This window comes from Ursus arctos, unplaced genomic scaffold (genome assembly GCF_023065955.2).
Source record: "Ursus arctos isolate Adak ecotype North America unplaced genomic scaffold, UrsArc2.0 scaffold_32, whole genome shotgun sequence".
In the NCBI taxonomy this organism is placed as follows: domain Eukaryota; kingdom Metazoa; phylum Chordata; class Mammalia; order Carnivora; family Ursidae; genus Ursus; species Ursus arctos.
In genome coordinates this window covers 15766440-15836398 of record NW_026623008.1, presented here as the reverse complement: position 1 = coordinate 15836398, position 69959 = coordinate 15766440, and the positions used below count along the sequence as shown (strand labels likewise).

The 69959-nt window shown below is 57.0% G+C and overlaps 1 protein-coding gene across 2 annotated transcripts; it reads left to right on the top strand.

Annotated features, from left to right (window-relative positions):
• Positions 1 to 31603: 31603 nt before the first annotated feature.
• WNT4 (Wnt family member 4) lies at positions 31604 to 64254 on the top strand. 2 transcript variants are annotated; one of them, XM_026517109.4, is made up of 5 exons: positions 31604 to 31883; positions 45371 to 45606; positions 54510 to 54641; positions 54744 to 54886; positions 55601 to 64254. In XM_026517109.4, the coding sequence occupies exons 1-5, from the start codon at positions 31807 to 31809 to the stop codon at positions 55967 to 55969; spliced, it is 957 nt and encodes a 318-aa protein (XP_026372894.1). In that variant the 5' UTR covers positions 31604 to 31806; the 3' UTR covers positions 55970 to 64254. The 2 variants fall into 2 exon arrangements, with proteins under 2 accessions (XP_026372894.1, XP_026372892.1); XM_026517107.4 differs by having other exon boundaries at positions 31608 to 31883; positions 55502 to 64254.
• Positions 64255 to 69959: the final 5705 nt, after the last annotated feature.

Genomic DNA, 69959 nt, shown 5'->3' with positions numbered 1-69959 from the left:
AGCCCCAGGTGCAAGGGAGGTTAGGAAATGTGGCCTTTCAGCAGAGCACACTGCTCTCCTGGAGGTCTGGGTTCTGTCAGTAAGGAACCCGGAGAGAAAGGCTGTATGGGGAGGGCACTGGTAGGCTCTAACACAGAAGGGAAAAGAACTCTCCAGAAGGAAAAAAACTAGTAAGATGCATTAGCTAAGATGTGAAGGGTTAACCACTGGATTTGGCAACGAGGTCTGCAGGAGGATAAGGGAGGGGGGACGGCAGTGGCCTGAAGCATGAAGGGGAGACATGAAGACATGTTGGATGGCCACACTTGGGACCAGCTTGGTACCCAGAGAGAAGATGCCCTGGTTTGGGATCCTCACTGGGAGATGAGGACCAGGCATAACAGGCTGAGGGCGGGGCTGGGGAAAGGAGAAGAGGGGGATGGAGAGAATGGGAATTAGTGAAGGTGCAGGGCTCCACAGGCGAGGGGGGACAGCAAGGGTCCAGAAGAGAGAGGAGGGAGCAGCTGGCCACGCACACACACCAGCAGACAACTGCCAGCTGGGGACCAGAGGACAGAGGATGGCATGACGGGGCTGGATGGTTGGGGGTGGAAAACCAAGGATGTTCCCACTAAGGCCTCAGCTCTTGACGAGGAGGCAGTGGGCACAGTCACCTCTTCCCTGGGGATGGGGGTGGGGGGCACAGATGCAGCTCTGGGGGGCTGAGGAGGGGAGTGATGAGGGCCTGGAGAGGGGCCCACCCGCCACAAGAAAAGGGTTTGAAGCAAATGCTGGGGGCCCACTGGGCCTGGAAACCTTGGGTCAGAGCGGCTGTGACCCACTGGGCGGCGACCTCCTTGAGAAACACTCTGGTGAGCAGGCAGCGGACAGAGGAAGGCAGGTGATGGGGACTGGGGCTCTGCGGCAGATGGGGCCCTGGCAGAGGGAAAGGGACTGCTCAGCAGAGAACACCAAGAGTCTCCATACAGCGTCCAGGAGGGTGGGCAGTGGTCCCCATCAGGGCGGAGGGCTAGAGTGCGGGTTCCGGAGGGGCAGTCCTGAGGGGCAAGGCCCAGGGAGGCAAAGACAGCGGGCAGCTGAATGGGTGATGGCGGCACGGGGCAGAGGGAAGGCTGTGAGCCAAATCTCCACGGAACGTGGGGGGTGGCAGGTGGAGTCGTGGGGGTGGAATCGAGGAGGACCCCAGCCTGACAGAAGATGGCAGCTTACGAAGGAGTGTCCCCAAGGGAAGCGGGGTCCCGGAAGGGCTGCGGAGCCAGTGTCAGCCAGAGGAGGTGGGAGCGCATCTGTGAGCCGTAAAGACACCCGGGACCCGTACACAGGACCACAGGCCTGGGCAGGGACGGAGGCGATGGTGAGCAGAAGGAGGTGAGGCAGTAAGAGGATGAGAGAAAATTGAGTTTGAGGGTAGACTTGTTATCCCATTTCACAGATGAGAAATCAGAGGCCCAGAGAGAAGAGACTCACTCATGGTCACACGGAGTGATGGAACTTGAACTGGACCCAGGCCTCTGCTCCAGCCACTCAAGCCTGCACAGGTCCCTTCACTCTCTAGGCCTCCGTTTCCCCATCTGGAAAATGAGAATAGCTGGTGTGGTCGCCAGACCCTAACTGTGGCCCATGAAGATCTGAGGATGGCCTGAAAGTTCTTGGGATGGGAGATCCCTTCCTCTGGCCCCGCCCTTTTCACGGAGTCACCTCTGAGATGACTTTAAAAATTCCAAGTCTCTGTTGGGTCCTCAGAGGGGCAGAGTCACTGAAAAGCCAGATATTGGAGGAAGTTGGCGACTGCTGCAGGTGACATCGGGCGGCCTGCAGGACCAGGACCCAGGTGCCCTGTCTCACCGGGGGCTGCATTGCATCCAACCTTGCTACCCCACCCGCGCTGATGTGGCCGCAACAAACCCAGAGCGAACTGTCCTCGACCTAAGGGCTCCGTCCCCCTCCCTGACTGCCTCCCTCCCACCCCCGTCAATCTGCTACATGCCGCTTGGAGCCAGGCTGCTCCTGGTCCCTCTCCTGCTCTGAAGTCCTCCGTGGCTCCCGATCGCCTAAAGAAGTCAGGTTCCTACGCAGCCTGCCAGGTCCTGTGTGACCCAAACCCACTGCCCTCTGCTGCAACACCACCACAAGTCCTCCCCTGCACACTCTTGCTCGGCAACTCCAGGCCAGGGTCCCACCACCCCGCCACCTCCACCCGGAAGGGTGCTCGTTCCTCTCTGCCAATCCAAAGCCTACAAAGCTACAGCCATAATCCTAACGTCTCCATGTCCTCCAGGGTCATCCGTGGCCTTCATTTCGAAATACAGTCATTCCAAACCCCACGCCCCATACCGGTCCAGTGCCCTTCTGACCCCCGGGGAGGCTAAGGCTCCCACCTCCTAGTTCTGCTCTTGGCCGGAAGCACGTCTCCGCTGCATCCCGCTGTCTGTCAGCCCTTCCCTGCGCCTGCGTGCAGCATCTGCCCTGACGGCCTCAACCCCAGAGCCCCACAGACCCGAGGCTGTGTGCGCCATAGACCTCGCCGAAGGTTTGGGGGAAAGAGAGGTTCTGAACCTAGCCAGCAGCACCAACAAAGTGAATGTTTCACTTACTGTCCAGAACATTCCGGGGCCTTCCCTGCCAGCCCACTCCCTGGCTGCTCCCAAGCCCCTCTCTACTGAGGAACCCCCTGTTCATATCCACTCTGTTCCCAGCGCAGGGCCTCCCAAGGTGTCCGTGCAGCGGCCAAGAAACAACTCCCAAACTCCTGCTCCTTCTTACACAGAGCCCTGTCCTTCACTGTGAGATAACGTCCTCCTTCCAGACCAGGCCCGATGGCGGCGCCCCTGGGGACCTTCCCCTTTCATAACCAAAAAGGGCCTCTCAAAGGGTCTTCCATAGCAAACGTGCAGGCTTCTTCGGTGACAGCCCCATCCCGAGGAAGGAGCAGCTAGCTGCCTTCAGCTCTTCACTTCAATGGCAATGTTTTTGTTTTCACAGAATAGAATTTTAGAATCAGAAGAGGGACCACTAAGTCCAAGGTCATTTAACAGTTAAGAGGTGGACTGAGACCCAGAGGTCAGGCTCCCACACAAAGAAAGCCCAGCAATTTAGTGCGAAGCCTGGACCAGAACCTAGTTCTCTGTCTCAGGCTCTGGGGCCTCCCTACCCCCCACACCGCCTGTTCTTCCACACCCAGGACAAAGAGGGGAGGCGGTAAGGCGGGAACTGGCGTCTACTAGGCACCTACTTGTGCCAGGCCTGCTGCTGAGCACTTTCTGTGAATGATGCCATGTAAACCTCAGGTCTACTCTATTATCCCCATTTTACAGATGAGCAAACTTACACCCAAGGAGGAAGCCCACCGCCAGCTGCCCAGGGTCCGTCAGCTCAGCACTGCAATTACAACCAAGCCCAGTTCTCTAAGGAGTGTACCACCTTGGTCTGAAGCGGGGTTCCTCTTCTTCACAACAATAAAGGCAAACGTTGGTGGAGTCCGTGCTTGTGCCCGGCCCCGGAGGAACGTTTCACGTGATTCACCCTTGTCCCCGGAAGCTGTAGGATTATCCCCATTTTACAGACAAGCAACCTGAGGCTCAGAGAGGTGAGGTGTCTCTCACGGTGGATTAGTGGTGGAGGGAGATGCAAACCTAGATCCATCGGGCTCCAAGGCAATAGTCTTTCCACTCCGCTTCTCCCTTCCTGCTAGGGAAGGGCAGGCGTGGGCACCAAGACCCGGCCTGCCTCTCTCCTCTATCCCACCAGCTCCAGGGCCTCATTTTGCCCCACTCAACGATTCACTTTGGGGCACCTGGGATGTGGTTCTGGTCATCGTGCCAGCCTAGCAGGGGCAGCCCCGTCCTGCCCCGCACCTCTCCCCCAAGCTCTGCACAGAGGATTCGGTCTGCGGCTAGGAGGGACCTCTCTGGGCAAAGCCCAGGCTGCCCAGCTTAGGCTGTCCCTCACTGGAAGTTCACTCAGGGACTGAACTAGCTGACCCTGGGGTCCCATTTGGGCCAAGATGGGGCAACCCCCTTCCTCCAGGCGCCTTCACTGCCCTCCCATCCCGTCCAGCTGACGAGGAAGAGGCATTCAGCTCCTCGATCCCAGGAGGCAGGCTAGATCTGCAGATCTGTGGGACGTCTCCCCTCGAGCTCCTGGATGGCCAGCAACAGAATCCAACTGAACTTCCTTCCGCTGGAGAGGCAATGACCAGAGGCTGCGGGGAGGTCAAAGTGGAAGGCCACTAGGAGAAGCAGGTGCAGACTGAAGTCTGGGAGAAGAAGGGCCTGTCCCAGAAGCCCCAGCCACCTCTCAGCTCAGAGTCCCCCCGGCTCGGTACGACCCATCCCTGTGGCTGATGGAACATGGTGACCAGTCTGGCTTCTGCAGGTCACACATTCCACCCCTAAGAGGGGGGAGCCTCATGCAAACAGCAGACGAAGGCTGCACAGGGGCGAGCCCCAGGGCTCCTGGGTGCTGGACGGTCAAAACCCAACCATCTGCCTGGGCATCAGGCCTCAGACACTGTTTTTTCTGCACAGGCAGTCTAGAAGTTTCTCTGGCTCGGTACTGTGCCTCTTGGGTCATCCTAGGGCTCTGCTACAATCGGGAGGCCCATGCTTCCACATACAGAGGGAGGGAACTGTGCTTTTTATTTTTTTTTTAAAGATTTTATTTATTTATTTGAGAGATAGAGACAGCCAGCGAGAGAGGGAACACAAGCAGGGGGAGTGGGAGAGGAAGAAGCAGGCTCCCGGCGGAGGAGCCTGATGTGGGGCTCGAACCCAGAACGCCAGGATCACGCCCTGAGCCGAAGGCAGACGCTTAACCGCTGTGCCACCCAGGCGCCCCGGGAACTGTGCTTTTAAGCCCTGGTTACATGTTTAACCCAGTGCTGGGCTCTTTCACACAGGTAATCCCTGCAAGTAAGGAACAGGAATCCTACAAGAGCAAAGGCCAAGACTGCTGAGTGGCTTCAGTCCAGAGGCAAGGCAGTTAGGACAGGGGAGGAGACTGGGGGGTTGGACCAGGCAGGGCCCGACCGGGAAGGGCCCAAAGGTGCAAAGTTGGCCTCTCGCTAAAGACTGGGCAGCCACCTCCTCCCTCCCCATTTCCAGCCACCTGCTACCCAGCCCACTCACGAAACAGGACCCTACCTGGGCTGCAACAGCTCTTCCAGGAAACTCCCCAGCACCCAGGTGCACACCCTCCACCTGGTGGGCCCTTCATCGGGACACAGCCCATCCGCACAGGGCCGAACATACAAGCAGAGAGCTCAGGCAAAGACACAGGCCAGGTGCCAAGGGGCGCCCTTAGCAGAGATTAAAAGACAACAATGTTGATTTGTGAACTCGTTTTACAAAGCTAAAAATAAACTGGAAAACAAAATCAGTCACTGCTTTTCAGCTAGCTAATAGCGTATAACTTTGTTCTTATTTGTAACTCAACTAAAATGATTCTTGACCCAGTGGCCACAGATTCATTATGGGATCTGATGGTGTGTTAACAACGGCCGGCCCCGAATCTCTGCAATCTGGGAAACACCCCCACGTCTCCGTAGACTTGTCATCTCTTGGATGGGTCTGTCTAAGCTGCCTGTGACCTGGAAGTGGGCTACGGAGGCGCACGCAGGCCTGACCCGCTGGGGAGGGGGCGGGTGAGGCCTTGGGGCCCTGAGGGAGTGGGATCTGGGCAGGTCTGGAGGAGGTGCCTCAGGACATCCCTAGAGACGTAAACAGCCAGGGAACAACCTCGACTCCAATCCCAACTCCATTTCAAGCCACGAAACCTTGGCCAAGTCACTTCCCCTCCCTGAGCCTCCACCTCACCTGTAAAATGGAGAAAACACCGACCCCTTGGAATTGCGAAAAATCAAGAACCTGGATGCGAAGACACACCCCAGGGTGCAGCCCACGTAGCAGGCCCACAGAAAAAGGCCCCCTTTGTCTCTTAATCAGTCCCACCGGCTGATTGAATCCTTGCTCTTGCCTTATCCAGACTGCGCACTGGCCCCCCCTCCTCAGAGCCTGTGGGAAGGTAACATCTCCTTATCTTGTGACTCGCTTGGGGGCGGGGGTCCTACCAGCCTCAGGAGACACCTCCGGGGCCTAGCCTGCAGCCCCTGAGATGTGATGACCTGCCCTGAGTCACCGCCACAAACAAAGCCTGCAGCTCCCCCGGCAACAGGCCCCCCCGCCACGTGAGCCCGTTTATCGGCAGCATCTGGGCCCCGCCAGCGCCGCCAGGGCCGGCAGAGCGCTTGATGAAGACCCAAGCCTGGACCTGCCGGGCCTCGCGGGAAGCAGAGCCGCTGGGCTCCCCGCCCCGGGCCGGGCCACGTGGGGCTTCCAAGATGCTGGCGGCTCTTACAGATGCCAAAGGGCTCCGTGCTTCATTCATCCGGCGAGCGTCTCCCCAACCTCTGCCCGCTCCTGCCGCCTTTCCCACCGCAGCCAAGACTCTGCCCCAGGCTCCTCTCCTCTTACTCACCCACCGGAGGCCGCAAACGGCTGGGTCCCGGGCCAGATCCAGGCTGCAGACGGCTTCTGCGGGTAAAAGCATGGCCTCTGGAGCCAAACTGGCACTTTCTGGCTCTGTGTCCTTGGGCGAGTTACACGGCCGCTTCGTGCCTCTGCTTCCTCATCTGCGAAGTTGAGATAAACACCTCACAGAGGTGGTGTGGGGATGAAGAGCCTGGAATAGTCCACAGGAAATACCCCCCGTTCCGTCTATTAAACTTGAGCCACCATTTTAAAATAAGGAGATTTCACAGAAAAAATCCAGATTTTTGGCTCTTCTGGAAAAACCAAAAGATTGGGGAAGATCCATTCCTGCAAAACACCAGCTGCCATTCCTTTGGAGCCAGTGGTTCTCGGCCCGGCTGGACCTTAGAATTGAATCAGGTTCCATTCAGTAACTGCACGTGGGCAGCTACTAAACTATTTCGTGGCCTGGGCCCCACCCTGGACCAATTCAGTCAGCTTCCCCAGGGATGGGGTCCAGGAATCCTATGTCATAAGGGTGCCCCGGGTGATTCTAGGGGGTCGCCAGGTCCAGGGCCCCTGCAGACTGTGGACTTCCCAGGTGGCCATGGTGACATTTGCTCTTTGTCATTTCACAGTGACTTATTTTAATGAGAGAACAATTATTGGATCCCTGCCCCTTTAAAACTGGGAAATAGAAGCAGACCCAGAAGGCCACAGGATCTCGCTCACACCTCACTGACTCAGCTCATTCATGTGCCCACCCGGCCCCCAAAAGCAGCAGCCCGTGACCCTTGTCTCTGCCCTCTCCCTGGCCAGCCTTATGCACATGTCGCCTCAAGACCAGTAACTCCCAAGTCCTCACCTTTAACCCAACCTCCTCTCTCGCTGAGCACAGCAAGAACTCTTCTCAGTGCCTTCTTCTCTAATGGCTTTCCCGCCTCCTCCCCTGGCAACCTTCTACTCATCCTTCACGCCCCTGCTCAAGGACCACCTCCTCCAGGAGGCCCTCCTCAACTTGCCAGGAAAAGCTGAAGTGCTCCTCCTTGAAGTCTCCCACTAAGCTGGGAGCTTGTCAAGAGGGAGGTCATACCTGGAGCCCTGAGACCTCGTTTGGGGCCTAGCTTCTGGACCTCACAGCCTCTCCATTCACACGGCTTTCCTCCCGTGCCACTCCCCTTCACACAGGCCTCTTTCCATATCTCCATCGAGCTTCCGTTCCTACTACTGACTGCCCCCATCTCTCCTCATTTCTAAGCTCAGGATGGCATCGCTCAGGCCACTTCAGCTTCTCACTGAGCCACAGGCAGACCCTGGATTGGCTGCCCTTGAGCCAAGGGCCCGTGTTTGTCCAACTGAGGCGGGGGGGGGGGGGGTCATGAGGTGCAAACATGGACTCCTTGAGCAGGGATGAGGACAGGAGAGCCTCCTCTTCAAGGGGGTCGTGGCCACTGCAGGCTCACTGGCCACCATGCAGTGTACCCTTCCCCTGCTGGGCTTCAGGGTCCCCTCTGCTGACACCCTCAATGACCCCACTCCTCTCTGTTCTCTTCCCTTGCTCAACTCCTCCCCAGACCCTCTCACATCTCCAGGCTTCCATGACATCCAGAGCCAGCTCACGGGCACGGGGCCTGCCTCCTCCTCCCCCTCCTCTTGCAAACATATCTGTGCATGGCGACTTCATAGGACGTGGGTGAGGTCTTCCGGAATAACTACAGAATGCGCGGTTAAATTCGAAGTTCAGATACACGATGAATAATTATTTAGTCTAAGTATGTCCCAAATAGTGCACGAGACATACTTACACTTAAAAAAAAAAAAAAACACAAAGGTGCAATTTGTTGTTGTGTTTGTTGTTTACCTGAAGTTTAAATTTAAGGAGAAGTCCTGTGTTTTTGTTTGCTAAATCCGACAACTCTAGAACAAGTCTCCTCAGTGAGGCGGGTGCCGGTGCAACTCACACCCCACGGGGAAAGCAGGTCCCTGCTGCATCTTGCTTGAGTTACACTGAATGTGCCTTTTCCAAGAAGCCAGTCAATCGGGGGTGATGACGACTGGATGCTTTTCTAAAGAGTCTCGGAATTCCAGCACCACTCCTCCCACGTGTCCCTCAGGGCCCTGGAGTGGCTTAAGAGAAAGGGATTTTTTGGCTCCTGAAACCCAGAAGTCCAATCCGTGCTACCAGGACCCAGCTCCTCTCTCTCCAGCTCACCCCCTCTCCTGTGTGTCGGCTCCGTTGACACGCAAGCCGTCGGCACTTCGCCTTGTGCTACTGCAGACCTTCGCCCCTCTACAGGGTGAATCCTCCAAGCCATGGTGGGCGGCTCCTTCCCAGCAGCCCCAGCAAAACTCTCGCTGCTTCTCATTGGCTCCGATTGGGTCATTTCCCCATCCCTGAACCAATCACTGTGGCCAGGAGAAACCAATGCTCTGATTGGCCAGACCTGAGTCACATGCCACCTCGGGAGCCAGTGGGAGGAGCCAGGCCCCCAGAGTTCTATCAGGGTGCTGTGCTGGCGGGAGGGAAAATGGATCATGCGGGAGCGAGAAGGCCGGATGGCCGCTGTGATCCTGCAGGATACACCCTCTGCTCATCACACCCCGGCAGCTGTGGTTCTGACATTTTCAAGAGGAGCACCTCTTTTCCATGTGAACGTTTGCCCAGATTTTACGTTTAGTATTGGTTAGATGATAAACTACCTAATATTTTTTTTATGTGAATTCAGGAATTCCTTGAAACTGATCTGTGTTTCATTCATCATTTCAGCATCAACGTATATGTATGTATCCAGTGTGCAGACAATGCCCGATGCCTGACAATGCACTACGACCTTGAGGACACTTCACAATTAGGCCAGTCTGCCTTCCCAAGAATGGACCCATGGTGGGATAACCAGAACCCCCGAAGAAGTCACGCAGCCTGTGTTTGACAGGCTTCTCAGTGAGTCACAGACCCCTCTGCCACCTTGTCGCAGCCCCTTCTGCAGGCATATCACTGAGGACTCTTTGGTTGCAAGCAACAGAAATGAGCCTTGTTAGCTTCAGCAAAAGGAAACATTGGAAGGCTACTGAGAGCTCACAGAATCTGCAGGGGGCTGGAGCCCCAGGCCTGGGGACCAAGGATGTTGCAGAGGATAAATAGCGAAAGGTACAACACTGAGTTCATGACCGGAATAATATGATAAGAATCCTGACTCAGGAATGGATGGATCAGGCTCTTCAGTTTAAGATTCCATTCCAGTAAAGGAGCTTCTGTTTAGCCTACCTTTAGCTGGGGAAGGTGGACTCCTGCATTCCAGGAAAGGAAACCGAGTGCTGGCCTGCAGGGGAGCTGATGCTGGCAGCCAGAAGCAACGAACATTCCCTGCGAAGATGGCACACCCTTCAGGTGGCTTAGGTGAGGATACGCCCTCTTCAATCGGGAGCGTAGTGGTCAATTATTTTGCTATTAGGGTTGCCACCACTTTTTTTTTTTTTAACTTTTTGGTTATTCTGGAAGCATTCACTTGGTTTTTTCCCTGCTCTGGTTTTCTTTATGTTTCCATAATCTTTCGGCTCCTGGGTGGTCTGGTTTCCGACAGGCAGCAGCGTCAGCTGGTTCTCACAGAGTCCATGTGCTCATGGAGGAAATGTGGCCTGAGCCGATGTCACCCCACCCACAGAAAGGAAGTGACAGCTACACAAGGTGGAGAAATGTATGGGTTGTATCCGTAAGGATGATTTTGGTTACTAGGAACAGAAAACCCAGTTCAAATAGCCATAAATAATAAAGGCAAATTATTGGCTCACTTTTTTTAAAAAGTCCTTCAGGAAAAGCTTGATCCAGCAGTTAAACAGTGCCAGCAAGGACCCAGTTTCTCTCACTCAACTTCTTTTTCAAGACTGGGTTCCTTATAGTTTCCACACCCATGCCAGCAGTTCTGAAGACAAAGATCACCTCGTTCTCGCTGAGTAGGGTAACAGAGAAGCATCTTTGTCCCAGAACCCTCGCAAAAGTCCTGAAGTTCACTCTGACATGACAGGTATGGGTCACATGCCCAAGAGTAAGCCAATCACTGAGCCAGGGGGTCGAAATGCCCTTACTCATTTAGCCCCAGTTCTGCCTGGTGCCAGAAACAGCGTCAGTCCCTAGAGCTGCATGGCTCCCCAAATCAAAACCAAGGCTACCCAGGAGGGCAGGGGGCAGGGAGGAGAAGGATACTGGGAAAGCCACCCACACCCGCCCACCTCATTGGGCAGCCACATACATGGGAGTTAATGATTGACTTTCATAATTGCAGCTCCCATCATGAACCACATTAAGCATTTCACATGCATGAGTTCTGTGATTTACTGAATCATCACAGAACCCTGGGCGGTGGCCTCTTAATCCAATTTTGCAGAGAAAAAAAGCAGGTGAAGCGAAGTGACTTGAAGTATCGTGGCTATTAATGAGTCAGAGATAGGATATGAACTCAAATTCTGTCTGGTCTCCAAATCCATTTAGTCCTCCCCCCCCCCATCCTGAATCTCAGTCATGTGCAAGGTGCCACTGGGGACACGAAGAAGGGAAGCACATTTATTCAACAGGCCTTAGCTGAGCACCTACTGTGTGTCGGGCGTTCTTCCAGACTCAGTTCTCAACCCAACGGGAAGCACTGTTTATGGAAGTCGGGCACTTGACCTGCATTACCTCATTGAATCCTTAAACACACTCTGGGGAAGACAGTCTTATCTCCTGTGGATCCTTGAGTTAACAGAGGGACAGTGAGGCTAAGTTACTGCAGGTCACCCAGCTGGTTGGGCAACTCTACTTGGTCTCACTTTCTAGGAGCTGAGGGGTCATTCTCGAAGGTCAGATCAGCAAGAAGACAGCCACATCCGCCAAGGTCCACGGAGAAATCCAGCCTGGAGGAGCGCAGGCGCACATGGATCAGGGCGTGCTGGGAAGGTGTCCCGGAGGAAAACAAGTGTCCTGAGGTGTGGAGAATAAGGGGACAAGTTCAAGGTGCCCAGGCTGGCGCTGGTGTCCACCACTTCCTGCCTGTGCTCTGGGCATTTGTCTGCAGTATCCCCACCTCTGGGAATTCCCATCCTAGAACCCCAAACAGAAAAACCTGCTTGACTCTCTCAGTACTATTCAAACCCCAGGGTTAGCATAAGAGAATTTAAACAACTGCAATTTACAGGCCCCTTCTCAGTGCCAAGGCTCCATCTCAGCCTTGCAGTCACCCTGCAAGGTAGGAACTGTAGACGTCATTTTACAAGCAAGGAAGCAGAGTGTTCGAGACAGAGCTCAGAAGTCACGGGGCCAAGACTGAACCTCCAGGCTTGACAATCTCCTTGCTTGTCGTGAGACGCTGAGATTCCCCAGGCCACACACACACACACACACACACACCCCTTTATACATCAGAAGAGCCTAGTGTCCTTCCTGAGTCACCCTCCCCTAGGCTACTCTCTGACCGGCCCTCTGACTTGAGCTCTTGGCTGTGGACCTGCTAGAACCCTCAGGGAGCTCATTGTGGGTGTTCCCTCGGCAGGAGGCTGGGTTCCCCAAGCTTCTCTAAATCTGCCACTCATTTCTCAAAGTCTTAATGGAGGAGGTAAGGGCAGAGAGAAACCCATGGAGACGAAGAACATGGGGGGTTTTAATGATTTTTTTTTTTAGATTCCATTATAGTTAGCACACAGTGTTATATCAGTTTCAGGTGTACAATATAGTGACTCAGCACGTCCATATATTACTCAGTGCTCATCGTGACAAGTGTTCTGTTCATCCCCTTCCCCTCTGTCCCCCATCCCCCCCCACACCTGCCCTCTGGCAACCCCCAGTTTGTTCTCTAGAGTTAAGGGTCTATTTTTTTTGTCTCTTTTTCTTTCCTTTGTTCATTCGTTTTGTTTCTTAAATTCCACGTACAGCTGAGAGCGTGTGGCATTTGTCTTTCTCCGACTGACTTATTTCGCTTAGCATGATGCTCTCTAGCTCCACTCATGTCGTCGTCATGGCGAGACCTCATCCTTTTTACGGCCGAATAATATTCCATTGTGGATAGACACATCTTCTTTATCCGTCCGTTGGTCGATGGGTGCTTGGGCTGCTTCCATACTTTGGTGATTGTGAATAATGCTGCAGGGAACATAGGGGTGCGCGTATCCCTTTGAATTAGTGTTTTCATATTCTTTGGGTAAACACCCAATGGTGTGATTACGGAATGATAGGATAGGTCTATTTTTAACTTGTTAAGGAAATTCCAGTTATACTGTTCTCCCCAGCGGCTGCACCAGTTTGCATTCCCACTAACAGTGCACAACGGTTCCTTTTCTCCACGTCCTTGCCAACACTTGCTGTTTCTTGAGTTTTTGATCTTAGCCGTTCTGCCAGGTGTGAGGTGATATCTCATTGTGGTTTTGATTTGCATTTCCCTCATGAGTGATGCTAAGCACCGTTTCACGTGTCTGTGGGCCACCTGTATGTCTTCTCTGGAGACAGGTCTGTTCATGTCTTCCGCAGGAACATGGGTTTTGAAGACAGACAGGCCTGAGTTTGAATCTGGGCTCAGCCACCCACATGCGGTGTGATCCCGAGCAAGTCATCTCCTGTCTCTGGGCCTCAGTTTCCTGAACTGTTAGATGAGAGTCAGTAATCCCCACTCCATGGACTGCTGTGTGAGCCAGAACCCTAGAAACCATCCTTCAAGCGTTTCTCCACCACCCCCCTCCCTGCCATCCACTCAGGTACTGAGTTCTATTCATTTTACCTCCAAAATATATTTCAAAATCATGCACCTCTCTCTGTCTCCTATGTCACTTTTCTCATTCAAGCCACCAGGACCTCGTGCCTGGACAACTCATGTAACTAGAGAGATCATTACAGAATCATACCTTCGATGATGCCAGCCCCAGTAACAACTCTCCAATGGCTTCCTGTTGCTCACAAAGAAACTCCAAGATCCCTACTGTCACCTGCACAGAGAGGCCCACATGGGCAGAGCCCACACCCTACCCACCCATCACTTGCCCTCTCCCTGGGGCGATCTGCACCCAACCTCACAGCTACACCACTCCCTCTACCTGGAACTTTTTTCCCCTTCTGAAGCCAGTTAGTTCCTGCTCATGCAACAAATCCCTATTCAAAGGTCACTTCCTCAGGGAAGCCTTCCTTGATTTCTCAGACCAGGTCAGACTCCCCCATTTATTGATCTCACCCTGTACTTCTCCTTTGCAGCCCCAATCACAATTATAATTACATAAGTATTGGCTGAACTGGTCCTTGAATATCTGTCTCCTTAGTCATGGGTACATTGTTTTTGCCTCTTCCTCAGGAGAACAACCCTCCCTCCTCGACCTAATGATCCCAGAGGTGCGTCCAGATTAAGAGTGGATATATGGGTGTTGATAGAAGAGGGGGAGTACGGGGACTTTGGTTGGGGCAGGCATCTCAGTACCCCATGGAGAAGGCCCAGACGAGAATGAAGCCCCAAACAAAGAAAGGAGGAGCCGCTGATCCCTGGAGCCAGCTGAGTCTGAAAGGGTCCCTATTATGCGGTGCCCCCACCCCACCCCGTGTTCTGTTGTGTTTGGCTTAAGCTGGTCTCACCTCACAAACAACAGATGTGAGCAGGCCAGGACGACTTTCCTAAACCGAAGGTCCGTGGGGATGAGGACGGGGAGCTGGTCTTCCTCACGCCGAGCTCCGAGCCTGCTCGCTTACTGTCTGCTCCCTGCACAACGAAGTGGCAAGTGGACAGCCCACAGCACGGGCTCGGAAGGGAGCCACGATTATCGAGAAACGTGGCACCTCTTTCTCTGCCATCACACAGACACTGCCAGTTTGACCGAAGCTCGAACCTCCCTGATGTCCTGACTCCAGAACCACCGCCCCCCGAGGGGAGACAATGCCGGCCCGCCCAGCTAGGGCCCACTGCTGTGACTACAGTCTCCTCTTGGGTCCTCCAGCTCCCGCCTTCCCCCTCACTCTCGGAACCCGAGGCCTCTGGTTTCCCTCCTTCGCTTCCCGGAATATTCCAGGGCTGACCCATCACCCCAGGTGCACACCCAAGTCGCCAAGGTGACTGTTTACCCTCTGCCCTTAGAAGCCATCTCCGGCCTGTGGCAGCGGGCATCCCACACAGCTGCCCTCTGCCCACAGCCCGGCCAGACAAGCAAAGGTGCTTCCTGCAAGGGGCTGGCATTGCCCGGCTGAGTCCCCCACCCCTCCATACCCGCCCTCGCTGCTCCCTGCCAAGCCCGGCTCCCCACAGCCCCGGCGTGCCACATGCTCACCTTCTGGTCTGTCTGGGAGCCAAGGGGTGCGGGAGTCAGAACTCACCTCGTCCTGACTCTCTGGCCACGCCGCCCAAGGCTTTAGCCAACACCGGGTGGATAGTAGAGAGAGAGCCCTCGGGCTCTGGAGTCAGAGAGACACAAATCCAACCCCCCCTCCCCTGCCCTTGCAGCTCTGGAACCTCAGGCAAAGCACGTCACCCCTCTGAGCCTCCGTTTCTCCATCGGTAGCATGAGGATAACTGTCACCACCCCTGTGGGCTCTTGTGACCATGAGGTTAGCATGGTGCCTGGCATGGGATTAAACACTGCCTGACGTGAGGGGCTCAGGCCTCCCGAGGGGACACGGAGGGCTCAGCCCTTTCCCAAGGGGACCCTAGGCTAGAGGAGCCCTGCCTCACCCCGTGGTGAGTCCTGCCTTCGGGGCCACCGGCTTTCAGTCACCGGCACGGAAGGGAGCCAGGCGGGTTGGGCTGTCTTTGTACAGCCTGCACCCTTTATTAATTTGGTGTTTATTTGGGGAGACTCTGGGAGGTCTGATGGTGGCTGTAGGGTCTGAAGGGCTCCCAAGTGTCCTTGGACACCGCCGACATCCTCCTGTGTGACTGGGCCTGTCCTTGACCTCCGCAGGGCACTTTGGAGCTATTCCCACCCCCGCCCCCTCACCTCATCAGCACCCTAGAAACCGGCCCGCATCAGCACGTGCACCCGCCCAACTCCCCAGAGTTTTGCTGTTTCCTAAGAAACAAGGTTCCCCCGACCTATGAGCACTGGCTTTGGAGTCACCGATGGAGGACGTTCTACCAGCTGTGTGGCCTCAGAGGAGTCGCCTCACCTCTCTGAGCGTCACAGGCTAGGGAACACATTACCTAAGCCCCTGGACACCTTGAGGACTAAATGTGGAAACTTGAGGCAGCTCTGGACATGGCAGCAGGAGCTAACACATGACGAGCAGACACGGGAAGGAAATGACACATTTGCAGCCTCCGCCCCCAGCTCCCTGAAGCTGAGGGAGGCCGGGGGAGAAGGAAGGGAAGGCCGAGCTAGGCGCCAGGCCCCGCGCGGGCCCTGGCAGGACGAGTGGGTCCAAGACTGAGCGCCGCGGCCCCGAGGCCTGTCCCCTTCTCTCCCAACACTGGGCTTCGCACGTGGATCCCCAGCCCGTGTGTCCACACTCTGTGCTCCGTGGCCGCTCGGCCCAGCGGTGCTCGCACCCGTGGTGCCGTCCACGTCGGAGCATCGGCCCGGGGAAGGGGCCCCGCACAGACCTGGGAGCGGGCTCAGGCCTCGCCAGCGTCTGGAGGATGGGCTGTGGGGGGGGGGGGGTGCGGCCCTCAGCCTGGGGGGTGGCGTGCGGGCCAGAGACGACCAGAGCAGGGTCACTCGGTCAAGGTCAGGGCCTCACTGGCTTCAGGCTCAGGGCAGGTAGGACCTGAGTGGATCCCTGCCCTGCGGGACCCTTACAGTCTAGCAGAAAGAACAGATGCTAAACGAAGAATTAAAAGTGGGGTCCGTGATACAAACGTCTGTGGGGCCAGAGCCGGGCTTCACCTGGGGGTCCACCTTCTGATCCCCCCACCTGAGGTCCCTACGGCCTGTCGTGCTGCCCAGCCCCCTCCCACGACCCCCAGGGCAGGGTGTTCAGGGAGCTGAACCCACAGGTCAGCACCCGTCCTGCCATGCTCTGGGCCCCCTTGAGGCCCAGCGTCCCTGAGCTCACGTCTCAGGTGTGGCCCCCAGACCAGCGGCAGAGTCCTGCCTACCCTGAGTCAGAGACTCTGTGGCAGGGCCCCGAGTCAGCAGAGTCAGCAAGCTTCCGGGGGCTCTGATGCTCCTTGAAGTTTGAGGACACTGGCGGGCGCACGGCCCACTCACACGTTTATTCGGCAACCTTTTCTTGAGGACCTACTGTGGCCCTGGCGTGGCTCTAGGTCCTGAGAATGCATCTGTGAACAGACACGGCCCCTGACCTCAAAGCTGACATCTTACTGGGAGAGATAGTGAGACAAATAAACATACAGTGAGATATTTCAGATAGTGGTAAATACGGTGAGGGGCAGAGTGGTCAGGGAAGGCCTCTTGGAGGAGGTGACATTTGAGCTGAGACCTACAGGATTCAAAGCCAGGTGTGTGTGTGTCCACACCCTAACCACCATGGTACTACCTGCCCTGGTCTCGTCGGCCTCCATACTCCGGAGGGCCAGGAAAAGCAAGGGTGATGGTGGAAAGAAGGCCATGCTTCCTCCCCCTAGAGAAAAACCTTCACAGACGAAGCGTAGGGGGAAGTGGTGATATAATGCCCACCACATATAAATAGGCCCGTCCACTCCAGAGTCGCCCTGGAAACCTGCGGTCAGTTTGGACTTTGCTTAAGGCCGAGCTCCCTGCCACCAGGAGCCCAAAACGGCTGAACAAACTTCAAGCTTCACATGGGGCCAGCCCTTGGTGAGTTCAAGGCCGGAGCATTTCTCCAAAATCAAAACCGCAACAGGAAGGCACAGAACGGTCTCCTGAGGAGGACCGGCCTGGCACAAGGGCTCTGGTCAGCTTCCCGAAGGCCATGATGGATCAGCAAGGAGGGAAGCCAGGAATGCCCCCTTCCTCCAAAGTCTCTACCCTGCCCTGGGGCCACCATACCCGATATGTGAATTGGGGATTTGGGTGAAGCATGTCCCGTGTCCCCACTCCCAGAAGAAGCAATGCATTGAGTCCCGGACGCAGAGCGTGAAGGAAGAAAGTGTGTGGTTGGGTTGTGCTGTGTGTCCCAAATTGGTCTTGATGGTTCTTGATTTCCGGTCATCTGTTCCCATTTCCCACGGAAACCAACTAGTCGGGAAACGGAATCATTCGGGCAGTTCTGCAGACGGGGGGCCCTCGGCCAGGAGTCCGGAGCCTACGTTCTTGGTTCTGGCTCTGCGCTCGGCAGGTCTCCACCTTCCTGTGTCTGGGGACCACGGCCTAAATCAAGCGCAGTGGTCCTCGGGCTGATTCTCTGCCCCAACAAGAGGGAGGGATGAGGGCTCCAGAATGAAGGCAGGGGCGGCCTTGGAGAGGGGCTGAGAAAGAGAAAGGGGTCCTGTGGGGACAGATGGGGTGTTGGGAGCAGCCTGCCAGGTCCCCAGTGCTGCCACCACCTGCTGCCCGCCGGCCCACTTCCCGCTTCCTTCCTTTGGCCCCTGGGCTGGAATCTTCACTCCGTCTTTTATGGGCTGTACGACCTTGACCAGTCCCTCAGGTGCACCACCGGTAGAATGGAGCTGGGGACCCTCTTAGAGCCTAGGTAAGGCTCCCAAGACGTCACGCACCTACTCTACCCACGTCGGCACCTGGCGCATGGGAGGAGCGTCACAAGAGGATCGTTCTCTTTCCCTAATAAACGTAACTTGAATTGTGCCCTTGTCCTGGTCCCAACATTTAACCCAGGGCTAAGCCTCCTCCAGGGGCTAAGTCCCTCCAGAGGGAATGGACTTACTCAGTTCAAAAGTACAATCATCACCATCACCCCCACTCCTGACGTCAAACCCTGTACATCCGTCCCTGAGTGAGGTCCTGTCCAGTGCACGGCACACCACCGTTCACGGTAACGATGACTTACTGCACACCTACTATGTGTTGGGCCCTGCACACTTGTTCACTACCCCATCATGTTCTCCAACAAGCCTTCAAGCTGAGGAGACCCCCATTTTACAGATGTGAAAACTGAGGCTCAGAGATGTGACGTTACTGCTCAGGGACCACACGGAGCCCCACTGTCTGCCGGCAGAGGCCAGGCATTTGCCACCAGGCCACCCTGAGGCTGAAGGGAGCCACTGCTCTCTCAGCACTTCAGCAAGGGCTGCTGGGGAGACCCTGGAAGAAATAACAGAGGCCCGAGTGCCTCCCCTAGCCAGCCAGCTCTTGACAATGTCACTAAAGTCCAATTTCCCCTACATTAAAGGCTCCTCCTCCTTTTTTGCAAAATAAGGGTTTCAAGGTAATTCCCAAGGCTACTCCAAATTCTGGAGGAGCCCAGAGTGGGCCTTGACTCCGGGAGCACATTTTCGAAGCCCAAATGGGCACATGAGAGCTACCAAGGATGAGTGTCCCTGGATATGTGAATTTGAGGCCATTTTGGGCAATCAAAGTCCCAGGGTCACTACTGGCAAATCCCACAATGCCTCCGCTCTCTCTGGGAAAGTGCAGTTGTGCCTCCAGACCGTGGCTCAGTCAATAGGCCAGCCATGGTGATCGGGGCTCTGTGGGCCTGTGTAGCCCCCCAGACACCCTGCCTGGGGCTGGGAGCAAGTCAGGGAAGGCTTCTTGAGCAGGCCCTGCGGACAGAGACAATAGGGGCAGGCGGAGAGAAGGATGTGTCTTTTCCAAAGAAGCATCTTGACACAACAGAGAAGGTTGGTCTTCATCGTCAAACCAACCTGGGTTTGAATCCTTAGGTGGACAGATGGATGGATGGACAGATGGATGAATAGATGAATGTATGGGCAGTTGCACATATCGGTGGATGAATGGATGGATGGATGGATGGATGGATGGATGGATGGATGGATAGATGGACAGACAGAAGGATGGTGGCTGGATGGGCAGATGTATATATGGATGGATGGATGGATGGATGGATGGATGGATGGACGGATGAATAAATGTACGAAAAAATAGAAGGAGGAAGGATAGCCCAGTCAGTTAACCCCAAGGCTGCTGTCTCTCCCGCGGGCCCGTCTGCCCGCCCCGCTCTAGTCAGGACCCACAGTAACAAACAACTCCGAACCCTCAGTGCCCCCAAACAGCACAGGTTTCATTCTTGTTCACACCACATGCTTCTGGGCTGGCAGGGACCCTGCTCCATGTTGTCCTCACTCAGGACCCAAGTCAACACCATCCTGCCCGTTGCTGGTGGCTGTCACATTTCGTTGGCCCAAGCCAGTCGCGGGGCCACCCCTAGCTTCAGGGGCGCGGGCCATGCATTCCCACCGTGGATCTTGCAAGAGAAGAACCCGGATATCTGCGAGCAGCCCTAATGCGGCCCACGTGCCTGCTTCCCTCTAGCTGCGCGGGAGCACGTCCCAGAGTCAGTGGGATGGGGACTGAGTCGGAGGGGAAGCAGAGGAAAGGCCCTAGTCCCATCTCCTCAATCCAGGGATGCCCAAGGCCTGAGGGGACATGTTCGCCCCTCAGCTCCCCAGCCCTGTTCCCTGTGAGTGGACACCTCAGGGTCAGCATGAGCCCAGGTGCCTCTGGGGCCGGAGCAGAAGTCTTGCCTGGTCCTACCTCAGACACACCCTTGCTCCCAGCTGTGCCCTCCTGGGCCCAAACACAGGCCACAGGGCACCCTGGAGGAGAAGTATGGAGCATCCAGGCTGAAATCTTCTCTGGAGAACATCAAGTCCAACCCGTGCATTCATAGAGAGAAACTGAGGCTCAGAGAGAGGGAGTAGATTCCCAGGGCTCAGCTTGCAAAAGGCTGAGCTGGGTCTCCAGAAACTCTGCCCAGCGTCCCTTCCACCCTCAAGCCACAGGCAGGCCTCTTCGTAGTGGGGCATGAGAGGCAGGAGGACAATGCCCGACTTTCCCCGGGCCAAAGCACCCCTGCTGAGCTTGCCATGCTGATATGGGCCCCTGGGGCCTCTCCTGCGGGCCCAGGGCCCCCCTCCCCATCTGCAGAGGAAATCCTGGATTTGAAGTCCTGTGTTCTAGGCCCGGCCCTACCGCATCCCAGCAGAGCGTCCTTGGGCAAGTCACTGAACCTCACTGAACTTCAGTTTCCTAATCTGTGAAATGGGGATGACAGTTGTTCTGCCTCATTCGCTGGGCTCTGGGAAGGTATGGGAATATTTGCTCCATTGTGACTTGTCATACAGACGTGCACAAGCAGAGACTTTCGGCCCCTTCTTCCCTCCCAGCCCCGTCAGCCCCAGGCCCACGGAAGCCAGCCCCAGGCTTGCACGCAGTCGTGTTCAGGCACTCTTTTGATGAACTGAATTGATGTGTTCTCGATTCACATTTTCAGCAGGTACCTGCCGACTCCCGGGCCAGTGCTGCGAGTGACAGGGTGACGGATAATCCCTCAGTCCTAGGAGGAGCCCAAACACAGCCATACAGATGCAGGAGAACAAGAGGTCCCAGGCCACGCGTGATGCTAGATGCTTGTCTGCGTGTCCCTCCTTCACTGGCGGTCAGCCCATTCTTCCTGCCAGGCTGCGAGCTCTTTGGACACAGAGACCCACCAAATCCCCAGTGACCGGCCTAGGGCCCGGCACATGGTTGATCTGCACTGGATACTGGATGAAGGATCTTGTGGGCGGGCCCTTCTGTCTGAGCCTTGGGTTCTTACATGAAGGATGGGGTGGCGGGGAAAATAACCCGAGATAACAAAACAGCTTAGCTAACCTAGTTTGTAAAGTCCCCGGATCATCACAGGCCAGCAACGGGCATAGCTGGAACCACCGCCCGCATCAGTATCAGGAAGTGCACAATATTGTAGAGATGACAGAGGTCCCCCGGGGGCTGCGGAAGTCCCCGGGGGAGCCCCAGCCCGGCCCACAGTCGGTTCTAAGATACCACTCACACTGCTGTCCACGGCCACGCCTGCAGTTCCGTTCCAGCCTCCCAGATGCCCCCCCACATATTCGATGAAGAAATTGAGACTCGGGGAGATAGGAGAACTCACCCAGGTCGCCCAGCACCTAAGCGGTTTGACCATGGACAGAGCATTGCCTGCGTGTCTCGAGCTTGCCCACCGAGGCACCAGGAGGGACACTTCCCTTGGCTTCTGTTCTCATACGAGGAACCGGGGCTTGTCCCCACAGCCAGTGGGTAGTGAAGGAGCACCTCCCGCCCCCGCCCAGGGTCTTAGCCTCAGACCTCGGCGCCCACGAGCCCTCCCCCGCCCCGCCCCCCGGGGGACTGGGATCTGAGCAGTGCCCCAGCCGCCCTCTGCTGCTCCCGGAAGCGCCCTGCGTCTGCACCTTGATCTCCACACCCACGATGCCAGGAAACCCCAGCAGGGGCGGCCAAACTGTGGGATATTTATAGCGGGCATGCAGAAAAGCTGCCACCCCCATCTGTTTACCCAACAGCGCTCTCCTAGCTGGGCGCTTCCAGCCCCGCCAGCCACAGACAGACCCTCACCGCCGCCTCGTCTATTTTTTCCTCCCCACTTAATTTTGCATCATCTCAGTTTCCAAAATAAACTTCCCCAAACCAGCCAGGCTCACTCTGGCCCAGAATCCCTAATGGAGAGCCCCCCTTTGGCCCCAGCCCCCATCAGCCCATACGGCAAAGCCACCAAACCCAACCCGGCCCCTCGGCTGCCCTTGGCCTTGATTTAGAAGCAGCTGCTCTGGCCCTGGCGGGTTTCTGACACTCCAGTGCCGGGGTGTCTGCATCTGTGGGGATGCCGGCTGGGCATCTGTGTGCATGGTTCCCGGCCGGAGACTTAGGGTGCAGCCCCCACCCCCCACATACACACATGTGCACTCGCACACATACATACATTCATGCACATGTGTGCACACACACATGCACACATGCATGCGCACACCTGCACACATATGGACATACGTGCACACACCCGGGTACACGTGTGCATGCGTGCACACATACACACGTACACATGCACACACGTACACACATGCGCACGCACACATGCATACACTGTCCCATGAGCTGCCATGGCCCCTGCTGTCCTCTTCCAGCTCCGTCACGGGACCCACCCACTCTTCCCTCTCTGCCATTCTCCCACATGCCGTGCCGGCTCCCCTGCGGGCGGATGCACGTGCTATTCCCTTAGCCCGGAGTAGTTCTCTTACCATTTGCTGAGCTAACCGTACTAACCATCAGGCCTGCACCTGGGTACCCCCTTCACCAGGACGTCCCCCTGAGCGGCGCAGGGGAGCAGGCGTTCTGAGTCACCTCTCATCTCCATCTCAGAGGCCAAGGGGAGTTTAGAAGCCACTCTCAGGGTGGGATGGAGCCCCCCCAACTCTCTGTGCACTCCTCGGCCCACCCTAGGCCCCCCAACACGGGCAAGCCAGCTCCCTCACCCCGAGGAGAAAGGGCTCCTCCACCCCAGGGAGGCATCTAGTCCATCCTCCTGAGGCAGAAACCAGGGACCAGGACACCTGCACCAATCCCCAATCACAACTCCAACTTGGTGTGTGCTCTCTTAAGTTACGGGTTTTTCAGGCTAACCGTTCAAAAGACTGTTTATTTCTTCCAAGTTTTTTTTTCTTTTGCAAGGAGTAAGGAGAAGAAAGAAATCGATATTTGTCAGGTTATCTATTCCCCTCTAAAAGAAAGAGAATCATAGGCCCATTCTTTGGATAAAGAAACTGAGGCTTAAAGAATTGCATCTCCTTTCTTTACCCAACACTCTGTGCCAGGCCCACAGCAGCACCAGGAACACAGCAGTGAAAACAAGCATGCTCCCTACCGCCGTGGAGACCACAACCCGCCGGAAAAGACACACCACATAGATCTTTTGTGATTTAATCATCATTTTTGATTAGGTTGATAGTGCTTCAAAGGAAAAGTCCAGAGAGCTGACAGAGACTACGTAACTAGGAGCCCAAGGAGGTCTTCTTGGACATGACATGGAAGATAAGACCCGAGGGAATTAGCTCAGCGAAGGACTGCTTGGGGGTCATTCCTGGCAGGGGAAACTGCACGTGCAAAGCCCAGAGGGGAGGTGGAAGGGAGACGGAGGGACGGAAGAGATGATTTGCCAAAAGCCACGCAGCCAGTGAGGGCCAGGCCTGGATCAGAGCCCAAGGCTAGCTGACCCGAGGGCCTTTGCTTATGCCGCTCCGACATGCGGCCAGGTTGCTGCTGACAGACAACAGTACTGGGAGCTGCCCACGTTGGTGTCTCCTTGTCCTCCCTGGATCTCAGCTATAAGCAGGACAAACAAATTAACATCAGTAGTTCTAACTGGGAATGTTTAAGAAAACTAAGTCCTCTATTAAAATAGCTTAATCCATTTTTTTAAAGGTTCTAATAAACACAAGTCAAGAAGATAAACATTCAAGAGCAATCTCGTGCCGTATGCAGTAATCCTTAGCTGTCCATCACATTCCTTGTTTCCATGAACTTAACAGCATGCCTCCTCTAACTTCCCTTGAATATTTCCTTACAAGTCAGGCTTTTTTCTCTGAGACTGTGGGATTACAGGTGTCTGAGGCCTTGTAGGTAACGTGAATTACCTTTGAGGAAAAGTCAAGTTCACGCCACCCACCCCCATTGCAGGTGCAAGGGACAGTCTGACAGGGCCTTCCCACCCTGAAGAGCTCATTTCCTAGGTTGAGTCCAGACGGCGGCTTGAACACAGACTCAGACTCAAACTGCTGGCATGAGGCACGGTGCTGAGGAAGCTGCCATGTTCCCCAGACACCATTCTGCTTCCCAAAGGAAACGGTGTCCCTCCTAGCTCAGGCCATCTTCAAGATTCAAGCAGAATGCTCAGCCACAACAAGCATTTTTCACCACAGTTCCCTGTTTCTGGAAGGAAGGAAGGAGCAGGCTCCCAGCTGAGTCAGTGAGTGGGATCAGGAGCAGACAAGAGGACAAAAGTGAAGGGGAACCAGCTTCCAGGAATCGATCCAGACGGGAAGGGCGGGCAGGACGGGCAAGGACAGGAGCCCTGTCGGGAACCAAAGCCACAACTTGAGGCTGGTCAGTAGACAAGACCCCAGACCTGTGAGTGAGAGCCCACAGGGGAGCTCCCAGGACAGATGCCCTGTGCCCTGGTCCGTGAGGACCCCCATCCTTCAGGGGTGTGGAGAAGGTATGCACAGCACCTCCTGGGGCTGAGTACAGAGCGAGGTTCAAACCACTCCAGGGTGAAATGGTTACCAGGTCAAGGACAGGATCCGGAACCTCGAACCACAGGGCATTGCAGCTTGTTTTTCTCCCTGTGCTAGAAGAGACCTGAGAGAGGGGAGGTTAAGAAATGCCAAGGTTCCAGACAGAGAAAATGGGCTTCACAGAAAGCAGGAAAGACTGCAGTTAGACACAAGGTACAAGCATCTGACCGTCCAAGGGACAGCATCATGGAATGAACTCCCGAAGGCGGTTCTTCATCCCTGAGCCCGGAATGTAGGAAGACCTGTGCGGCCTGGTAAGGCCCAATCAGAGGGGCCAGCTTTCCTGAGTTTGACGGCCCTTCCTTCTAGCAAAAGATTCCATAGGGGTACCTGTAATATATGTTGATGGCGAAGTAACAAAAGGCCATCATAAATTCAAAATGTTTTTCAATGGCTTTGTGTTTCATCTGTCACAAATCATCTACAAGCATTGAAAAGGTAAGCGTTTAACCCGGCACCATCGATGAAGCCTCCTGGCCTCTCCTCCAAAAAACCAACCAACCAACAAAAGTCAAGCTGAATCTGTTCCGACTTTAAAGACAGGAGAGAAGGAGAAAGAGGAGCGCAGGGTGGCTGACCAAACACACAGCTGGCAGAACAGGTCAGCCAAGCTGATGTCCGCCACCAGCAAGGCCAAACGAAAGCCACAGGTGGGGAAGAGACATAACCCCCAAACGTCAGAGGTGGATCTTGTCTGAGTCCTGATCAGACAAACCACCCAGAAACAGACCGTCGTGGACTTTTGATTAGAATGTAAACAGTAAGTTCAGTAGTGACATCATTGCACGGTGGTTATGTAAGAAAATGTCCATGTGTTTCGGACAAGGGCATACTAATAAATCTTTAACCCCCGACTCAGGGGAACCCTGTTCGGTAGTGTTTGCTGATTTCCATGGCGTCAGTACTCCCACGTGGCAGAGCTCCAGCTCCCGACGCCACATCGCTGAACGTGGAATCGAGAAGAGGTGCTCACGATCAGCTCTGAGCAGCCGGAACCAGCTGGTGCCCGTGTCCCACTGCTTTTAGAGACTGATGATGACACGACAAGATATCTGGAATGTGTTTTTGAAATGATTCAGTAAAGAAAAAGACAAATGGGCGGCTGAGCCTGGGTGGCTCAGTCGGTGAAGTGTCTGCCTTCCGCTCAGGTCATGATCTCAGGGTCCTGGGATCGAGAACCCACAAGGGGCTCCCTGCTCATCGGGGAGTCTGCTTCTCCCTCTCTCTCGGCCCCTCCCCACCACTCGTACTCATGTGTTCTCTCTCTCCCAAATTAATTAATTAATTAATGAAATCTTAAAAAAGAAAGAAAAGAAAAAGAGAAACAAAAAAAGAGTACTTAAAGCAAATGGGACCAAATTCTGGTCATTGCTGAATCTGGATGATTCAACATGGAGGTTTACCATACTATGATTGTCTTCCATTGTATGTATTTGAACATTTTCTTCTTTTTTAAAGATTTATTTATTTATTTATTTATTTGAGAGAAAGAGAGAGAGCAGGGGAGGGGCAGAGAGAAGGAGAGAGAGAATCCCAAGCAGACTTTCTGCTGAGCATGGAGCCTAGTGTGGGGCTCGATCCCACAACCCTGAGATCATGACCTGAGCTGAAACCAAGAGTCGGATGCTTCACCGACTGAGCCCCCCAGGTGCCCCTGAACATTTTCATAATGTTCATTTCAAAATGTTAAGCTACAGTCATCTTATATGTAGGCAGGAGAGTTTTATCCCAAGAATTCTAGGCGTGTGCATTGACTCCTGGACCCCTACCCTAACTCCACAGCCCCGGGGGTCTGAAGGGAAAGGACGGGAACCATAGGCATTGACATCGAGTGCCTAAATCCTTCCATCAGTCCATCAACAGGTCATAAGTAAGGTTTCTCCATGGACCCAAAGCTAGGCTGAGGTGGAAAAAGAGCCCACGTAGAGAGAAGTGACAGAGGTCCTATTTGAGAGTCCTGGCTGGACCATCTGCTCACACTGGGACCTTGGCAACTATCCCAACTCTCTGAGCCTCTACTTCGTGGTTGGCCAAATAAGGGTGTTAATAACTTACGGTAAGGATTCAGTGCACTAGGTAGGCACAGGTCCTGACCCACAGTAAGACGCTCAGAAACCACTGGCTCTGTGTTAGGGGGTTGCAGGGACATGAGTGAGCCATTAAAGGTGTGCAGAGGTCACCCTTCATCCCCAAGAACGTGGGTACCCTGTTGCCAAATCTCCCTACTTTTAAAGAAAAGCTGGGGATCTCCATCTGTGAAGTTTCCCAATCTTGAAATGTTGTCCGCAAATTATACATATTTAAAAAATACCGGGTGGACCGAGCAAAACAGACCACTACAGACCACTGGAGTGTGACTTCTGGTTTAAACCAGAGAACAGGATGAAGAGACTTACTCAACATTCGGTGAAGCTGGCCCCATGCTTAGAAGTCTTTACACACATCACCCTGTTGATGCCTCATAGTCTCTCTTATGACTCCCACTGCACAGATGGAGAAACTGAGGCTCAGACTGAGGAAGAGAGCTGGCAGGGCTGGGAACAAATACAGGTTTCCCGGAAACCTGATGCTCCACTTCACCCCTCTCTTAATTTCTAGAAGGGAATTCAGGGAGCAAATGACAGGCTCAGAGACGGGCTGAGAGCTGCCCAGGGCCACACAAACGTGCATGGCTGGCTGAGACTGATCAGGTTTCCTGCCCCTTCTTGGTCAGGGCACCAGGTGGACGGCTAGAGGAGACGGCTGTGCAGATCCGTCCAGCCAAGAACGAGATGGTGCAGGCCACGGTGTCAGGAGAGGAACTCGCTGCTTTTTATCTCCCTGAAAAATGTATGTATAGGCTTAAGAATGTTCTAGACCCCTGGGGCGCCTAGGTGGCTCAGTCAGTTAAGCATCTGCCTTCCGCTCAGGTCATGATCCTGGGGTGCTGGGATCGAGTCCCACATCTGGCTCCCTGCTCAGTGGGGAGTCTGCTTCTCCCTCTCCCAGCCTCCCACTCATGCTCTCTCTAGCTCTCTCTCTCTCTCTCTCTCTCTTTAGGGAAAAAAAAAAAAGAATGTTCTGCCCTCAGTTTCCCCACCCAAAAATCTGGGAAGTTGCTGGAAATCCCAGACACCCATTGACCAGAGACTCTATTATTGGGTGCTCCTAAGATTGGGCTGGAGAACAGCCAACCACATTGCTTTGGACCCATTCACCAGGAACTGGCGATAATTTAGACATGCTGTATGTGATTCTTTCTGATTAAAAACTTGGCCAGGTTTCCCTTCCTTGGTGAATTTTCTAGTAAGGAAGGATAACTCCCTCCAAAAAAAAATGGGCCACGTGGAAAATTAAAGAATTGTTTTCTTCAACCAAAGAAAAGGAAACAACTAGGATGTATTCGGATTCCAGTCTGTGTGAGGCACTCCACGCACTGGGTGTGGAGAGGAGATACAGAGGAGGGGCCACATCTCAGGCCTTGAGAATGGATAGCAACTTCCAGGAGGAACCTACAGAAACTCCATGGCCTTCCCCTTCTGGACCCGGACATCAGTCCTTACATGGGGAAGAACAGGGTAGTGGGTAATTCAGCACCCAGACCACCTGTGTCCACATCCTGGCCGCGCTGCTTCCTAACTGTATGGCTGTAGGCAATCCATTTGATCCTTCTGTGCCTCAGTTTCTCCATATGTAACACGAGAGTGCCTATGGCCTAGGACTGTTGCTACATCTTAAAGCACTTTAGGGTAGCCCCCCGGCCCCCCCACCGCCCCAGTTTCACCTCCTATGAATGGGAATAACCACTTCTACTTCCAAGGCTGTGGCCAGAATTAAATGAGTTACTATAAGCAAAGCCTCTGGCTCCATGGCCGGCGGGTCAGAAGCGCTAGACACACGCCCACTCTTATTATCATGTGTGACTGTATATGAAAGAGCTATCCGCGAACAAACTTTCTATTAATTTGCATGTAAATCTTCACAGTTAACGACTGTTCTTGAAAGTTAGAAGAGCATTGCCTCAAAGACACTTTCACATTAAGACTTTCCACTGACTCAGACCAGAGGACTCCTCTCCCTTATCGCAATCAGGGCGGGCCTTCCTGGCCCGGGGCCTCAGTTCCCACCCTCCACGGCCCTGCTCCTTCCCGCTCAGAGGACTCGCGCTGCTCCTTGTGCGTCTCCCAGCAGCCCCAGGAGATGGAGAGTCAGCTGTCCCCACCGGACAGATACAGACACCGGAGGTCCGGCAGCTGCCCCCAAAGTCAGGAGGCACGTTCTGAGGCCAGAGGCTGAAGCCCAAACACCTGAGTCCCGGCACGTGACATGGCTCTGGAGTCCCGGGCCCATCCCTTCCCTCGGGCAGGTCATTCACTTCTCCAACCTTCATTTCCTCACCTGTAAAATGGGAACATAACAGTACCTACTTCCCACATTTGCTGTGAGGATTGAACTAGGGACACCGCGTAAAGCACCTTGAACAATGCCTGGCATACGAGGACTCAACCTTTTAGCAGAGCAAGACATCTGCGTTTGCTGGGCACGGTCCTGCTTTATGCCTGACAACCAGCAAAGCTTCTAGTTAGAGTCCTGACCACTCTCATAAATGTGCTGGTTTGGGGGGCGCCTGGGTGGGGCAGTAGGTTAGGCGTCCGACTTTCGGGTTCAGCTCAGGTCGTGATCCCACCGTCGTGAGATTGAGCCCCGTGTTGGGCTCCGTGCTCAGCACAGAGTCCGCTTCAGATTCTCTCTCCCTCCCCCGGCCCCTCCCGACGTGCTCTCTCTCTCTCTCTCTAAAAAATAAATAAATAAATCTCTTTTTAAAAAATGTCCTGGTTTGGAAGGAACGTATATGGCCACCTGAAAAGAATTCGTTGCTCCTTATATCACAATAATTATTCTTATTCTTATTTCCCACCATACCACACTGAGACTCCAGGAAGCAAATATGTTGTCTCAAAATGGTTCAGGAATTCAGTTCCAACCTTAGGTGAGGGTGATGCCTGCCCTGGGGACCCTGAACTCTGGTTCTCCAGCCAAGCTCTCATCACAGGGAGAGGAGACCAAGAGGCCAAAAGGATGTGTCCACATGGAGCTTTTGCCCCCTTCCCTAGATCACACTCTAGGTCCCCAGGCCCCGGGGATTCCCTGCCCAGACAGCCCTAAGCCCACTCCCAGGACCCGGGTGGGTCTCTTCTGCAGACCCGCCCCGTGAGGACAGACTGCCCCACAGGTATGCCCAGCTCTGGGCCCGAGGGGTGGCCAAGGCGCGGCTGTCTGAGGGGAGAGGCGGTGTAGACTGGGCTTGCACGTGTGAGCTGAGACGCTCACATGTGCAGGGCAGGCCAGAGGCAGATGTGGGAAAGAAGGGGTCTCCTCTCCCTGCACTGCCATGTTCTCCTCGGGGTCCGAGGAGTCTGAGACGTCTGTGTTAAAGCTGGCCTTCGGGTTGCTGTGAAAGTGTGCCCGTCAAGGTAGGAGAATAGAACCTATTTTATTTCACATTTTGTTAGCTTGATTTATAACTTGCAAATATTTAGACATATGGTACGTGAGCCTCCATCTGTACCCTTGCTCAGCCCCACAGATCCCCGCCACCTTCTGCTTCCTCTCCACACCAAATGTTTACCAAGCCCTTCCTCTGTGCTGAGCCCCAGAGACCCCCTGGAGGGAAGGGCACCACCCCAGCACCCAAACGCGGCCATCCACATGGCAGCAAACCTCATGCCCTGAAACAGTGAGGAGCACAGGGTCGGAGGCGCGGGCGGAGGCCTGGTCTGTGGCTCTGTCCCCAGCCCCTAGGGAGGTGGGGCAGGTCCCTGCCCTTCTCTGGGCCTTGGTTTTCCCATTTAGACAAGAAGTCCTTCCAGCTCTGAGTAACTGGGGACACAGGTTAAGGCAGGGTGAGGGACAGAGTCAGATCCAGGACCTGGAGAGACCATGACCTGGGGATGGGCAAATAACACCAGGCACCATGGTGTGGAATTGAGCCCTCTACCCTAGCAAGGTACGGGTCACAGCCCCATGCCACTTCATTCATTCACTCCACAAACACCGCAGCCACCCCCGCTGTGCCAGGCACTGAGCTCTCAGAATCTGCCAGATACGGAAGGATCAACAAAACAAGCGCACAGAAAACCAAAACGCAAAGCAAGACTTGGGGGACCACTAAAAAGAGACCTTCCCTAAGCTCCTTCTATCTTCGCCATCTCCAGCTCTTGTGTCCATTTCTCGGATGAGAAAACAGAGGCCCACAGATGTAAGGGGCTTGGTCAAGACCTTGCGGCTTAGCGCGCGCCCAGAGCCCGAGGCTAGCCAGAAACGATGTTTCGGATTCCCGCAGTCTCCGGCCACTGTCCCAAGCTGCCCGAAGCTCGGGAGGCCCCGTCCAGCTCCCGGAAGGCTGGAGGGAGGTGAGCGCCAGGGAAAGGCTGGGCCAGAGGACGAGCCGGCCGGGAGGCAGGGAGGGGCCTGGCGGGGGGCTGCCGGGTGGCTCCGGACTCCCGGGTGTGCAGCCCGGGTGCGCAGCCCCGGGCGCCCGGAGCGCAAGCGGCTGCGTGCGCGCGAGCGGCAGCCGCGCTCGGGTCGGTCCGCCACAGCCAGGCCGGGATCGGGTTCCGAGGCGCCGGCGGGGGGCGAGGCGGGGCGGCAAGGGCGGTGCTGCAGTGCCCGAAGCGGCGGGCTGGGGGAGCTGTGCCCGCCTGTCCCCAAGGCCCGGGCTGGGACCGGGCAGCTGGGTGGCCGCGCCTCTCGCCCGGCCGCGCTAGGCGGCGCGCAGCCAGGCGTGCCTGGAGCGGGCTCCGGCCCTCAGTCCTCCCGGGCGCCCGGCCGAGGAGGCCCCCGGAGAAGCCCAGTCCCGCGGGCCAGGGCGGCCGCTGCCGCCGTCGCTCCGTCCCGCCCCCGGGGGGTGTCCCGGGCCGCTGGGCCCGCCCAGGTAACCCCATCCTCGGCCCGCCCCTGGCCCGCCCCCCCGGCCGCCCGCCCGCCCGCCTCCGCCGCCGCCGCCGCCGCCGCCGCATCCCGGCTCTGGGGCGGCGCTGACAGTCTGGTCCGCGCCGGGCAGCGGGCGCAGCAGCGGGCAGGGCTGACGGCAGGCACGGAGGCAGAGCCCCGCCGCGCGCGCCCCGGCCCGCGCCCGGCGCCGCGCCCCAACCCGCCCGCGGGGCGCCCACCTGCTGCCCCGACGGGAGGCCCCCCGCGGCCGCAGCCGCTGCCCGGGGCCGGGCGCCCGCGGCGGCACCATGAGTCCCCGCTCGTGCCTGCGTTCGCTGCGTCTCCTGGTCTTCGCTGTCTTCTCGGCCGCCGCGAGCAACTGGCTGTAAGTCGGGCCGGGACCCGGCTGGGCCGGGCGGGGCGGGGCGGGGCAGGCCCCGGGGGCAGCGGCCGGTGCCAGGCGGCGCGGGGCAGCGGGCGCGGGGGCGCCCGGCAGGTGTCTCGGCCGCGGGACGCGAGGCTCGCTCTCCTTTTCCGCTGCCGCCGCCACGGCCCGGGCCTCTCCCTCCGGGCACCCCTCCTGTCCGGGTGCGGCTCCCAGCCCAGAGGCGTCAGGGGTGGCGGCGGCGTCCGCACCCATAGGCGGCCTGGGGCGCCCGAGAGCGCAAAGGGGTGCGAGCGCGGGGCGGCGGCCGTGGTGGGGTGCGCGGCTCGGGGCGCAGCCCAAGCTCGGCTGACAGGTCGCCGAGGAAGCCCATTACGGGGAAGGACTCTGGGTCATAATAGCAGGTTAATCCCGAGAAGTCGAGGAGCGAGCTCCCCGCGCCTCGCTGCGCCTCGCTGCGGGCTGGGCTGGAGGCGTGCAGGGACCTGTTTCTGCTTGGGGGGCGGGAGCCAGGGATAGAAGGAGGGAAGGGACCAGGACACCCGGCCTTGGAGAGCCCGCAGCTGGCCCTGGCCGGCCTTGTTCTCCCTGGGGCGGGAAAAAACTCCTTCCAGCCCCTGAAAAGGACAACAGCCCACCACCTCCCTGTGTCTCACCTAAGGAAAGAGGGGTGGTGACCACTGGTGACCCGTTTCTCCTTTGCGGGGCCTGGCTCAGGGGACTCCCTGGGAAGGGACAGAAGGTTCACTGAGGACTGGGGGGGAGGGGGTCATAGGTGGAGGGAGGGGGATTCTAAAGGGATGAGCTTTGGTGAGTGGATGAACAGGGAGGCAGGAAGACTCTGGAGTCCTTCTTCATTCCCCCTGTCAGTGACGGTTCCCCAGGCCCCAGGCTTAACCCTGGCCCCAATCCCTTCTGCCCAGAGCTCTGCCCCCATCCGCTGTGGGCAGCCAGTGGGGAGCCAAGCTCCAGTATTGATCTGAAAAGCATGAGGTGGGAAGGGGGATAGCCAACAGTGTAGCTGGGGTTTCCATGGAGACAGCGGGAGAGGAAAAAATTCTCTCTGCATCAAGACTAAAGAACAAATATCTCCCATGAAATTGCCCCGAGTGTCCAATGGCTGTTGCTATGAGGTCATTGCGGCCAGCCGGGGCCCTGCAGGCTGGAAGGAGTGTGTTTGTTGGGGTCAGAGCCACCCAGGGCTTGGGGGACCGAGGTGATGTGGAATTCTCCCAGCTGTTGGGAGAGCGAGGACTCCAAGGCAGCCCGAAGTGGCTGCGGAGCTTTTGTTTTTCTTGGAGGCTTAATTTGATTAACACTTCAGGGGCAGTGGCAAAGAGTACTGAAACCGGGGCACCACCGCCTCGTCCCACGACCCCCACAGGCCATCCCCCTGAGCGAGGACGAGGTCGCCAAGCTGAGGAGGGGAGCTGATTTGGACTTGGGAGGTCTGGGGTCCCTGGAGCTGACCCTTGAAAGCAGGGGTTCCGAGCCAGGGTCTCCAAAGTGAGCGTGAGCGTCAAGAAGAACAAGGATGAGGTCTGATCCACCCAGTGCCCTGGGCTATGAAAAGGCAGAGAAAGAAGTGGCAGCTGCAGCATCCAACCCAGGTCTCAGGGAAGAGAGCAACAGCCACAGTGAAACATCTTTCGAAAGCATCTAGTGTTTGAGCTCCTTTTACAGATGAGGAAACTGAGGCCCCAGGAAGGGAAGCTACTGGCCCAACCTCAGAGCAGAGAACTGAGCCCAGAGGCTGATTCCCCGGCAGTGGCATACCCCCTTCCCTGAAGCTGTCCCCAAGTTGAGCCAGTGTGGCCCAGGTCGCATCACCACCCACACCCTCAGCCACCTCTAAGCCCGAAATCCCAGCCAGGGAGGCAGCCCTAGCTTTGGGTCACGCCAACCATGGGGAATTCCAACAGCTCAGTTCTCGTGCTGGCGTCGAGGGGGCGGGGTGAGGAGGGGCGGCCCGGAGGGAGCAGGGAGGTTGGCAAACCTGTTCTCTGCAGTAGTGATGGTTCAAGTTGCCACGAAGCCGGTCTCTGGATGACCCAGCTCGCTCCTGCTCCACCCCGGGCACCAAGCCAAGGGTCTCTGCACGGCCCAAGACAGGACGAGTAAGGGGCTTCCTGAGACCCCTACCAAGCCAGAGAGGCAGTGATGGAGAAGAGATCTCTGGGCACATTCCAAGACCGGGTCATCTGCCTTGTGTTTAGCAACCTCTGTCCCTGGAACAGGGACTGAGCCAGCTCGGAGGGAACGAAGCATCACAGCCAGGCCCCCAAGGACCTTAGGGTCTGGAAAGACAGGATAAAAGCAAAACCACGGGTGCGTGGGACAGGGTGCACGCAACTGCCGTCAGCGGAAGGGTTCGGTGTGACCTGCAGCAGTCCCAGAGGGGACTTGGCCTGAAGGTGGCAGAATCATGACAGTAATAGTAATCGTTACAGGAGTTCCCGCCGTACTCTCTAAATCCTGACAGCATCGGAATCCCATTCCACAGATGGGAAGATGGGGGGATCACAGAGGTCATTGCCCAAAGTCACCTAGCTAGTAAATGGCAGGGGCATCTGACCCAAAAGCTGCCTCTAGAAGGAAAAGCTTCAGGCAGGCAGATGTCCATCCAGGCGTGGTGGCTGCCATTATCTCTTCACGTGTGAGTCACCACAGAGGCCTGGCCCTGAGAGGATGGCAGGCTGTGTTCTCAGAGGGGCCGGGCCCGGGTGTCCTTTCCCGTTCCAGTACCTGCAGTTAGGCTTCCGTCCAGGGTCGGCTGGCTGGTCGGTTGCAAGAGACGGTGCTGTCTGTTGTCTCGGGAGGGCGGGTGGCCTGGCGGGGAGGCCAGGTGTCCCGCTGCGTGCAGCTGTTGGGCCGGTCGGAGCCTGGAGTGGGGAGGGCTCCACAGCCTGGGGCCTGGGCAAGCCCAGAGAAGCTGGAAGCCGTTGATTAGACTTGTGTCTGGCACCCCGGGCGAGCTGACAGCTTGTGGCAACTCCCACCAGTGACGGAGGGACGGATGGTTGAAAACAGTCCATCGGTGGAAGGCCCAGATGGGCTCCGAAATGGCCCTGAACGTTCCCTCCGACACGGGTTGTGCTGGGAGTTGAGAGTCCCTGCTCTGCCCCTCGCAGGCTGGCCGGTGCTGGGTGAGCCTCTCCTGCCCCCTGGGCCCCAGCCCTCTGCAGATCGCTCTGGACTCCAAATGGAAGTACTGGGGAGAGTCGGAATAGATCAGCTACAGTTTCATTATTGCGGATTTCCTGAAGGAAGGCAGTGCGGTGAGCGGGGCCCCCGCAGAGGCCCGCCAGTGAGGGCGAGGAGGCTGTGTTGCGCTCGGAGATAGTCCAGCAGAGTGCCCGAGAGCCGCGTCTCCAAGACAGCCCGCAGTGCCATCCTGGGTCCGCCACTGACGGGCTGAGTGACCGCAGGCAGGTTCCTCCTCGGGTTAAGTGGCGCCCGCCGCTGGGCAGTTACGATGCAAGCGTGAGCGCACGCGTACAGCGTGCTGAGCCCAGTGCCAGGCACGCGGATGGAAATGCTGAGATGGGGAAGCTGTGTCCTTGTTTCAAGGGATGACAGGCTGCTGCTCCCAAGCCCTGTGTACCCCAAACCGTTCCGTGGGGATCCTGTACTCTTACACAGACCGCCTCCCTGCTCTTCAACCAGGGCGCCCGCCCAAGCCTCAGAAAGCCAGGGAGGTCCAGCCCAGCAAATCCTGGTGGCCAGAGAGTTTTGTCTGGGAGCGCCCTTCAGGGCGGCTGGGGGCGGCACCTCACCCTCACCGGCTCTGACTCCCCGCAGGTGTGCGTCTCCCGTCCAAGTTCCCGTGTGCTTACGTGCTCAGCCAGGGGGGTGGAGGGAGTGACTCCCTTGACCATGGGCAGGGTGAGGCGGGGCGCTCTGGGTGCAGCTCGCTGGGCCAGGTGTGGGCAGAGCCAGCCCAGATGTGCAGTGCGCAACCCCACAGGTAAAGGTGTGGCCCAGCTCCCCCAGGAAGTGCCCCCCAAACCCCAGCTACAAAGGATCCCTCCCTCTCTTCTAAATAGGAAACCCCGCTCCTTGGAGCTCATCCCCTGGCTCTGGGCATTGGACCATCACTAATATGTCCACAGCCCTTTATAGTTTACACCAGAATCTCCTAAAATGCTCCATTGATATTTTGGGCCTGTCCTGTGCATTGTGGAACGTTCCGTAGCATCCCTGGCCTCTACCTGTTAGATGCCAGGAGCACAGCCAGGTGCTCTAAACGTAGCCAAATGTCCCTGGTGGGGAAGGATACCCCTCACTGAGAGTCAGTGGTTTACAAAGCACTTTCACACCCATGACCCTATTAGAACCGCATAACCCCCCTCCTACTTTTGAAGGAAGGAGTCTATTCATTTCAGCCCCACTTCAGAGGCCCAGAAGTGCAGTGACTTCCCCAAAGACATTATGCAAATCAGAAGCAGGACTTGAACTTGACTTGCTCCCACATGTCCCGATCTCCTGGTTTTTATCCCCTGCCGTAGGACTGTTTTGTATTCTATGTAACTATGGTCCAATAGTGTGGTCCATCCTTCCACGAGGTTATAAACACCTGAAGGCCAAGGCTGTGGCGGAGAAAGGAAGGGAGGGCTTGTTCACTGCAGAGGGTTTTAAGTTTTTGTCAAAGGGTGCCCTACCTTAGAGACCTCGGGTACAAGGGAAGCTCCACCCTACCGCCCTGAGTCTCAGGTGATGCTAAGAGGGGCCAGGGTGGGTGTCGGGACGTGCGGCTGTCACCCGCAGGGCTGCTGTTCTGGAGACCCCCAGCTGCTCTGCCAGGGCGCACCCCCTGGAGCCTGGCTAGGCCCTTCCTTCCCCTCACCCTCCATGACAGGGCCCCGAGACCAGGCTCTGCCCGAGGGGTTTACTCAAGCGGCGGTAACCACCCAGCTGTCTGCTATGGCTTGACTTTCTTCCCTCAGCCCTGGATTAGCAATTGAGCAACTCAGCAAGCCTCTGACAAGACAGTGTTCCCCAAACCTGTTGAAACTCGCCCAGCTTGGGCCCTGTGGGTGCGTTTGTAAAGCTGAGCATTTACGCCAAGCCTCCTTTTCGTGTTCCTCCCTCTGGGAAGAAGGGCTTGGCCTGAGCCAACGGGGCACAGGGCTGGCTGGGGGAGCCACGGAAGGGGGGGACAGCTGCCTGGCACTGGCCCCTCTGGTCAGCCCCGCTCAGAGGAGCTCAGCCAAGCCGCCGCCCGTGAGCTCAGCAAGCTCAGCTGGAAGATGAAGCTGGGACCCCACGGTTGCGGTCCAGATGTCCACAGGAGTTGCCAGCTTTTATCTCTGAGTCCCGAACTGCGTCTTCCGTGATTCAGCCAAACCCAGGAGAAGGCTCGCTCCCTGCCGTGACCCCATCAGCTCCCCCTTCCCCATCTAAACCCCTCTCCACCTCCCCCATCTCCTGGCAAACTTGAAACCAGACTGTGTTCTAAAGTTCCCCTGACCAAGTCACGAACCCCGCCGCCATGGAGGGGACCTGGTCTGAGCAGAGAGGGGAGGAAGGTGGGTAGGAGGAGGGAGGGATGTGTTCAGAGCAGGAAGGAGCCTCCCAACAGCCAGCCGCTCACAGCTCACAGGAGAACTTTGGAGAGGCCCATTAGAAGCAGCGGGAAATTTCCAGAAACTCCAGGGGCCTCTTCCTGCGGTGACTCCTGGATGGTCCTTTCGGACCCTATTCCTCCCTCTGCTCACACCCAGGACCTATCATGGCAAGTTGGGTTCCAGGAACTCTTCCCCGAGGGCTGGCGACAGCGGGGTGCCTAGCAGTCCTGGCACCCCAGGCACAGAGGACCAAGTCACAGCCATCAGAGTTCAGAGGGTCCCTGGAGATTATCCATTTCAACACATTGAAACTCTAAGCAGGGGCATGCCTGGTAAAGCCCCATTCAATCCTGTCAAACGCTCACTTGTCGAGACCTACCCTGCCAGGCACTGTGCTAGGCACGTGGGGTCACACAGCACACTAGTGATAGAGCTGGAACTCCAGCCCAGGTCTCCTGACTGTCTTCCCAGAACTTGCCCTGCAGCCCCACACCCTCACCAGTCATCCTCTGTGGGAGGTTATGAACAATGGAACAAGGAAGGAACCAAAGTTGTCCTAGCTCCCTCGTTGGGATAGGGGTGCAGGTTTGACCACAGGCTCTCCCAGAACGGGGCCTTCAGAAGGGATCCACCAAAGCCAAGGGATCCACCAATGCCAAGGAACCCACTAGAAACCTGGAGCCGCCAGAACAGGAGCCCCACTCCGGGAAGCCAGGGCCTGCCCTGGACGGCTCAGCTGGGTTTTACACTCCCCCCCACCTTGCTCCCGCCCCCCGGGCTCCCTCAGCCAAGCCAGGGAGGGTCAGTGGCTCTAGGGGCAAGAGAGGCGCTCTGGGGACAAGAGTTGGGTGGGTCTTTCTTTGCAAGGGAGAAGCTCTCTGCTGCCCAATGAGGGGGCAAGGTCAGGACGTGCCCTAAATTTGACACCCACTCACCCCCACCATCTCACTTGCCCCACAGAGAGAAGGTAAAGTCTTACGTTCTGGCGAGCTCTGGGGCCATCCAGGCTCAGGTCTGAGTGGCTACTTCCTGGCCCCGAGTCAGCCACCCGCTCCCCAGGAACACATGGTATGAGATGGGAGAGGGTCTCCCATGCAGGAAGAGAGGAGGCATGGAGCCCTCAGGAATGACATGTAGGGAGCTGGGGTGCCAGGCTACGGGACATAATGGAAACTGGAAGCAAGAAGATTTTTAAAAATGGGGTTGCTGAGGCTTCTGAGGTTGGGGAGCAAAGGAAGCTAGGGATCCCGGGAGACGGGGAGAAGGGGACTAGTGCCCTGGGCTATAGGAGTGGGGCTTGGGTTCCAGAAAAGGCTGGCATTCCGCTGAACTGAGGAAAGGTCCTTGGGACCTGAGCTGAGCATTGAGGACTCCGGAGTTCTGCCAGGGCTGGGGAGAAGGTGGAGGAGAGACTGCACCCACCACCCCACAACCGCTGTGTCTCCGAGGCCGGCCCATCCTCCCCAGCTGCCCCTCCAGAGGTCTCAGGCCAGTGGCAGCCACTCCTTCCACGGCTGCTGAGACCACAGGCCCACGTGCCATCGAGGCAGCCCCACGGCCACTGAGACACCTCCCTCCTGAGTACCCCTCGCTCCTGAGAGCGGTGCGGACGCCTCCGCTGGAGTCCAGGGACGCCCTGGGACGGCAGCAGGACTCAGCAATGGGAGAACGAAGCCACCTTCCTCAAATCATTGTCACTGCCAAACCGTCAGGCCCCGGGTACGCGGCACCGTCTCCGGAACCTGATCCGCCTGCCCGGGCTTAGCGGCCACAATGACCTGACTGGCTGCGTGGCCTGGAACTCATGCCTCCTGGAACCTCATCTCTAACAAGGAGGGGCTGCCATCCCCCCGGCCAAGCCTGCACGGCTGCAGTAGGGGTGTATTCAAGCACGTGACTGCTGTCTGAAGAGCACAGGTGACAGGGGACGCAAGGTCCCTCCCGTCCAGTCCATCTCATCCCGCAAAGGGTTCCCAAGTCCCCCAGGCACACCGAGCCCGTTCTGAGCCCCGCTGTCCCTGGTCTCTTCACCCCAGTGTCCCAGCCTCTGATCTCCTAACAGCACCCATCCCCCGTCGCACCTCTCGGACTCCTGGTCCCTGGAGGGTCCGTCCGATGGGCCCGAGTCGCTGGCACACGTCCTCTAGCTCTGCGGGCTCCATCTGGAGATTCCGTCCAAGCTCTGCAGTTGGGTGGAGGCTGAAGGGACCCATCGTTCCCCATGGGAGTGTGTCCTTCCCTTGGGCTGGCGAACCCAGGTCGACGAGAGCTGAGGGAGCCGAGCCAGAGAAGACCAATGAGCAGGACTGGTCTGCGGTCCAGCAGGGGGCCCAGCTCAAGGGACTGGGAAGGGGCTTCGAGGGGGCAGCGGCGGTGGTGATGGTGATACCGATGATGGAGTTAAACATCTTAATGCAGGCCATCGTGATAATCTAACATAATAAGGTGCCAACAGGGAGCAGTGTCTCCTGTGTGAACATTTAATCCGCTTAAGGCTCCTGAGCCCAGACCTATTATTCTCCCCATTCTACAGATGAAGACCCTGAGGCCAGAGACGCTCACTAACTTGCCTCCGGGAACACACAGCCGGGATTCTGACCCAGTCTGCCATTTCTCTCGCACAGTGCACCACCCTGTGGACCGTGCGGAAGGATAGGTCTCCGTGACGGGGCCACGTCGGGGAGTGGGCAGCAGGATTCAGAGACCGTGGATGCAGAAGCGTCCGAAGGGCCGAGAAGAGTTGAGGGGTGTGGTGACGACCTGGGGAAGCGGACACTGACCACCCCCGGGGGAGAACGCGGTCCTGGGTGGGGTCTGTGGTGCGCGTGCCCTATCTCCCCAGGCGGCTGGCTGTTAGGCAGGCACCACGGCTCCTTCCGGCTCCTCCTCCTGCCCGCTTGGCCTCCTTCCTCCCCGGTGTCCCAGGCACTGCCACTCCTGAGGAGGCTCTAAATGTGGCCCGGGCAGGCAGGGAGGCCAGAGGGAGGGGGCAGAGAGGCCTGGGCTGGCGTCCCAGCCCCCACCTGGACACTGATCTGCTCGGCCTCCCAAACGCTCCAGCTATTTCCCGTCCCCTCTCCTCTAGACGCGCAGAGTAAGAGCTGGAGAGGAGTCGAAGAGGTGCGGATTTTCCTCTAGGAATTTGTATATTTTTTTAAAAGCAAGCAAACCTGGAAAAGCTTGGGACAAGCCCAGCTAATTTTAGTTTCTAATGAAAACAGCAGGTGGCCGAGAGGATCTGATCTCCCTGGCAGGGCCAGGGCCCTCCAGCCTTGCAGGCTGCTGCACGGGCCGGCGGGGAGGGCCTCCTGGGAGGAGCCAGCAGGACCTGCAGCCCCCGGTTGAGAAGATGGGGGCACAAGCTGGCTGGCAGCGGCAGCCGGGGCGGCTCGGGCTGCCGGGGTAACCTGATCGATGGCAGGGCTGTGGCTGGAGTCCTGGGTGGCTGGGGCAGCAGGTGGCAAATGGCTAAGCCTGTACTGAGCAGTGGCAGGAAGAAGCCTAAGTTGGGGCAAGGCGACCAGAACGAGAGAAGAAGCAGCGATGGTTGAGGCCCTCTGCAGGCCTGGGCAGCCCGGCCCGGCCCCAGCCAACACCGATCATGCCTGGGAGGCTCTCGGGCTCCCCAGAAATGGCTTGTGCAGCCAGCGTTCGAGCCCGGCCCAGCTCCAGGGTCATAGAGTGGCACACGTGTCTCTGGGGGAAAGGCTGAGCCACCTTAGGGGGCAGGAAGGGGACTCCTGAGGCCCCCAGGGCCAGTTGGGCCTGACCCCTAACCGTCTCCAAACCCTGTGCAGGCTGGTAGGCAAAGGCAGTCCCCCTCGTACTCCCTTACCCCCTGTCTTCCCTACCCTGAGGACTCTGCCAGGAGGCAACAGAGGGGGACAGAGCCCTCCACCACGCTGCAGACATTGACTGAACACCTGTGTGCCTCGCCCTGTGCCAGGCCCCGAGGAGGCCACGGGCAGGATGTGACACTGAAGGTGGTGTCAGCTCGCACAGCTGTCAGGTAGGGCAGGACCACAGCCGGGGTACAGGGGAGACGGAGCTCCCAGTCCCTCACTGGCTGTGTGACTTTGGGCAAGGCACTCCACCTCTCTGGGCTTAGGTTCACTCCTCTGTAAAATGAGGCCAGGCACCCGAACAAGCAAGCAGTGAGGGCAAGGGCCTGGGGTCCCCACTCTCTCCACCCCATTCCCAGCTGCATGTCCGACCGCAGCAGCCAGCCCTTCCCAGGCAAGACCCTGGGATCTGGGCGATTTGGGGTGGGGTGGAGCTGTGCCTCCTGTGGCCTGGACGGGGACAGCTGTTGGGCCAGATGAAGGCAGGGGCCGGGGGGTGGCACGGGTGCCAGCCGCGGGGGCAGGCACGCTCCTCAGCGGAAGAGGGTTCTCAGCTTCTTCCTGGAAGCTGTCCCAGTGACTCACGGCCATGGCAGCCCGGCAGCTCACCCCTAAAGCCCTACTACTGTTATTCCAGGCAGCCTCCCCTCTCTGAGTCTGAAGCTAGGAGAGAGGGGTGGGCAGCCCTTCTGGTCCACTTCATTTCTCATTCAACGGTAGGGGCTCCGTCTATCAGCCTGGCCGTCCCCCGCTCTGCCGAGGCCTTTGAGGCTTGGACACACCTGCCTCCCCATCTGTAGAAGGAGGACGGCCACTCGGACAGTAGGAAAGGCTACAAAGACCGGCCAGTTTATTATCCCCACGAGGAGAATAGACTCCGAGTAGGCAGGGACTTGCCCAAGGTCACACCGTGAGCTGGTGGCTCAGCCAGGCCTCCCCAGCCTGCTTCCCCTACCCAGAGAACCCCTGCCCTTGAACACCTCCCTTCACCAGGAGCCAGGAGCTGTAGGGCCTGACCTGGCCCCTTAGCTGGATGCAGTGGGAACAGGGGCTGAGATGGGTACAGGCCAGATCTGTGCCCCCATATCTATCAGGGAATAGGGGCCCCCACCCTTATCCAAGAGGACAGGTCTGAGTCTGAGCAGGAAAGGATCCAACTTGAGGCCCAACTCCTTGTCCCCTCACTCGAGGCCTCCCAAGTATGGACCTGGCCCCCTGCCAGTGGCTGGGCTCTTGGCGCCCCCTGCAGGCCAAGAGCACCAGGTGGGCCTAGCTCCGCAGGGGCCGCCCTTTCCTCAGCTGGCCCAGGCAAGGGGAGCGCCCAGACAGGGCTGAGGAGCCAAGTCTGCCCCCCTCCCTTCCAGAGGCACCCCCACCACCACCCCTCGACCATCTTCCCACCCTTGTCTCCGCTCTGGAGGCTCCTGCCCCAACCCTACCGGTCTGTGCATCCCCTAGGCAGGGCCTGATAGAGAAGACAAGGAGGTCCCCCGGGGGGCGAGGAACGTGGGGAGAGGAAGGGAGGGTGGGACTGCCTCAGCCCAAGACCACCCATCTGCTACTCACCTGTGCTACCGGGGAAAGCGGTCCTCACGGTCACACCTACAGTGGGGCCGGCTGAGCGCGGGCTGCACCAGCCACGTCAAGTCACGCTACCTCGCAGCTGCCCTCTGTGGGGTTCTAGATCTCCAATTCTGGATGAAGAAGCTAGAAGCAGGGGGGCTGCTGATGCAGCCGTGAGGAGGAACGTGGGTTCCAGAATCAGCTCTCCCTCGGTGCTTAGCCAAGAGCTTCCCCTGAAGGGCCGCCCAGCGCCAGGCTGGCTTCACGGCCGCTCCTGGGAATGTGCCAAAGCCCCGATGCCCACCCAGCCCCGCCCGGAGGGAGGCCCAGGCGCCTGCGCTTCCCACAAGCCCCGCAAACGTTCCGACGCGCGGCCGGATTTGAGAACCATCCCTCTGGTCCAACCCACGAGCCTGGCAAACCGAATCCACTTGCTGCTCACACAGCCCCTGGAGGAAAGCTCGGCGACCAGCAGGCAGCCCACCGACGTGCTTTGTCCGGCACCCTGAGGCTGAGCGACCCCGGCTCCCTGCGGCTTCCGCCCCCCGGGCTCAGGTCTAGTCCTTGAGCCGCTTAAAAAGACATGGGGTCTAGCACGGGCTTTGAAGTCAGGCAAAACCAGGTTCAAGTTCCGGCTCCACCTCTTACTAGCTGTATGACCTTGGGCACAAGGCAAGCGACTTAGCCTCTCTGTGCCTCAGTTTCCTCCTCTATAAAATGGGAGTCCATTGGCTTGCTGAGGGGATAAATGCAATAATGTCAGTAAAGTGCTTAGCCCCGTCCTAAGTCCCATCGAAGTGAGCTGTGCTTACTACCATCGGCATTAAAATGCCCCATATTTTAGTAGGGCTTTCTGTGTACTTCTCTTTTTGCTCTCCATACATTCACTTGGTTCAGCAAACAAATGGCCAGTTCCTGCCCTACTGCCTCAGACCCCTGGTCAGACCATCTCTGGCACACACAGGACCCCTTTTGCTCTGACAACAGTTCCTCAACTTAGCCAGAGCCAGTGGTACCCTCCCCACATTACAGATGAGAAAACGGAGTCCCGGAGAGTGGTGGCCTTCCCCTTTGATCCCTCTTTGGACAAATTCGTGCAGCTTCCCTTATAGGATGCAGCAGCGCCTTCACCCCCACGACCCAGAAAACTCACCCAACCCGGACCAGGGATGCTGGCCGAGCCCCTGGTGGGGGGTGGGGGATGTGGAGAGGCTGGTTCACTACAGAGTCAGGGGCAGCAGGATACTTGCTCTCTTTGGCCAAGGATGTCAGCTAGTGGAGACGGGGGACAGGCAGGGAGCCAGTGGTTAGAACACAGCCGTGGGGTTATCAGACCTGGGCTTCAGGCTCTCTGCCCTTACAAGCCAGGAGACCCTGAGCTGGTCACGTCACCTATCTGAGACATACCTGGCACTTAGCAGGTGTTCAGCTAATGCATACCTCTTTCCCTTGAGAGGGACCACTTCTTCCTGACAGGGCCTTTCCCCAGCTCCGCTCCCATCCTGCTGAGCGTTCTTGCAGCTTGCGTCCGGCTCCCTTGCCTCCTGGCCCAGATCACACAGTGTCTGTCCTCAGATGCGACAGAGCCTGTCCTTCGACCTGCCATGGAGGAGGACAGGCAGGAGGAAAGCCCCCAGGGCTTGAAGGGGTTCGCACCTCAGCTCTGGCCCTTGCTACCTGGGTCACCTTGGTCTTGTCACCCTCTTAGCCTTCATTTTGGAATCCGTAAAATGGGCATCATAATTGCCACCTCAGAGATTGGAGGTGGGGACACAGCGGGAAGCAGTGGCTGCCACCGAGCACCGCCCACAGTGGGTGTTCGATGAACAGCAGTGCGCTCTCCCTCCTCCCCTGAAGTGGGCGTTAGAGCCCCTGCTCCCCGTGGGCCTGGTCCCAGAGCCCTCGGACGTGGGCACCTAGCTTGTGAGCCTCGTCGGAACCTGTGAGGTGGAACTGGCATCGTTGCGCCCTCTTCGGGCTGTAAGCGCTCAGGGGCTGAGGCAAGAGCACGGCACACTTCGCTTTCCTCCCCCGCCACCATCCATGTGCTGACCGAGTCCCCACTGCCACCCTGACGCTGGCCTCCGTCTGGTACCCCGCGATGTGGCTGGCCATGGCGTGGCCTTGCAGCCAGAGGGGGGCTCAGGTCCCCAGAGTCCTCGCCTGGGGGCAGGGAAAGAGACACCCCAGGGGAGTAGTCCCAGCCTCCCAGCCAGAGGGACGTGACGGGGTCAGAGCCCAGGGCCACGCCGGTGGGTCCCATGGGGGCTCTGTCAGCATCCCTCCTGGGGCCAGGCCTGCTTTGGCGGAGGCTCATGCAGGACAGCTCCTCCCCCCATGGTCCCAAGAGCCAGGCCAGAGGGCCTGTCACCGGATCCGAGAGAAGTCAGCGCCGAGACCTGCTGGTGGGATGAGTCGGTTCCCGGAGACCTGGGCTGGGCACAGCCTGGTCCTGGCAGTGGAAAGAGGAGGAAGGAGCACCGCGCCACATTCCACCCCGCCGCCTTGTCCCCAGGTACCTGGCCAAGCTGTCGTCGGTGGGGAGCATCTCGGAGGAGGAGACGTGCGAGAAGCTCAAGGGCCTGATCCAGAGGCAGGTGCAGATGTGCAAGCGGAACCTGGAGGTGATGGACTCAGTGCGCCGTGGCGCTCAGCTGGCCATCGAGGAGTGCCAGTACCAGTTCCGGAACCGGCGCTGGAACTGCTCCACGCTCGACTCCCTGCCCGTCTTCGGCAAGGTGGTGACACAAGGTGAGGGAGGGGCTCGCGGGAGGTGTGGGGGATGGGGGCCGCGGCACCTCCCTGGCAGGGGGGTCACACGCCGTCCGTCATTGAGCTAAAGCAGCACGCGCGGCTGGAGCCAGGGCAGGAGGGCACGGTGCGGGCTGGGTGCTGGGGTGGGCGGGCCAGCAGAGGGGTGCTGCTCCTTGTGGGTGCAGCACGCTCTAGTCCGTAGCACTTCGGTCCCCGAGCTGCCGTCCCGGCTCTACAAAGGGAGAAGCTGAGGCTCAGGCAGGGGAAAAGATGGATTGGCCCGGAGCTCCTCGGAGGGTGGACCTGGGGCTCCAGACCCCCAGCCCCAGGCTGCTTTGACCTTCACCCTTGGCCTCCTGGGTGAGCCCCCCTCGTTCGTCTGTACCTGTGACGAGCCCTATGGACAGCCTCACCATGCCAACTCTGAGACCAGGGAAGAGCAGCGCCCCGCTTCTGTCCTCCCGGGAGCAGTCAAGCCAAGCTTCTACAGCAATAGCACAAGCTAGGGACCAGACCCTGTTTTAAGTAAATACTAAATACTTGGAGATAGGCTTCCATGTTGCAAATGAAGAGACGGGGGCACATGGAGGTTCAGGAACTTGCCTGAGGTCACAGAACTAGCAAGTGGCAGAGCCAGGGCTGGAGCCCATGCAATTCAGCTCCAGGGTCTCACCCATAATGAGAAAATGCCGTGATGGGGGCGGGGGGGGGGGGGGACATGGGAGACTTGCAAACACGAGGGTAAACTCCTCCCCTGGCCAGGGCTGGGTGCTCAGAGAGAGCTTTCCTGAGACGTTAAGCCCTCCACTGAGACGAGAAACATGAGAAGGCATTTAGCCAGAGGAAGGTGGGCAGGGCAGAGAGAACGTTCCGGGCAACTGGAAGGCTCCTGGAGAGGTCACTGGGTCAGGCTGCTGCCCTCGAGGAAGTGCTGTAAACCAGCTGCCTCTTCTTCTACTTCCTGATCATGAAACTGACACTCCAGAGCCACTGACGGTCGGCAGGGCCCTGGGACTCGCGAGACAGCGGGAGGGCATTGCCTGGGCCAACCTTTGTCTTGGCACCTGTGGTCCTGGACAGCCAGGGCTGCCGGGCTTGTGGCAAACCGTTTGGATGTTGTTGGAAACCAACTGCGATCGAAATTTGGAAGCAATTCTCCAGGGAGCTGGCAGAGGCCAAAAAGGCCCCATCATGCTTGGCATTACTGAATATTGCTGCTCTGGGGAAGCGGCAGAGACCCAGGGAGTAGCCTGGTAATGGAGGATTTCCCCGGGACGCGGGCGCCACTGCCAGGGCCCTGGGGCCAGTTTGATGAGGCCCAAATCCTAGGCTAAACACAGGAAGGCCCCTGTATGCGATGGGTGTTTGGAGTTTGAGGTGCCCTGCGGGTTCCAGGTGCCAGGCCCTGTTACAGCCCCCGTGCCTTTGCACATGCTGTTGCCTCCACCCCAGAGGTTCACCCCTCTTCCTCTGCCAGCTCAGTGCTTTCCTCCCCCAGCATCTTCCCAGCTCCTACCAGAGGGCGGTTGCTTTATCCTCTGGGCTCTGAAGCTCTTTGCTCATGCTGGGGTTTGTTGTTTGTTTGTTTGTTTGTTTGTTTGTTTTCTGGGTTTTTTGGTAATTCTTGGTTTGGATATCATTTCAAACTTACAGGAAAGTTACAAAAAATTTTTTTTCACCTCTAGGTGATAGATGTACTTTTCTTTTTTTATTGCGGTATAACTGACATACAACCTTATCTTCATTTCAAGCGTACAACAGAATGACTCCACGTTTGTGTAGATTACGAAATGATCAGCACACATTGTCACACATTTTTTTCCTTGTGATGGGAGTTCTTAAGATCTACTCTCCTAGCAGCTTCCACGTGTGCGACATGGGATTATTAACCATAGTCGCCATGCTGTGCAGACGTCCTCATGACCTACTTATTTTGTAACTGGAGGTTTGTACCTTCCGACTCCCCTCAGCCCTCTCCCCCACCTCCTCACCCCCACCGTTGGCAACGCCCGGTCTGGTCTCTGTGTGTATGAGCTTGGTTTCTGCTATGAGGAGTTCCCATAACATTCTTTACCTAGATTCACCAACTGTTTACATTTACCCACCTGCCTTATCAATTTCTCTCTCTCTCCCTCCCCCTTAATACACACACACACACACACACACACACACACACACACACACACACACAGAGGCACACATATCTAAACCATTTGTGTTCACACAACTTTCATTACACCTTTTATTTTTATTTTGTGAGAGAGAGAGGGAGCGAGCGTGCAGGTGCAGGGGGTGGTGGGGAGGGGCAGAGGGAGAGGGAGAGAATCTCAAGCAGAGTCCACACCTAGTACGGAGCCCGATGTGGGGCTCGATCTCACGGCCCTGAAATCATGCCCTGAACTGAAATCTAGAGTCAGACGCTTAACCGACCGAGTCACCCAGGCGCCCCTCGTTACATCTTTTAGACTGAACTGTAATGCCTGTCGCCTCAGCCCGCTCCCCCATCCCTAGACCTTGAACCCTTCCATGGCAAGGTGTTGGCTCATTTACCTGTTTCCCAGCACATGGCAGAGCCTGGCATGGAGGAGACAGTCAGTGGGTGTCCTCCAGGGGCAGCAAGTCGGGGCAAGGACTCAAAGTGGCAAAGAAGGGGAGGCATGGGGTCAGGGCTGGCCTGAAGCTGGGGAGGAACCCCGTGGAGAAGTGCCTTCCTCACGGGTGTGTGCAGCAGGGACCAAGGAAGGGCCCACCCCTGGCTCGGCAAGTTTGGGGGAACCCTGAGAATCCTAGCAGGCTTGGCTGCAACCTGCTCTGTTTGGCCTGGAGTCTGAGTGGCGCGGTCGAGTGTCCAGCCCCCTCGGGCCAAGTCAGGGCACCGGCCAGGTGCATCTGGAGGAGGGAGGGGTCTGAGCTCTTCCCGTCCATCCATCTCCACACTCTTGGGTTTCTCGTGTTCTTCCCCAGTGAAAGTCCTCTTGGAAGAGTCTTAATTTGTCGCCACCGAGCAAGAGGGACTTGGCCATCACCACGTGCTGCTCTCGGAAGGTCCAGGGGCTGCGGGGGCAGCTGCAGGGGGGTGGGGCGGGGAGCATGGGCAGGCGTGACCTTGGGCGAGTGGTGTCACTCCGAGCCCTGGCATCCTCACCGGTCGGGGAGATGAGCGCACGTCCTTACCTTATAGAGCCCGTCGTGAAGGTCCCATGACACGGTGTGTGGCAGCACTCAGGGTCCACCCTGACCCGAGAAGAGCCCTCCTCGCCAGCTGCTGTCACTAGGGACAGCCATGACAGCGGCAGCCAGGCTGGGCAGGCCTCTTACGAGGCCACCAGCTTTTGGGGGGATGGCAAGGGTGAGCTTGGTTTGGTGCCCACATTCATGAGCTCTCTGGCTGGGGTCACGGCCTCAGACATGGAGGAGGCCCAGGAGCCGGGCCATCCTTGGAGAAGGAAAGGAACCTTGTTTGTTGACGGCCCCCTGTGTGCCGTCTGGCATCAGGTCACCCTCACGACAACTGAATGTGCGGTGGTGTCCCCCGCATTACCGCCAAGGAGGGAGGGTCAGCAAGCAGAGGGTGGTGACACGCCCACCCAGCTCCGGGACCTGCCAACGCCTGGCTCTGAGATCTCAGACGAGGTCCATCCCCTCTCCTAGCCTCAGCGTCCTCCTTGTAAAGTGGGGACGATCCTAGGACCCACTTCCTGGGGTTCCCATCAGCCAGAGATGATGCCTCTCAGGGCTAGTTGGCTCCCCAGGGCCCCCGAGGCAGACATGGCCTGAGGTCTCCCAGCCTCCGGCCCTGCAGCCCCCCGCCCCCCGCAGCGGAGCTCACCCTGCTCCTGGCCTCCTGAGGTGAGCTGGGCGTGAGCTAATGGTCACCAGGAGGACAGTGTGTACTGAGGGCTGAAAACCTAGCAGAAGTCTGGGGCAGCCAGGAACGGGGGCAGGTGGCAGTTCTCGGCTGAGCAGGGGCTAAGGACCGGATGTGGGACGCCCTCTGGACGTTTAGTCGCGGCTCTGTCCCAGAGTCTGGAGCAGCACCTACAGAGCAGGAAACCGGTAAACACGTGTTGAATGAATAAAGGATCTGAGGGGGGAGGCTGAAGCCAAGGAGTCTGGCGAAGTTTCAAGGTCGCCGGAGCAGGTTGCACGGGGCTCCCAGAGCAGGCCGGCCTGAGCGGGACGGGGGAGGTGCGGACTCCTCTTCCCCCATCCGTGGGCAGGGCCGTGCCTCGGCCTCCCTCTGCACATCTCATTCTGCGACCCGGACCGAGGCCTGTCCCGAGAGGGGATTCGATGAGCCTGAGACCCTCCAGCCTCCGGCTGCCGTGGTTGAGAGGTGACGGGGTGCGCTGGCCGAAGCAAAGTGAGGATCCAAACCCGGGCCTGCCTTGCCCCCCGCGCCCCCGTGTTGTAACGTCATGTAGACGCCTTACTAACGGCTACATCAGGCTGGATTTAAGAGGTGAAGGCTTTTCAGTCCTAGGCTGTGACTTACAAAACCTCTTCTCTCCCCCTTGACCCTCAATACCGGCACCGCGGCGGGCCCCATGAGGGTGAGAATAGGCCTTCCTTCTGGATGACCCCCAGGCCAACCTTTTGGGGTTATCAGATTAATTCCAGGCGGGCGGGGGTGGGTTCCCAGAGACATTGTGCCCCTGGGAGTTCCTTGAGGACAAATTCACCTCCGTATCCCTGGTGCGGCGCATCGGGCCTGGCTCCCAGCGGGCGATCAATAAATGCTGGGCGAGGGAGCAAGCAAGGCATGTCTCTGCCCCAAGGAAGCTTCCAGCCCAAAGGCAAACGTGTAGTCAACTACCTGGCCCTCAGAGTGTAAGTGCCCTGTGACATCTGTTAGCAAATGAATAAAATGACATTAATCACAATAATCACAAAATGTGTCTCGGGTGCCCACTGTGTGCCAGGGACTCGACCAAGCACGTCCTGTATTTGACCTCATCAGATTCCCATAGCCGCCTCTTGAGGTCAGTACTGTTAGCCCCGTTCTGTGGACAGGAAAACTGAAATCACACACCTAGGAAGTGGCAGAGCGAGGAGTAGATCTCAGGCCTGCTGACTCTTTCCCAATACTCACCCCTGTCTTCAAGGGCTGCTCTGTGTGTGGCCTGTGCTGGGTGCTGGGGGGCAAAGGACAAGTATGGGGGCAGCCTGGCCCCGGGAGCTTCCAGTCTGGCTGCAGAGGCCAGACAAACGTGCAAGACATAGAGGATAAAGCGCCCTGCAGCCTGATTCTGGTCCCGGGGCAGGCAGGCCAGTGAGTGCGCCGACAGCCCTGGGAGGCCCAAGATGGTGGGCAGGAGGGGTGGGAGAAGTGTGGGGTCTGGCCTGCCTGGGCAGCACTCTCTTCCCCTCGGTAGAGTGGGGACAGGGAGGCTCAGAGGACAGTCACACCACTAGTAAGAGTCTTAATTGACTCTTTCCCCTGTCCTACATGGTCTCTTAAATCCAGAGAGACTTCCTGGAGGTGGTTTCAAGAAAAGGTGAGCTTTTGCAACTAAGAGCACAAAGGAAACTGGGACGGTGGGCTGGGAGCATGGAAGGGGAGAGGACGGAGACGATGTCTTTCCCAGAGACCAGTGCCTGTCCTGCCCCATCTGCTAGGACTCCGGCGGGGACTGCTTTGGAAACACGTGAGTTATGCTTGAACGGCCCTTCCACAGCGATATCCGTCTGGTGCCTGCGGGATCACCATGCCCGTGGCTTCTTTTCCAGCCCAACTCAGCGTCCGCAGCTTCTCCAAACTTCTTCCCACTCAAATGCCCTTCCTTCCAACATCTGCGAGAGATGTCACACATGACGTGCTCAGAAGGTTACGGGCCTTGAGTCAGACAGGCTTCACTTCCTGTTCCCACTTAGCTGCTGACCAGCTGAGGGACCCCAGACAAGCCACAGAGCCTCACTCCTTCCTCCACAGAGCAGAGCTGGAGAGAGCTGGATGCCAAGTTGTCATGAGCCATGGACAACATATGGAAAGGCCCTGGCGCTTAGTAGGCCCTCAGAAAGGGTAGCTACTACTGGGTCCACAGGACAACTGTGAAGTCCCAGCCCCAGGCCACCTTCACACCTTGGGAAGATGGCCTTGAGGTGGGACCCAGAGGACACACATTGGAGCCAGGGGAGGAGGAAGAAAGGAGCTAGCTGTGGAACGTGGCAAATGGCTTTATGGAAGAGGCGGGCGGTGGCAGAGCCGCTACTGGCACCTTCGGGAGTTCTGCCTTACCGCCGGCTCCGACGTTCCAGGATGACAAAGCCAGGTCTGTCTCCCTGCTGCAGCTGGAACAGGCGAACCCCCAACCAGGGAGCAGCTCTCTTCCACGGCACGCCGGGCCTCCCTCTGCTACACTTGCAGGTGCCCCGCTGACCCCTTCTGTCTCTGCCAGGTGCCCCCCTCATGAGCAAGGCTCCAGCCTGGGCACCCAGGCAGAGGAGAGGAGCCAGGAGGGGCTGCAGCCCTGGAGTCAAAGGGCTGGGACCTAGAGCCAGTTGGAAAAGGCCGAAAGAGCCACTGCCATGGGCCTCAGGGCCATGGTGGCGTGGCCACATTCTCCAGGCCTTCTGGGGCCTCCTGTGCCGAGCACAGGCCAACTGCTCAGCATCCCCCAGGGAGCAGCCCACAAAAGGGACCGGACTTGGCCTACAGCACATGAGCTTTAGGGCAGACCTCAGAAAGCCCTTCTTGGCTTCCCACGCAGGGGGTGGGAAGAGATCCACGGCCTGTGTACTCCTGGGGGCTCCGGGCTCCGTGAGGAGGACAACGTCAAGGTGTGAAAGCCACCTGAGTTCGAACACTGGTTCCACGACTTTAGGCGCGGGAGTTGGTCCAGTGTCTTCACCCCTCGGTGCCTCAGTTTCCTCGTCTATAAAATGAGGACTAAGTCTCTACTCCATAGGGTTGGTGGGAAGAGTATATAAATGTTGTCAAGTGCTTAGGCATTGCCCAGCACCGAGTGAGCACTCAATAAGCCTTTGCTCTTGCAATTCATATTTTCCTTCCAGAATCTCTTCCTTCAAGTCCACTCCCAAGCATAGAAAACCGTAGTGTCCTGTTCCGGAGACCAGGGCTAGGGGGACCTGGAGTCCCAGGAGATGCACGCTGGTCTGGGGAATGAGGCAGAGGTCTCCCTGAGCAAACTCACAGGGTGCCTTGCACACCCGGGCTACCAGTGCTCAGGGTAGGAGATGAGCCCAGGGATCAGGAGGACCAGGGGCTGCCTGAAAGCCCGGAGAAACGGAAGTAAGGACCCCGCGCCGGCCAAGAGCCGGGGCCACCCTACCAGTCCCTATGTCCCACCTGCCCTTCCCCCTTGGTCTTGGGGCATAGATTTGTGCTGGTTCAGGCCTGGAAATACCAGAAATACCAGAAACTGAAGGCGTCCCTCTTTGGGCGGCCACAGCACAAAACCAACCAACATGATCCTGCTATTAACCTCGATTAACTTGGAGAGGATTCCACCTCAGGCTGTCGAGGCCCCTGTGGCTCCAGCCAAGCCCCCTGATGCTGGCCCAAAATGGCCACGCCAGGGCAGAGGGTGGGCGGTGGAGAGTGGGTGGGGGGTCGGAGCCCCAGATCAAGGGCTGAACATAGAACAGGGCGTCCTGGGCCGTCAGGGCCCGAGCTGCCCCCCACCCCGGGGCTCGGCTTCTGCTGCCCGTCCACAGACAACAGAGGCGGCGATTGTTTCCGTCTGACCGCGGCAACTGCTCCCAGGGGCAGCCAGGAGCACAGGCCTGGGTGTCACAGTGGTAACTGCCAACCACGGGGCCAAAACCTGCCCCCTCCACTCCTGCGGACACAGACACTCCAGCGAGAGACAGAAGGACAGTCACGGGCACACAGAGGCCCTCACAGGGCCTAGAAGAGGAGCAAGGCCTGTCTGGTCACACACCCAGCCAGCCACACGCACATGCGCCCCCCAACACACACACACACGCACACGCACACCCACCACCACCCACAGCCCCAGAAAGAGGCTCCACAGCAGCTACACCCCGAGGCACAGTTCCTAAGAGGATAAAAACACCCATTCAGGCAGGGGAGGAGGGCAGGCACCAAAATAGCCCCGGCAAGAAGTCATGGGGTGGAAGGAGCAGAGGCAGCAGAGGCGGACAGCCCCGGGTTTGAGTCCTGGTGTTATCACTTCCTTGCCGGGTGACTCGGACCAAACAGCTCCCCTCCCCACACCTGCACGGCCATCTGTGAAATGGACACAAACGGAGCACCCGGTGGCAGAGGCGGCCCTGTCCTCAGCACCCATCACGGTAAACGGTACGGGTCGTTGCTGTTGCACTGGACCCCCACAAAGGTGTCAGGAAGCAACACGGCCTCAGCAGAAAGGGCTGGGGCTTGATGATAGTGCAGGGGGGCCCCCTCAGGGCGCCGGGGGCCGGCTGGGGGGTGGGCACTCGGAGAACACAGGTTTTCAAGGAAGCCAGAGCTGGGCTGGTGGCCCGGCTCCGCCGTGTCATCGCTCTGGAGCCCGTCTTGTCTCCTGCCCGGCGATGTGAACAGCACCTGTCCAGCAGGGCGCTCAGGAGAAGAGCATCCCTCAGCAGCCGGATAGGGTGCCTGTCCCAGTGTGCTGCGCGAGCCGGGAGAAGGGGACCAGGCCCCCATCAGAGGGAGCTGGAGGGGCACTTACCGCTCGGGCGCTGCGGGGAGGAGCCGATCGCACCCTGACGGGCAGAAGCGAGGCCGGGGTACACCCAGAGCCCCCTGTGTCGGTCCGGGCAGAACAAGGGTGGTGGCTCGGAGCGCCTCCTGTGCCTCCTGTCTCCACCGGCCAGCCTGCCTCGAGGGGCCCCCATGCTCCACTCCCCACCACAAAGGAGGGTGCGGGGCGGAGCACTGGGACCCAGCCCTGCCCTCCCTCTGCCTCCCACAGGGACTCGGGAGGCGGCCTTCGTGTACGCCATCTCTTCGGCAGGTGTGGCCTTCGCGGTGACGCGGGCGTGCAGCAGCGGGGAGCTGGAGAAGTGTGGCTGCGACAGGACGGTGCACGGGGTCAGCCCGCAGGGTGAGTGTGGGAGGTGGGAAGGGCGTGAGTGGCAGGCGGGGGACCTGGGCCCTGCCCTCACTCACAGCGGCCACGGTGCCCCCCACCCCTCACCCCCCACAGGCTTCCAGTGGTCGGGATGCTCGGACAACATCGCCTACGGCGTGGCCTTCTCCCAGTCCTTCGTGGACGTGCGGGAGAGAAGCAAGGGGGCCTCATCCAGCCGCGCCCTCATGAACCTCCACAACAACGAGGCTGGCAGGAAGGTAGTGTGGCACTTCCCCTGCCACCGGCACCACCAGGGCAGGGGCGGGCTGGGCAGGGCCCCGGCACACTCTCCCACCCGTGCGCCACATGGGAACACCTGTTCAGGCCCCACCATCACCAGCGCTCCCCGTGGCCCGGCGGGTGGGGAAGCGGCTGGTGAGCAGATGGCACAGAGCCATGTGCGGTCCCCGACACGCCCAGCCACGAGTCTATGTACACGCACACACTCTTCCGAAGCAGCAGGGCCAGGAGGTGAGCCTTGCGTCAATGCACAGATCCCGTGCCTTCCGCACACCTACTCTCCACGCTTTCCCCCATCCTGCCACTCACCACTCGCGGTTTCCTATGACAACACCCTCTGAAATGTTTCTCTTCCACCAACGCCAAGTGCCCCAAGGGCAGGGACAGTGTCTTCAACTGACCGCAACACAGCTTACCGGCCCACCCCAGTATACAACAGGTGCTTAACACAGAAGATGCAGGACGGTCAATCTCTCTCCAATTCTGTGCCATCCCCCCATCCCCGGACCCGCCGGCTGCCCCCCCACCCGTGGCCCCTCCCCAGCTCCCCCTGCCATCTCCTGATGGGCCCTCTCCCCTCCCCGCCCCTGCAGGCTATCCTGACACACATGCGGGTGGAGTGCAAGTGCCACGGGGTGTCGGGCTCCTGTGAGGTAAAGACGTGCTGGCGAGCCGTGCCGCCCTTCCGCCAGGTGGGCCACGCCTTGAAGGAGAAGTTCGACGGCGCCACGGAGGTGGAGCCGCGCCGCGTGGGCTCCTCCAGGGCGCTGGTGCCGCGCAACGCACAGTTCAAGCCGCACACGGACGAGGACCTGGTGTATCTGGAGCCCAGCCCGGACTTCTGCGAGCAGGACATGCGCAGCGGCGTGCTGGGCACGCGGGGCCGCACGTGCAACAAGACGTCCAAGGCCATCGACGGCTGTGAGCTGCTGTGCTGCGGCCGCGGCTTCCACACGGCGCTGGTGGAGCTGGCCGAGCGCTGCAGCTGCAAGTTCCACTGGTGCTGCTTCGTCAAGTGCCGCCAATGCCATCGGCTGGTGGAGCTGCACACGTGCCGGTGACCGCGGCGGCCCGCGCGCCTCACGGCCCGGGGAAGGCCGGTAATTTAACAGTCCCCCCGCACCTACCCCAAAAGATACTGGTTGTATTTTTTGTTTTGGTTTGGTTTTTGGGTCCTCACGTTATTTATTGCTGAAACCAGGCAGGCGGCCCCAAGGGCACCAGCCAGGGCCTCTCTGCAGCCTGGGTCTTTGTGGCTGCCACTGACCAAAGGGACCTTGCTCAGGCCTCTGGCTGTCCACATGTGGCCACTGCTGACCACTCAGTCATTACCCGTATCTGTTTTCCCACTCACAGACTTAAGCCGGGTAACAAGGAGTGTTCGCCACATGCCATCTAGGGAAGGAGGAGGCCCCAAGGCAGGGGGAAATCGGTGCCATCTTGATGGAAGCTGCACCCCCCCACACACACACCCCCGACCCCTGGCGGCTTCAGCCTGGTAGCCTTGCCTCTCAAGTCCCCTGGAAAAGGGAACGGGCAGACACCAGCTCAAGCACCAAGGGATCGCTTCGGCCCTCCGTGAGCAGCTGGAGGTTCAGTCTCCGTGGAACCTTCCAGGCAGGAAGAGCAGGTGAGACAAGGGCAAGAGAAGGCTCCAGTCCCACCCTGGAGCCCAGCCCACCCAGCCTCCCCACCAAAGAGGGGAAGCCGCTACTCCCTGGTCCCTCCCAGGCAGGAGCACCAGCTGTCATCCCGGACCAGAGGCCCCAGCCAGGCCTTTCCAGGGACACCTCCACGTGTGTCTCCTTGCGGTGCCGCTCCTCTGTGAGATGAAATCACACATGCAGAGGAACCGGCCAGTGAAAAAGCCCTTTCCCATCCATGACTTCTCTCACTGAACCAAATTTCCTGAGCAAATACCATGTTCTAGGCCCTATCCTAGGCCATCTCATAGGATGATCGCAACAGTGCTGGGAGGTGCAGGGACAGACATGCCTGTGCCCATCTTACAGCAGAGGGGACAATGCTCAGCTGGGTCCCAGAGCGAGCTGGCTGCAGAGGCACAGCCCTGTGCCCAAGGCTCCTCCGGGGCACCTTACCCAAAGGTCCAGGAACTGCAGGTCTCCTTGGGTCTGTGCCTTGGGGAGGGGGCACCAGATGGAGGAAGGGGGGCCAGGAAGCAGCAGGAGCCACAGACTACAGGCTGGGCCTCACGGCTACATGGTTCCAGGGGACACAACAGGCTCTGAGGGAAGCAGCAGACAGCTGGAGGGCCAACAAAGTGAGGTGTCAGCAGTTGAGGCACCCCTGCCCCCAGGTACCCTGGGCACTGACGAGTCCCCCAGAGAAAGCACCAGCAGCCCGGGCCTGGCCCTGTGCCCCAGCCAAACGGGCAGGAGCACAGCCCAAACTTCTGTGAGTAGCACATGCGTACAGCAAGACTTGGCCCGACCCCACGGCTGCTCCTCAGGAGGGCTCCCGACCACCAGAGGAGCTTGCTGGAGGCCCGGTCTCTAAGCTGCCCCCTTAATGGGGCTCCAGGCTCCTGGTTTGAGATCTTGAGCTCTGGGATCCCCACTGGAGATTCTCAGACCCCAAGCTCTTGGCTCCAGGGTTCCATGTCTGAATTCAAAGTCCCAGATTGAGAATACGGGCTCCGGCCCGTAGAAACTCTCCTCCAGGCCTTGTGGTTTGTGCCTCCTGGTATTGGCTCCCTCACTAAGAGAGGGTCAACACCCTTGGTCCCCAGCCAAGCTCTCTGCTCAATGTCCATCCGAGAAGAAGGCCAAAACCAAGTGAGATGCTACAGCCACACTGGAATGAGGGGTAATCTTGGGGCGGGCAGGCTCTGATGTGGATGAAAGCTGAGCCCACTAAGTGTCCCCACAGCGGCCCAGCTGGGCTCACTGCTCCTCTGTTCAGCTGTTTGCTCAGTGCCAGGGAAAATGCTATCCCTCACTGGCAGAGGCCAGACCCAGACAAAGGAAGCAGGGGAGACCTTCCCCCTCCGGAGACAGGGCAGAGCCACACTCTCCCCCATCCCTGAATCCTGTCGCCAGAACCAGGGCACTGGTAGGTCCAGGCTGGATGCTGGTATTATGAGAACTGCCCAGGAAGAAGTGAGAGGGTCTACATCCGTTCACAGGCTTCACCTTTCCACCTGCTTGGGGGCGCCCTCAAAGCTGACCAGCCTGGGGTTCTCAAGGGTATGACTTCCGTAAAGCACACTAGATTCTAGGAAGCTCTGCCCAGCCCTACCACCGCCACCACCACCAGCACCCCAAAGGCCAAAGGGACCCACAGCCGCAGTAAAGTGGAGCTTCCTTGGACACACCTAGCTCCAAATTGTCCCAAATAAAGAGGAGGAACCAGTACATGCCTGATATAGCCCACCCACTCTGGAAGCTGGCCAGAGGATCCAAGTCCTCCCCGAAACGCTCTCCGTTAGTCTCCATAAGACAAAGGTGATGTCCTCAGAGGCCTAGGGCTGGATAAGCCCCAGCTCTGGATGCTGCTACTCCCTCTGCTGCCCTACCCCATCTTTTAATTTTTATACTAGGCCCCTTGCCATTGTGACATCCCCATGAAATAGTCTGATGCACGATAAAATGATTATTTCTTTATCTTGCAATTGTGAAAGTGCCTTTGTTTGCAGAAAAGGGAGAAGAGAGACGTGGGGAAGGACATGGGAAAAGCAAATAGTTCATAGTCTAGATATGGGGACCCTCCGGGCCCTCTTTCCTTCTAAGTAACTGGTTTGATGGCCACATGGAAAGGAGCCACCTGCATGCTGTATGGAATCCTCCTTTAACACACAAGGCTCTACCCACACATCACTGAGCCACCATCGGCTATTGAAGCCTTGGCCTGAGCTAAGGCCTCAGAACCCTTCTTGAGCATCGATACAGAGGAAGAACAAAGACAATGGCAGAGGAGGGTCTGGTGAAGTGGGTGCCAACTGAGACGGTAGGGAACAGATCAAAAAGAACTTAGCTCCTGCCCAAGGACACAGGAATCCAAGGCCTGTGGCTAGAAGTCCACTCCAGAATTGGAGCCTGGTCACGATGAGAAGTCTGGATGGGAAACTCCATGTAACCCAAGTCAGAGCTGATGGGAAGACCCACGGTGGCTTCTCAGGAACTTCAGTCTAGTGAAATCCTCATCCTTACCAAGGGGACCATGGCTTGTCCTCCCAAGCCCCCGCCCCCTGCAGCAAATTCACACATCTGGGAGCAGTTAGGCTACTATATGCTTGCTTTCCAAAAGTTTAGTGGTGTATAAAAGGGCTGAAACAAGTGCTTTCAAGACAGCAGAGGTGCACACGGATTTGTGAAGAACTGGGGAAGGGGACAATGGAGGGAGGAAAGGGCCTAGAGTATGGATGGAGAGAAAAGGACACCTCATCCCCAAATCAGGGTGAAGGCAGAGAGAAAGGAACTGGTGATATAGGGGCTCCATGAGGGCCAAGCAAAGAGGTGAAGGTCTCCATACCCAACCATTCCCTACAACTGTGAAAAGGACCCAGGCTTTACAATTGAACAGACATGGGTTGGAATCCCAGTGCTGCCACTTCTCACTATATGCAAAACTGAATAACTCCTTGTCCCTCTCTGGGACTCATTTTCTTCATTTGTAATATGGGGCTGCTCCCCCTGCCCCCCTCCCCAACTTCAAGTGGGGCTAAACAATAACAGAACCAGTTTCTTGGGGATGTTAAATCAAATATGTAAAACTCAACAAATGGCAGCTACTATTATAAATATTACTATTCCCTTTTCAGGAATGTAGGAGGCAGTTAAGGTGGCTTTAAAATTGAGGGGGCCAGAAGAGGGGATGAAACTAGGAGGAAATCAGAGACAGTTGAGGGCTGAAGACAGGTGATCCTACCTTGGCCCCAACCCCAAAATCAGAAACAGATGTCTCAGGACAAAGATCCCCAGCCAGGAGACAAGAGAACCCCAGGGGTCAGAATACCCAGGCAGCAGCAACCAAGGCAATGGCAAAGCTGCCCCCAGGCGCCAGCAGGAGAGGCTGAACCAAGTTCTCAGTGTGGCTGAAAAGCAGGGCTAGGACAGGGAACAGGGTCCAAGGAGTGGAGGAAGGAGTGTCAGAGCTGTAGGAAGCATATATAGGGGCCCAGGAGCTCCGCCTAGGAGGATGGAACGCTTTCAGGACTCCCAGGCAAGGTCAGCTCACGGAGAGCCTGTGTCCAGATCCATTCTTGACAGCTGCCCTCACAACTCAAGCCTGAAGGTCTCTGGGAAAGCTGTGAGACTGTGATAAAGCGGACCTCCTTCTCAGCCCCTGCTTGACGGCAATGGCCCAAGAGGTGTTCGGGGAGATCAGGAGCAGGGTTTGGGATGGGTCTTGGGCCAAGCAAGGGCCAGAGAACACAGGAAGACAGAGGGCAGAAGGAAGTACAGGGTCTGGGCAACTGAGAGGGGCTAAGAAAGACTGAGAAAGAGTGAGGGAATGGCTGAAGGTGGGAGACAGACATAGGAACAGAGAGGGATACACGCAAGAAGAGGACAGCACTGAGGGACCGGAGGGCATCTTGGGCAGAGGAGCCCAGTAGCTTCCTGACAAAAGGAGAAAGTGCTGAGCTTCAGAAGGCATCTGACTCAAGAAAGGGGGAGGGGGTTTAAGGGATGTGGGGGAAGGGGCGGAGTATGGCCTGGCCTGGCCCAGGCAATGACTTCATAGGCATCTCCCCCCACTCCTTCCTGAGCCGCCAGCCCTGGTGACCCCCTGCCCGCATCTCAAGGGTCTAGGCCAAGCAGGCGCTGACAGGGGAGAGAAGGGGCCCTCCTGGGCCGGGCCCCCAAGCCTGGCATCGTGCCTGCCGAGGAGGAGGGGCCTAGAGGCCCAGCCCTTGTCAGCATCCCGGCCGGCACTTCGGAGGCAATTAGCAGCCCAGCTGAGCTAATCCCCCGCCTGGCGAGGCCAACACAAACAGGCCCAGGCCGGGTGCACACTCGCCTCCCTGTTTGCTGAGGGGCCCGGTGGTCCGCCAAGAATAACACCAATAACCCGGGGCCTTCTCTAGGTTAAGAGGAGGACCGGGGCTTGCTGAAGAGCTGACAGTGCCCGACAGAGCATACTCTGGCCAGGCGCCCTGGCTGCCCCAGAAAGGCAGCCACTGTTCCCAAGCCTTGGGCCAGCCAGGAAGAGGAAGCTGGACACAAGGAGCCACATACTCGGATTCAGCCCCCACCCCCACCCCTGCCCATGCCACCTGTGAGGGAGAAGGGCCAACTCAGGCCTGTGCTGCCTTGGCCAGCCTGACAACCGAGGCCCAGAGGGGCTGGGCCCTCTGGTCAGGACCCAAGGATTACAAGCTCCATGCTGGACACAGGAGCCCAGAGACAATTCAGACCTGCACCCTGCCCTCAAGGGGTTCACGGTCTAGTGAGAGACCAGACTGTGTATGACCTTGGAGCAGGGCCAGTCTCTAGTCCCACAAGCAACGACCCCAGACTTAAGAAGGCTATGGCAGAAGACCCAAAACTAAGAAGACCAAGGGGCACCCCAGAGAAGAGAAAACCTGAGGTCCAGAGACTGATAAATGGGGGACATGGCACCAAGGGAGGCAGGAAGGATCCAGAACAAACTCTGGCACAGACTGGTCCTGGGCCAGGAATTACTGGATGTCATTAGCTCAACCCAGCAACCACCAGGAGAGCCCAGGCCTAAGACAAGGCCCTACTCCTACTCCCCACTTCCTGACTCCACCTTCGTCAGCCTTCAGCTGGACAGCATCACCTTTTTGAGCCAAACCTTCTATCCTCAGTTTGGTTCCTTGCCTACCCGGGTACCTCTGGACTTTGTAGCAACATCCAGAACTGCAGCCTCCTCAGAGCTTCCACTGGGGAAAAGTGACACAGCCTCCCGGAATAAGCCAGGCCCCTCAGGACGCTGTGCCGATCATCGCTATGCAACAGCGCCGCCATCCACTAAGAATCTACTGACTGCAGGGTCAGGCCCCACACTAACCATCACCGACCAGCATTATCCCACAGCATGATCACAGGCAAGCAACGGAACACAGGGATTTCTACTGCATAAACCAGCTGAGAGGCAGGTGTAGGATTTAACCCCATTTCACAGATAAGGAGACTGAGGCCCACAGAAAGGAAGAAACTTGCCTACAGCCAGAGCCCACATCTTCAGGCTCCTGGTCAGGATGTAGCGTGTCACCAGGCCTCTCCTCCAGGCCCACAACCATCTCCATCTTCCCTTCCCTCCCCCCACTGCTGGCCTAGACCTACCTTTGACAGTCCTGGGCCAAAGGGCCTCAGAGCCTGGAGCCCACCCCTCCCCACAAAGCAGCATTAGGTCTCTGGCTGGGCTAAGGTCAACTCTGTCCCTCTGCTTGGGACCTACACATTGCTCTGTAGACAGCTTCCCCTGGGGCAGAGAGTGAGGAAGGCTGGAGTCACACTGCTAAGGCTGACAGAGCCACAGCTGGAAAGAGCAGCCCTGCCCACCACCCCCGGCCCTGGCTGGTGTGGCAGAAGTTGTAGTCCAGTTCCAAGCTCGCCAGACAGGCTGTTGGGTTCCTAACCACAGCAAGAAGGGGCTGACAATCCACAGCCTGAGTTCTCTCTGGGCTATTCCCACACCTGCCCCAGAACATCTGGCCTGGACCGAGGTACAGAAGAGTAGATGCTCCTCTTCCCCTTCGGTTCAGACAAAAAGGGAGGTATTTTTCAGAAAGATCTTTTACTAAGAAACTGAAGAAAAGCAAACAGATCGCAAGTACACAGAAACAAGCGGATTCCTAGGCAGGACTTAAACAGTCCCTAACCAGAGCCCTTAGAAGAGGCCCCTTCCAGACATCAGGACCCCGGGTCTCATTCTAGCTCCACTGCTGACAGCCTGTGGAATGTGAAGCAAGCTAAAACCTCTAAATCTCATCAGTGAAAGCGGGGTGAAGACAATGGCAGAGCCAGAACCAGACCCAGTTCTAATTCCAAAGCCTCTACTCTACACGCCCCCCCCCAACCCCGTCATTTTGGGTGTCGGAGAACCAACTGCAACACTGAATGGGGAAGTCCTCTGCGGACTGTAAGCGACACTAATGGTTGTCACCAGCCAGCACCTGGCTCTTTCTTGAAGACTGAGGGAAACTGTGTGTGAGGGTGCGGGGATGGCACTGGCCCCATAAGGGTTCAAGGACACTCAAAGTTGCTGGGTCTCTCTCTTCTCCTGGGAGTCTTTCCATCCCTTCTCCTCCTTCCCGCACCTCCTGCAGCCTGGGCCTCCTCCTCACCCCCATCCTGGACAGCGGCTGCAACCGCCTGGGAAGCTTCAGGAGTGGCTGATGGTTATCGCGGCCAGGACAGGGCGAGTTGCTGCCCCTCTGATTCATCACAGAGCTGGAATAAATCCAGAGAAGTGACCAAGAGGATGCAGGGCTGCTGCTAAGAATTCAGATTGCTTCAGTCTGGAAAGAGGGAGGCTGAGAGGGTAGCTCAGTCATTCGAATCAGAGGGGGATTAGGGGAGGGGACTTTAGACTCATTCCTCAGAAGAGCAGGCACAGCGTGGTGCCAGAAGCCTAGTACCAACACTGCACTGATCTGGGAATGAGTCTCTTCAGGCCTCTTGTGAGCTGGGTGACCCCAGATAAGTTAACCCCCATGAGTCTCCACTTCCCCTCCCCCCATGCCATTTCAAAGGCTACTGTGGGAACTGAAGCATAATATAGGCGGTGTCCAATAAACAGTCGCCTGTCCCATTCCCCACTTCTACCCTAGGACATGCACGCTCCCCTTCCCACCTGGCCAGAAAGCACAGCCATATGTCTGATGCCAGCACCCCCATACACACACCCCACCCCTCTCCGCTCAACAATATGGCATCTGATTCCTGGTCCCCGAGCCGCTCAGGCACCCACCTGCACCCACAGAGAGCTTCAGTGGGGGAGGAGGGCCCCAGCATGCTGAGGAGAGAAGCATATTACTCCCCACCAACTTGCTCTCAAGGGTCAGAACCCCTCTGGTCTAGCTTGCCCAGCAGAGGCAGTTCATTAGCAAGAAGGGGGTTCTCAACCTCTAATCTACACCTCTTGCCTTTAGAGACAAAAAACTTACTTTACTAGCTCTGACATTTCAAAATAAATCTAGTATCTAAAATAAGCTTTCCAGGGGCGCCTGGGTGGCTTAGTCGTTAAGCGTCTGCCTTCGGCTTTAGGGCGTGATCCCAGAGTCCTGGGATCGAGCCCCACATCGGGCTCCCTGCTTCGCTGGGAGCCTGCTTCCTCTCCCACTCCCCCTGCTTGTGTTCCCTCTCTTGCTGGCTCTCTCTGTCAAATGAATAAATAAAATCTTAAAAAAAAAATAAAATAAAATAAGCTTTCCAAATTACATATGCTATCTGTCCACCCCAAGGGGGTCTACTGCTTAAAAGCCCTGGAGTTAAATAACCCCAGCTCTACCATGTCCTAGCTGTGTACCTTGGGTAAGTCATTCTACCTGCTTCCTCAGTTAGAAACTGAGCCACTGTGAAGATAAAGCACGAAAAGCACTTAGCATGCTGCCTGTCACACCGCTGGTTCCAGGCCATCAAGCTAGCACTATTGCTGTGAACATCACAGAATGCTCCTGTGGCCACTCCCTCGCCCATGATCCTAAGTCTGGCCAAGCCAGATGTTTCAGGGTGGAACCCCCGACTTCCGCTGGGCAGAGGACACACTTTATAGAAAAACAGGCGGGCACCCCTTCTGCAGATCTGTGCTTCCCCTGAAGTACATGGCGCCCTGGGCCACACACACCATTGCTTACATTTTCATGTCCTCCTTCTCAGGCCAGGAGATCCTACAATCTTCTATTTTGTATGGGCAAGACGGGGCAGGGAAGCTGTAGTCAGCAGTCACTAAATAAATTTCAAATGAACCAAGGCATACACTCCAGAAATGCAGCCCCAGCTGAGCACTAGACAGGCTCAAGGTGCACTGCCTACCTGAGGGAGGACTGTGCAGGAGTGGGCTCAAAAGCTAACAGCATAGCGCTATGGCTGTTATCTGGACTCCTTCTCCAGAACAAAGGAGTCAGGCAAATAGTGAAACCACCTTCATCTATCACTATGCCTGGACTGCAGGACCCCACTCCCCTTGTAAGGCCCCAGAGAAGAGCCTCAGCGGGGTCCAGAGTCCTGGTCCCTGCACAAGGCCTCCTCAGAGGGCCAGCCCACATGGCCTCATTATAAATGGTGCCCTGGACAGCCATCTGACCCACTGTCTCCTGGTCCCTACATCCCTGCGTTCCTGAAGCCTCAGCCAAAGACAACAGTGTGGACTAGTTTCTTTGGGGCCCAGAGCAAAAGGCTCCCCGGCACCTGGGAGCAGCTGGAAGTTGGAACTCAAGGACTCATCGCCGCTGGTCTCCCCATCCCGTGCCAAGTGCATCTGTAAACAAGCCTCAGTGGCTCCCTGCAGCTGTTCCCAAAGGGACAAAAGGGAGAGAAAGCAGCTAGAATCAGGGCAGCCCATGGCTTACAAGAAAGAACCGAGCCAGGCAGAGCCTGGTCTGGAAGATGCTCCCTGGGTACAGCCAGGCCTGCGCTGCTGGCCCTGTGCCCAGAGTCTGAGATGGATCCACCATTGCCCAGCATTGCTGCCCCGTGCCAGGCTGCTGGGACCCCCAGAGGCACGGGGCCTATGTCACACTGCTGTAGGTCCCACTGTTTAACAAGCTGGCGGAGAGAAAGAGCTTGCTGGGGCGGAGATGCCTGGATGCTGGGCTGTTGTGCGTGATCCTGTTTGCTATAAAACAGCCAGACATTCCTAGGACCTGGAATCGCGCCGAGGCCATGGAGCTAGCTTTCCCGGCCATATATCTCCAGGCGGGGGACAGGCCTGAGACATCTGAGATAATAAAGACATGATTGTCTCAGCCCTGGGGCTTGTCTCCCCTTTGTCCCAGGGCCCAGCAGCCAACACGAAGTTTAAAGACATCCTCCCCCTTCTCCTGGGAAAGTACAAATGCACCAGATTCTATCGCCCCTGGGGTGAGCTTCCCAAGAACCAGGCCTGGGATTCCTGCTCTCAGCTCACCAGAGCGAAAGGCAATCAAGGGTCCATCCACCGGCAGCACCCAGGAGAGACTGCAAGTAACTCGGACGCACGACAGCCACTCGGGGATGTGCTTCTCTGCGTACGCATCTGACTCTCCCTGCCCTACAACATAGCAACTGTGCCGCTTTAGGGATGAAGAAACTAAAGCTGAGAGAGGTTAACGGACTTATCCAAAGTCACAGCTGTTCAACGGCACAGATGGTTTGAAACCTAGATCTGTTCTACTCCGAAGCCTGCAACTTCCTTAGTAGCTCTAAAACGCCACCAACACACGCTTTTTACAAGTTCCTTCTTCCCCAATGTCCTGCTTCTCAACTCCAGAGGGGATGGTTTACCCTTTAACATCTGAAGGTCAAACTTCAGATGACTGAAACAAGATGCAGATCCCTTAATCTGGAAACCAAGCCACTGCCGCTGCCACCCTGGTCTCTGGTGACTCATGCCCACCTCCATATGACCAAGCGACAGCCAACAACCTGCTCCGAGGGTGCATGGCTTTGCAGAAGGAAAATGGGCAGGAGAGGTGCTAAGGATGAACCTCACCCACTTGTGAATTAGTGGAATGCCGGTCCTAGCTTTCCCAACCACAGCAGCCACTCGGTGGAAAAGGGGCATCACCCACACGGAGGCAGGGTGCTCAGAGAGGGAGCGCTGGACTCGGACCCAAAGGCTCTAATTCCATCCGTGAAATCGTATAGAAGCTGAGCTCTAGGCCAGTTTTCTCACTTGTAAAATAAACACCTGCTCTACTTGCATCACAGGCTTTTCGGAAGATGAACATGAGATGGCATTACGACCCATGAGTGTTTTTTCCCCTGCTGGATTCTTCTGCGTTCCTGACTCCCCCTCTTCTCCCTGACTCTCTTCTGTTCAGACATCTGAACTATGTGCTTCACACCATGCTGGATACAAGGAGGGGCTCATACCCAGGTTAAGAAAAGATGACAGAAACATATGAAGATTAGACAATAGGAGACCAGAGCCAATTGCCTGCCAGTGAACGGCTGAGGCTGGGCCACGGTCCGTTTAAGCCTCAGCCTGACCAAGGCCTCTCAGTTATTGAACCCCAGGACCAGAGGTTTAGCCCCCGATTAATTCACACATCCATCTGCCCAGAGGAAAGGATATGGGCCACATAATCTTGCAAGGCCACCTTCCAGCCCAGGATCCCATCAATTTGCCTCTCTCTACTTTTTCCATCCTCTACTCACAGCCCCTTGCAAACTGGGGAGCCTCAATTCTATTAGATATGCAAGTTCCCTCCTTGGGGGCAAAAGGGGGCTGGGAGAAACCAATCAGTAGGAAATCTTTCTAAATGACCCGGGAAAAAGCTGAAGATTCCCCTTGCTCACCTTTCCCAGCCATCTAGGCTCAGAACTCTGAGAAAATCTGGAGGTCATTTGGCCTAATGGCCCAGTCCCAGTGTACGCCTTTAAGAGGACTTCTCTTCTTGCATACATTCCAACCAACCCAAATCTTCTCCGCAGCCCTGAAGTAAACCAATTCCCTCCAACTACCATCCCACATGTGGACATTTCGCTCTTCCCTGGCACCCTAAACTTGAGGCTACTGCTTGGAGGAACAGAACGTGTCTGTCCATAACAAACAGTATCTTGGTCTACAAGCTCCCCAAACACAGAGTCTGCACCAAAGCTTGGCTCATGATCCAATTTTTTTAAATCGGGAGAATAAAGACTGATGCTTGGCTGCAGGTGAACTGAAAGATACTGAATTAAATTTGAGAAATGGAAAGCAAGACCACTGATTCCAGAGGGTCGTAATGGTTCTAATTATAGTACAGGCTACAGGTATGAGTGACAAGTGACTGTGCGCAGAGGGCTCTTTTCCCAGCAATTTGAGAGCCTGTACTCTTTCCCCAGGGGCAATGAGAAAGACAGAAACTCAAGAAACCTTTCTAAGTCCCAGGTGCACAACCAACCAGACTTTTCTTGCTATCTTTCTGCCATCTAGTGGCTCCTCTGGAGCACTACAGGCCCATCTGCGGCCATTTTCCTCTGCCCCTCCATAATCTTCCTAAGTAACAGTACCACTTAGCCGATCAGGCATTGTGCTGGGTGCTTCACCTACTTTATCGCTACTCTTCAAAATACTGCAAGATGGGCATTAATTCCGTATTTCCAATAGGAAGCCCAAGGCTCACAGAAGTCAAGTCACCTGCCCAGAGCTGCACTGAAGGTCAGGGGAAAATACGATAGCTAAGTCCACCCTCACACCCTTGCACTGTTTATCACTTGTCCTGGAGGAACGGAAGGCCCCAAAACTAAAGCCAATCTCAGCTTCTCCATAAACCTCTACATGCTTCAAGCTCCTCACAGGTAGCAAGCAGATGACACCACAGCCTCCTCCAGCCCCAGGATACACTGGGCACAGCAGTGAGAAATAGGCAAATCACTCCACTCAATTTCTCCATCTGACTATTGGAAGGCCACACAAAAAACACGTACACAACTGTTCACAGGAGCACTATGAATAATAGCCAAAAGGTGGAAACAACTCAAGAATCAACCAACTGATAAATGAATTAGACAAAATGAACTGTCTATCCATACAATGGAACAACATTTAGCCATAAAAAGCACTGAAGTTCTGATATATGCTAAAATACGGAGAAAACTTAATAACGTTATGTTAAATAAAAGAAGCCAATCACAAAAGACCACACATTGTACGATTCCATTCATACGGAATTTTCAAAATAGGCAAATCTACAGCAAGAGAAAGTCGGCTAGTAGCTGCTTAAGGATGGAGGGACTAGGGACAGGGGGAAGACGGTTTACGGGGTGACAGCTAACGGGTGTGGGGTGGGCTTCTTTCTGAGATAAAGATGATGTTCCAAAATAGAGCGGGTCACAGCTGCGCGTCAGCTAATATAAAACACTGAATCACGCACTTGAACTAAGGGAATTGTACGGTGTGTGTATTATATCTAAATAAAACTGTCGCACCCCACCCCACCCCCAAACAAGTGAGAGGCTTGAGCTAAATAATCTCTACAGGTCCTTCCCGACTGGCTTTTCAACGGATGGAGCCATATATCCTTGTCAGTCCCAGCACCGGTGACTTGGCCTGAACCAACCCAAACTGGTATTAAGACTAGTCCCATCAAAGGCCACCAGAGTAACTTTGCTCCACGGCCTCCCCGCAAGCCCCTGGGCAGCCTCTGCCTCCCAAGAGGCGGCTACCGTGTCTTCCTATCTTAAGGAACCCAAACCGCGGGCATCTACGCACCCACTGACTCTAGGAAAGAAAAACAAGGCAGATGCAGCCTGCCTCCAGTTTTAGTCTTTTCTCTTTTGACGGAGGTCTTCCTAAATTTAGTGTGGCTCCAGCCTGAGCTCGACCTTCCTAAGAATATTCATTCCCACCAGCACATATGGTGGTGGGAAACACACTGGCTCTGGAATCAGATCTGGAGTTGAATCATGGTTTCATCATTTTGAAACTCTGGCTTGAGCAAGTTCCTCTGAGCCTAAATTTCCTGAAGAATAGTTATGAATAAGCTCTCATTACTGTTATGGAAACAGCATGTGTATCATTTGAGGATAATATTATCACAAGTCAGACCCACTGTCCAAGACATCAGGAACACACCCTCTCCTGTGAGCCCTGGCTCAGTAACTGTATATTCTTTGAGGCAACCTACCAGAAAGCGCCCCTAACTAATTATTCCCCTCACTTACAGTCTTCCAAGCACTTGGGTAGAGAGTGTGATGACCCATAACCTGTGGGGGAAAACTCCCTCAGGTCTGCAGATTTCCTGTTCTCCTATAATGTATTAAATACTAAGCTTCACTACTCTTCACTAACAAGAAGTGCTCATCCAGTCATTTAAAAAGTGAGTATCCTCTGGGGCCCCTAGGTGGCTCAGTCAGTTAAGCGTCCAACTCTTGATTTCAGCTCAGGTCACGATCTCGGGGTTGTGAAATCAAGCCCTGTGACGGGCTCTGCACTGGG

Bases quoted from the DNA above. Each gene is read 5' to 3' on its own strand.
- WNT4 (XM_026517107.4), top strand. From the start codon at position 31,807: ATGAGTCCCCGCTCGTGCCTGCGTTCGCTGCGTCTCCTGGTCTTCGCT. The intron at 31,884-45,370 runs GTAAGTCGGGCC...CCTTGTCCCCAG, and splicing joins GCCGCCGCGAGCAACTGGCT to GTACCTGGCCAAGCTGTCGT. The intron at 54,887-55,501 runs GTAGTGTGGCAC...CCGCCCCTGCAG, and splicing joins ACAACGAGGCTGGCAGGAAG to GCTATCCTGACACACATGCG.